At 44.1% G+C, this 72,089-nt stretch overlaps 1 protein-coding gene across 3 annotated transcripts; it reads left to right on the top strand.

Annotated features, from left to right (window-relative positions):
* The first annotated feature begins 14,382 nt into the window (after nt 1–14,382).
* On the top strand, nt 14,383–57,636 carry LOC147895622 (uncharacterized). Of its 3 annotated transcripts, none has more exons than XM_087383771.1 (19): nt 14,383–14,979; nt 32,496–32,783; nt 32,905–32,970; nt 33,087–33,227; nt 33,320–33,452; nt 34,700–34,779; nt 34,889–34,964; nt 35,089–35,198; nt 35,439–35,619; nt 35,729–35,763; nt 35,882–35,935; nt 36,019–36,105; nt 36,239–36,367; nt 38,190–38,270; nt 38,364–38,411; nt 38,642–38,923; nt 39,016–39,150; nt 56,410–56,478; nt 56,577–57,636. In XM_087383771.1, the coding sequence occupies exons 1-19, from the start codon at nt 14,683–14,685 to the stop codon at nt 56,991–56,993; spliced, it is 2,709 nt and encodes a 902-aa protein (XP_087239897.1). In that variant the 5' UTR covers nt 14,383–14,682; the 3' UTR covers nt 56,994–57,636. The 3 variants fall into 3 exon arrangements, with proteins under 3 accessions (XP_087239897.1, XP_087239899.1, XP_087239896.1); XM_087383773.1 differs by having other exon boundaries at nt 38,187–38,270; nt 39,022–39,150; XM_087383770.1 differs by having other exon boundaries at nt 38,187–38,270.
* Nucleotides 57,637–72,089: the final 14,453 nt, after the last annotated feature.

Genomic DNA, 72,089 nt, shown 5'->3' with positions numbered 1-72,089 from the left:
ATATTTCTTATAAGCTTGGGTGCAACTATGAGGAAGCAAACACAATGTCTCATATACAAGCTGTACAAACACAAGTTCCATCCTCATCATCTTCTATGAATCACTTACCAATTGCTTAAAGAACCGTGCCAACCCATATATTTCAACCTTCTCTTCCAATTCTAGATGAGCTGAGATCTCTGCAAGCCTGAGATCCTTCCATGCTATCACTCTGGTATAAGGTGATACCACATAGGTACCACCTATTTTATAGGCTATCAAATCCTCTAAATTCACATCCAAATCCTATCCAAGATCCAAATCCACTCTCATTTACTTTCTAACATTAGCTATCCCTTTAGGACAATCTTGATAACAAGTGGAGTTTAAGTTGCTACATTCCACTTATCAATGGGATTGCAATAAATGAGATTAACTTCAATAGAGAGACAATGTTAATCTTTAAGATTGAAATCTTCCTTGCATAAAGATGAGAAGGTGATTAAAAAGATTCTAGACTATAGAACCATAAGGTTGGACACCCTTTGTTGGACATAACTATGAGGGAGGGGCAAAAAATGGTGGGATAAGACCATTAAGAGGGAATAGAATGTTTCTCACAAATGTGATAGTGGAGAGGACATAGGGTATGAGTAAGTGAAACTACATCATAGAAACCTACAATGTACAACTCTCTTGAAAAATGAAGACAAATAGTGTTACGCTCTTGCTATCCCTTAGGCTTAGGATTTTATCATGTCCCCTTTTTAGGTCCTCTATAAACCATAACATATGGTGAAATTTAAACCATTCTTAACATCCCCTCCTAAATTGCATTGAATAAGTAGCGAGTGATATACAAAACTATTTTGGAAGTTTTAAAAATAAAAAAATTGCATTATGGCAATGAAGGCGTCGAGACAAAACTTTAAGAAATCATAGTATGTGCATTAGCACAGTGAAAATGGTAGCCTTTACTAACACTACAACTTAGCTGTTATATCTCCATACTCACTGGCATATTCCAAGTTGAACAAGGGGCTTCGCATCTCAAGATATCTTCAACTTATTCTTATCTCAGGCATTGAACAAGGTCAATTTCTTTAGTGAGAACCTTTTACCATATGAATTGATAATGCACTTCAATATGCTTTGTTTTGGTATGGAATATTGGATTCTTACTCATATTATCAAAATAGAGTGCATGGTTGGTTCTATGGAAATAATTCCTAATTTTTAAAAGGATTCTTTTGTACCAAATTGTTTTACATTTAGCTACTTACAACAATCAACATTAATGTATCCATGAAATCAAAGTTCTATTATCTTATCGTATTTTATTCCCTAATCCCATGTAATTTTCAAGTATCTAATAACTCTTTTAGCTACTACGAAAGAGTCTTTATGGGATTTTATATGAATTGATCGACTCTTTCTCTCTCTCTCTCTCTCTCTCTCTCTCTCTCTCTCTCTCTCCACCCCCCAATGTTAATGCCTAGAGGACAGCCGAGTCTTGCATGCACTGAGGATAGCCATTAGACAGATGCATGACTCATCCAATCAGGTGAGGATCAAGAGGAGCAGGCACACCGAGAAAGTAGTGGATCTACAGGTTATGCACAGTGGAGGTAAAAATAAAGGGGCATTTCCTATGTACTTGCCCAATCTATTATGAGAGATCCATGGATGATACCATTGTCTATTTCATGGAGGGCATGGTTTTGGGCCAAGCTACCTTCCAACTTGGCTCCACCTTGGGTACGCAAGGCACATGCATTATAGTGGGCATGATTCACATGGGACTCGAGGAGTAGCCTGAGCAAGTTGACATACTAGACACTCTTACAATGTGTCAATAGGCTTGGGGTGGATGTCTCTTTCATGAAGTAGTGGGCCTTGAAGATAGGTGTAGAGCTACTTATGCCTCTGGTTCTCAATCGCACAGATGCAGGTTACTCTCCCTCCAAACCACCCTCGAAGTCACAACAATGAAAGGCTATTGTATAGGACCCCACTCATAGGTGAGCCTTATTCTCCAACCCCCCTTGCCATGAGTTGGACCTTGGTGAGATGGAATGTGCATGGGCTTCATGATCATGCATAGCAGTAACCACGACCTCTGATATCTCTCCAAGGGTTACAGAGGTTGTGATAGGATAGGATGGGCTTCTTAATCATGCATAGCAGTAACCACAACCTCTGATATCTTTCATGTAGGAGCATATGACTTTAGCTTCAGAAGTCAAACTCATCCTAGGGAGGGCCCCCAAGGTGTGGTACCACATAGTGGGTAGGAGGGTGGGGGGGTTGCATTTCCATCTCTCAACCCGCCCGCAGATATATATGAGTAGGGTGAGCTCATTCTAGGGAGGGCAGTTTGGATGAGTATATTGGTGGATGACCCTAGGGTCAATGTTGGATGTGTACACCCCTGCTTGTAGATAGCAGCACCCTACATTCTTGAGGCTGGTGAGTAAGAGCATCCCTAATGTACACTCTTGGATTGTTGGACATGACTTCAACAATCTAGAGTTTCAGGAGGACAAGCAAGGTGAAGCCTCTTTCTCGAAGACGCCTGCTGAGAGCACATGTGAGCAATTTATCTTCCTGATTTATGGTAGGAAACCTTGTAGGAAGTCAAAGTTCTCGTGACTTCCCAATAGCCTCCACTTCTCTTTTGCACAGTGATGACATACTGGCATTATATATAGAGAGGTTGGATAGGTTCTATGTGGGTTTGCATAGGAGGGGAACCACCAGCATTCTAGCAGAGGTGGCACAATGTCTCACCACTCTGCGATCTTCTACACCTAGAGCAACCACATAGAGGGCTCACCCAGAGGGAGGTATGTATTCCAGATGCCTTGTTTCAAGAGGAGGAGATATAACAAATTATTGCAAAGATTTGGGAGCAGCTTGAGATGCCACTCGAGGGAGGATGGGCCTTGTGGGCAATGAACATGATCCATATTAGCAACAAGGAGCTTCAATCCTAGGCTCTCTCCTGATGCCATCTCCCCTAGTAGCTTGAGAGAGCACAAAGGCAAGACCTGGCTTCCATAGAGCATCTCAGGTCCCAAGTTCTCAGTGGCTTGCTGACCACCAGTATGGGTGACACAACTTGATTTAGAGGAGATAAAGATCCGCCAAGAAGAGTTCTCTTATCATGCCTCTTGGGCATGCTGGGTACAACTAGGGGATTGGATGACTAGGTAGTTTTGCCCGACCACTGAGCCCTAGTTAGCAAGGATACAATTAGAGAGACTTGGGGATGGGAGTGACTCCAATGCTTAAGAGATCCTAGAAATGACCACATACTTTTATTGACGTTTGTTTTTGGTCTAAGAAGGGGTCTCCCAAGGTTCATGTAGCCCAGGTAGTAGTTTGGAGCCTCATCCCATCAGTGGTCTCCCCGCATATGAGCACATAGGTGGAGGAGCCTTTCAATGATGAGGAGCTTTAGGAGTTGCTCAAGGCCCTCCTTGCATAGAAATTCCATGGAGAGAATAGACTCAAACCAACATTCTTTAGGTGCTTCTCGGTTCCCTACCACAGTCTTTGAGCCATGATTTACTTGATTGTGAAGGGGGGGATAGGTCTAATCTTCATGAGTGTGGACCAATTACGCTTGGACACCACATACAAGATCTTGGCCAATGCATTGTGTTTGAGGTTGCGGCCTCTTCTAGTGGGTGTTATTCATGACACACAAATAGTTTTGTTCAAGAACGTAGCATCTTAAACAACATCTTCACCTAGGGTGGAGTGGGCCTTCACAAAAGGCACCATGCAGAGATTAGGCTTTTCAGACAAATGGATTAGAGGAATCTCGATCTTGTATGGAGGGAGCTCAAGTCAGATGCTTATTGGTGGCCACATGGGTGAGGCCCTGTGTGTGTGTACAATAGGGTTGCTTGTAAGGCATCGGGCTATTTTTTACCCTATCAAGCTGCACCTCTTATTGTGGATGAGGCTCTTGATCTGATAGGAGGAGGAGCTGTTGGACTCACAAACATAGATGATATGACCCTCTATGAGGAGGGTTTGATAGAGAGCCTTGAGGCAGTCAAGGGGCCCTAATTTTTTAGGCCTTCGAGGCTAGGATCAACTGGACAAAATTAGTTGGTTTTCTTATAGTGACAGAAGAGGTCCAGGAGATAACGGATTGGGGGCGTGGCCTTTGCCTTACAGTGGATTCCTTGTTTATAGATAGTGAGATACCTTGGATGCTAGGTGGGCGCATGGACATATCAATAGATAAATACATCACCCCGGTACTTGAGAGTGTGTGATGCAAGCTTCTCTATTGCAGTGCTTGGCCAAAGACTTGCTAGTAGGCAGGGCCTCCTTGCCTTGGCATGGTACATATAATTTTATTAGTTCCTTCTCACAAGGGATGCATGTGGCAGCTCAAGTGCTTGGTACACAACTTTTTGTGGGAAAGATTGGATGGCAAGAGGACACTAGAACTAAAGTTTCATGGTAGATAATGATTGTGCCCCAGGTACTTTTGGAGGCTTGACCCAAAGATGTGGAGAAAAGCCCTTCTAGGCAAGCTAGTTATGCAAGGTCTTACCCCAGGCAAAGAGCTCTTACTTCAGCAAGGTCTTCTCTGAAACACCCTACATAGTGGTGGCCAATGGCAGCAATCTCATTGGTCGATTTTCACCAAGGCCCCCCTATGGAAGAAGGGCCCCCCATTGATGCAGAGTCTATATATATGGTAAGAGGATTTATTTGGGCTCACCCCCGATGCAGGAAGGAGTTTGAGCGATAACCCCCTTATGTGGCATCCAGAGATTATAGATCAGGATGGTCTCATGCTTAGACAATGGGCTCACACAAGATGGGCATAGTGGGACAATGGATCCACCTCTCTTTTGGGACTTAGAGTAGCCCCTCCAAGAGGTAAAGGCACGGCTTGGTGCCATTTCTTATCTTTGAGGGGCACGTTTGTGGATGAGGGAGATTGATGTAGCCATTTTTGAGTCATGGTGGGCAAGACCCCCTTTTTTTGGGGGGGAGCAAAAAAAGAGCAGTTGTTTATATTATAATCATAAGATCTATACAATAATTTCCCTGCAGTACAAAAACGTATCCTCCAAGGAGGGATCGATGCCAAGAAACAAAAAGTCCCACTAAAAAGTGAAAAACCAAAACACTTTAGTCCAGAGCATCGAAAGATGAAATGTTACAGCTTGTGAAACCAAGAGCCTCCTGAGCACCTGGCTGCTCCCGCTGACCCCCTCCCACCATCTCCTCCTTCCCATAGCCCCTTCCGCCTCCTTCACCTCGCTCCCCCTCGCCGCCTCCTCCCTCGACCTCCTCCACTACCTCTCCACCCCCCCTTCCTGTCTCCCCTCGCCTACCCTCCCCGCCTCTCTCGCCTCATCTCCCCGCACTGCCCCTCGCCTCCCCTCTCCGCTTCACTGCTCCCCCTCTTCCTCCCCTCCCCGCTGCTCCTCCCCACCTCCCACACTGCCCACTCCTGCCTCCTTCCATCGCCTTTACCACCTCCCCCCTCCGCCTTCTCTGCCTCCTGCCACCCCCACCTCCCCCCCTCCACCTTCTCTGCCTCCTTCTCTCCTTCCCCCCTGCCCGCTTCCTTCTCCCGCCTCCTCTTCGCCTCTTGCCCTCACCTTCTCTCCCTCCTCGCCTTCTCATCCCTCCCCTCCTCCTTCTCCACCTTCCGTCCTCCCTGCCTTCCTCTTTCCTCTTCCATCCGTACCCCCCCTCACTCCGCCTCGTCTCCGCCTCCCCCTCTGACACTTTTCCCCCTTTCTCTTCTTCCTCCCTGTGCAGCAGGAGCATTTGCGCTTGTTAAGGTGAAAGAAAACCTTGTTGGTGACCCTTGGTCTGGCCAGAGAGGCTCTATGGAAGCACCCTCGAACCCCACAGTCGTTAAGGTTCTTCTTTCCCCAGCTGACAAGCAACAGGGTACATCAGGCAGTTCAGTCCCTCCAAGACAAGGCGCTTGTGGGCAGAATTGTGGGCCTCATGCCTACACGGCGAGAGTGGATCCAAGCGAGCTTGACATTAAAGGGTGACCACATCCAAGAGGTCACCATCTATGGATGAGGCATTTTCTTGATCCAATTGAGCTCCCCTGGCACCGCCTCGACACTTGTGGAGTAGAGCCCCATACTCCTTGGCCCACACCTTGTCTACCTCTTTCCTTGGTATCATGGGTTCATAATGGAGGACATGGATACGACACACCATGTTCCTCGATTTTTGATTACACTCCGTTTCCCAGGGCTCCCCAAGGAGTATCGAGCCATCCTCCCATGGGCCGGGCATTTGGCACGATGCTAGAGTCCCCACCAGAGATGATCGCCTCCATTCTAGTAGATGATGGAGTCCCCAGGATCAGACTAGTGGTGGAGAGCTCAGAGTCCCTCCCAGAGTTGATCCTTCTCGAGACCCTGGAAGGGGGCACACTTCGCCAGAGGGTGGAGATCTTTGGGTTACCAAGCCAATGTCTTCGATGCAGACAGATGGGCCACCTCACTAGAGATTGCCCCCGAGGCCTCCCTCGCATGCCTCCTCCCCCTCCTCCACAGAGTAGGCAGAGTCAGTAGGCCTGAGTTCAGCACCCTCTCAAGCAGGAGCAGTAGGAGTCTCAAACCCCATGGGTTACCCCCTCGGAAGGGAACTAGACACATGTTAAAAAGAAAACAAAAACAAGCAAGCAGGCCCGTAAATGTCGCAGACAAAGGGCCACCCACAGGGAGAGGGATAGGGTTGACCAAGAGGCCTTGAAAGAGGAATAGCAGGGGCCCACCCCAGAAGAGAAAGCCTCTGCCCATCCAGTCGATCCTCTAGCTTTGGAAATCTAGCCTCCGCACCCACCCTTGCAACAGCAGAGAGCCCTAGGAGCTCTAGATACAGCGATGGCGGAAGCTGCAGTCTCGCTAGCTCGACGAGGGCCATGGAGGAGCAGATCTAGAGCTCGGTGAGCTTGATCAGCAGGGGGGCCTGAGGTCCCCCTTTTCCCTCCTCCCCCCCCCCCTCCCCCTCCTCCTCTTCACTTCCCACTCCCCCTCTAGGGTTCCCCCCGCCCCCCCTCAACCCTCCCTCTGATGGTCACTCTCACCACCCATGCCCCTCGCCTTCTGTCCCTCGCATCCTGACCTCTCCCTCTCTCACCGCTCCCCTCTCCGCTTTAGTAGCAACTTCTTCCGCTTCGACACCCCTATCATCAGGCAAGGGAATGACGATGCCCCCTTCTGCCTCCTCATCTCGCAGAGCATGAGGTCTGCTCAGAGAGGGATCTTGAGAGATGAGGCTCGTCCTCCCCGGCCAGCAGCTCCCAACCTCCAGCCTGGGCGTCCCTTACCACGGGACTTCTAGAGGTTAGGATCGTGGAGCTATCTGGAGATTCTGGACTCATACCCTCTACCATTGGAGATCACGCTCATGGTCGTTCAGCCCCGCAATGGGGGTTTGATCAGTGCAATGGGATCTCAGTCACACCCCATTTGGAGATTTTCATTTGCCTCCACAAGGTTGGAGAAGTGGTGCTCGGAGGTGTTTGATGCTATTTTGGGTAATTAGCTTATGCTCATGATGGACGAGTGGATGGGACCACAGGGACTAAATCTTTGGTATGCCCATGATGAACTTTTAGCTGAGCTTCACACGTGAGGAACCGGTGTGTGGTTTAGCAGCAGGAGTTATCACATTGCCAATGGAGGCAAAGGTGGACCAGGCACACTTTTGGCCCCTCCAAACGTGTGCAGATTTGTTCGGAGTGGAAGCCTCCTTCATGATGAAATGGGCACAAAAGATCGATATTGAGCTGGTATCCACCCTAGTACGATGCCGCACAGACACTAACTACTCGCCCTCCAAACCCCTGACAAAATCACACAAGTCAGTCTTTCTAGGACAAGCACCCACTCACAGGAGAGCCTTGTTCCTGACTCCCCTGTCCTCATGAGTTGGACCATAGTGAGTGGGAACATACATGGGCTCCACGACCGTGTTCGTAGCCAGTCGCAGTACTTGATGCTTCGGCAGGAGTTGTAGAGGGCAGTGGTAGGGCGACCAGTGGACATCCTTATGATTCAGGAGCACATGTTTTCAGCAGCAGACATTAGACGACGCCATCACCTTCTTCCAGGGAGAGGTCCAGAGGAGTGGTCTCCCGCAGTAGGACAGAGTGGAGGGGTGTGCATCTCAATCTCATAGACCTTGGCTCCAGAGGTCTACGATTAGGGCGAGCTCATTCCAAGACAGGCAGTTTGGATGTGAGAGTCCATGATTGGAATCCTGAACGTGTATGCCCCACCGTGTAGATAGCATCGCCCAACCTTTTGGAGGCGGCTATCAGAGTGTCTTCTAGATGTTGACTCCTGGATTGTTGGAGGGGACTTCAACAACCTATAATTTGGGGATGACAAGCAGGGCGGTGCCTCGTTCTCTAAGATGCCAGCAGCAGCAGAGCGTAGTAGTTGGGAGCAGTTCATTTTCATGATCAGCGGTGGCAGAGACCCATGGAGAGAGACAAAGTTTAGCAGGACTCCTGGCAGCCTTCTCTTCTCCTTTAGACAGAGGAGACACGATGGATTGCTCGAGAGATTAGATTGCTTCTATGTTGGGGATTGGGCATTACACAGAGGCGGTGTTGTCGGGATTCTGGTAGGTACCACGCTGCCGGAATTTTGGTGGCACGAGCGGGCTTTGAGGAGAGACCTCGCCTCTATCAAGAGGCTCAGGGAGTAGGACCCAATGTCTCAGTGGCTTAGTGATAGATCGGAGAGCACTTGTCTCGAGCTTTAGGACATAGAGCTGTGGTGGGCTGAGTTCTCTTATCATTCCTACCAGGCCCGATGGGTACAGTAGGGGGATAGCAGTTCTTTCAGACCACCGGCCCTGATTGACCAGAACACAGCTACAACATCTCTAGGACTCCCAAGGCATCATGCACACTGACCCGCAGGAGATTCTTGACATGGCCACCAGTTTTTATAACCAGCTCTTTGAGATAGAGAGGATGACCCCAGCCGGCGGTCTTGTGGCTCGAGAGCTAGTTTGGGATCATGTTCCGACAATAGTCTCGTGGGACCTATGCAGTAGACTTGAGGAGCCTTTCACGGATGAGGAGCTCTGGGAAGCCCTGAAGGCTCTCTTGACCCAAAAATGCCTGGGGGAGGATGGCTTGACTCCGGCCTTCTTTTGGAACTTCTGGGAGATTATCTCCACCCCTTTCCATTTAGCTTGCCATGAGATTTTTGACACAGGTCTTCTCCCTCAGTCCTTGCACTGGGGGTGGATTTGTTTGATCCCGAAAGGGGGAGGTAGGTCAGATATCCGATAGTGGAGGCTGCTCACTTTGCTTAATACTGCATACAAGATCCTCACCAAGGTCTTGAGTTTGCGGTTATGGCGTCATCTTACCGACATCATCCATGACACACAGACTGGGTTTGTCTACGAGCGCAACATCTTGGATAACATCTTCACGTTCTGGGAGGCAGTGGATTGGTCCAGGGAGGAGTCAGCCACTGGCCATCCTTCTATTGGACTTCAAGAAGGCCTACGATAGGGTGGAGTGGTCTTTCCTCGAGGGCACTATGAGGAGATTGGGTTTCTCAGACCAATGGGTCAGAGGAGTTTCAACGCTATATGCAGGGAGCTCTAGTCAGATGATTATTGGAGGACACATAGGCGAGGCCTTTCCTCTCTCTCGCTCGGTCTGCCAGGGCTGCCCACTAGCTCCCTTGCTCTTCTTGTTTGTAGCGGAGGCTCTGGGCTACTACTTGAGATCACAGGTGGTGGGTCTCATAGGGTTGAGACTCCGAATCAAACAGGAGGAGGAGCTCCTTGACTCGGAGTTTGCAGATGACATGGCCTTGTATGTTGAGGGCACCACAGTGAGTCTAGAGAGAGTAAGAGGCGCCTTGGCTATCTATTGTGAGGCCTCAGGGGCACCGATTAACTGGACGAAATCCATAGGCTTCTTCACGGGATTTGAGGAGACACAACAGATCCATGAGTGGGGGAGTGACTTTGGTTTCAGATGGATACAGTGGGGCCAGACAACGACATACCTTGGATGCCAATTGACATCACAGCAGAGCAGTAGATTGCCCCGGTCCTTGAGAGTGTTCGGCGCAAGCTTCTCTATTGGAGCTTGGCCAAACTCTCCCTTGCAGGTCGCGCCTTAGTGGCAAACCAAGTCTTTCTTGCCACTACCTGTTATATTGCCTCCTGTTAGTGCTTTCACATAGGATGCATTGGGCAGCTCGGACGGTTGGTACGAAACTTCCTCTGGATAGGTTTACATGGCACAAGGAACACTAGGGCCCCAATAGCTTAGCAGATAGTGATCATGTCGCAGGCACAGGGAGTCTTGGGTATCATTGATTCGGAGAAGTAGAACAGGGCCCTTCTGGGCAAGTTGGTGGTTCGTGGCCTCACCCTAGGTGCCGAGCCTTGGAAGCTCCTCTTACAGAGAGGGCTTCTAAGGAACACCCCACACAGTGGGGGAGAGTGGCAGCCTTCACATAGATGGATCTTCTCAGAGGACCCTCTTACAGGGAAGGCCCCCCCCCCCCCAATGAGGAGCCTCCACAGGGTTTGGTAGAGACTAGTAGGGGGCCTCATCCGTGCTCTGCCCAGATGCAGAGAGGAGTTTGAGCGCCAGCCCCTTATGTGGCACCTAGAGTTAGAGATCAAGAGAGACGCATGCTTGGGCAGTGGACTCACATTGGCTGGGCACAGTGGGACAGTGGTCCAGTAGGGTCTTTTGGTCGCTGGAGTAAACTTAGCTATGGGAGGGTAGACCCTTGGGTGAGGTCCAGTGGGACAGAGGGGAGTGGTTCTTACCCTCCAGGAGTGGCCTAGCTGAGACGATAGATGGGGTGCCTTTTTTTTCCTACACCACACGGATTGGCAGGAGACTTCAGATGGACTCGTCGAGGTGGACTCCCTCAAGGGAAAGACACTGGGTGACCCAGAGAGTGCCCCGAGATGTTCGCTCTAGGTTTTGGACACGGTTGTGGTCCAGCTTGCGGCTGAGGAAGATCTCATACTTCTTCTGGCTGGCAGCCCATGGAGGCTTGCCCATTGGCCCATGGTTGGAGTAGATGCGAGTGGAGGGGTAGTGCCACTACTGCTCAGATGGTGTCCTGGAGACTATCCCGCACTACCTATGGAGCTGTCGTAATATAGTGAGGATCTGGATGAGAGCCCTCAGGATCATGACACGCATGCAGAGCATACACAGAGATTACACCTAGGGGATGGTGGCTTGGTTGACAGAGGGAGGACATGCATTTTAGATTGATGAGATCTCCCGACCTATCGAATACAGGGTCAGAGCATTCAGAGGATTGCACTCCACGAGGCAATCCCCCTTGACACCCTAGCTCCTCTTTCTCCTAGGGAGGACAGTGTTTGGGAGGTGGTAACCAACATCACGCAGCTTGGAATATCTGGGTGGCTCGATGTAGTCTTGTGAGATGGGAGAGCACTCGGTTCCACCCTCGACTACCTTGGTTGCCATCTGGCAGGATATCATTTACACTCTACGGTCCACCTGGGAGCGCGGGACTCCAGCAAGCTCCAAGGCAACTATTGAGAGGCGTGCTCATTTGTGCAAGGCTTGGCCTGCAGGTGTTTTCTACATCTTCACTCCACGAGGGATTCGCTGGTTGTATAGTCCCCCCACTTGGCTGTTAGCCCCAGTTCCAGAGATCCCCTAGGCAGTGAGTTGGGCTTCTCTAGAACAGGCCAGTTTTTCTTTCAGCATTTTTCGGTTTTTTTTCATACTCAGCACTTCGGGGATGTTGTCTTGTATGAAATCTTTCAAGCATCAATAGAAGGTTCCTTTCTTGGGGAAAAAAAAAACACTTCAGTCCACTGGCTCTTCTTTACTAGATAGCAAAGAAAGCAGGGAAAGAAAAGATCTGCCAAATTTGTTGGAGGCTGATGAACCTAGTATACTATGAGAGATACTTCTCGCCAAACCACCAACATCAACATGATATCACATTGGTCCCGTTGGCCCAAGGGAAGCATTTGCTGGGCCATTGACCCATCATGCATTTTGGACCAGGACGCACCTCGATGGTTCCTTTGGCTATGGGAGGGCTGCCCCCTTCATGAGGTATGGTGGGATATGGGAGAGTGGTTATGGTTGTCCAAAGTAGATCAGTAAGAGCATATTGAGGACATGGACTTTTCTCTCATATGACCCATATAGGATGATGTCTTCAGCTAAAGGCGTCGGCTTGGACTCTCGTGAGAGAGACATTGGGCTAAGTACCAAGTGCCCTAGGTGGTCAAATCTAAATTCTAGAAGCGGTTATGGTCCAACTGATGGCCATGGAAGATCTTCTGTTTTTTTTGGTTGGTTGCTGACGCGGGTCTTCCCATTGCATGGCTGGAGCAAATGCATGTGGATGGGTAGTGCCATCATTGCATGGACATAGTACTTGACTCACTCCCTCATCGCTTATGGAGCTATCCTTGTGCATAGAGGATTGGGTTGGGATCTCTCCATATCGTGGCAATTCAAAGGATTGAGAGAGGTTTGAATTGGGGTACGTCAACCTAGTTAATGGAGGGGGTCATGCCTTCCTCATTGATGAGGTCTCCCCACCTTATAGGATAAATGGATTCAAAATTAAGCTACACGAGGTGGCCCCACTGGTTTGACATCATCCTCTTTAGGACAATGTTTGGGAAAGAGTGGCAACATCACGGCACGAAACATCTGGATTGCACGATGAATCTTGGTAATGCACAAGCACTCCGTTCCACCCACACGGCCAATCTAGTCGCCGTCTAGGAGCATATGACATCAAGATCTAGAGCAACTGTCGAAAGGCGGGAGTGTTTTTGTAAGGTTTGGCCTGCACATATTTTCTATATTTTTAGATCATGAGGGATTTGCTAGTTGTATATTCTTCTTCCCTAGCTGTTAGCCCCTGTTTCCAAGATTTCCTAGGTATTGAACGAGATCTTTGGAAACCGGCTGGTCTTTCCTTTTAGCCAATCTTTCCTTTACTATGTCTCTATGATTAGCACTTACAGGACTATTGACTTGTGTGGTGTTTTTTTAAAGTATCAATAGAAAGTTATTTTCTTTCTTAAAAAAAAAAAAGAGTGGAGCATACGATTGGCTACAATTGAGCAATGAATGGAGCTTGCACTTGCCTGTAATTAGTTGGATGTTGTGCTATTTTAAAGGGGAGAAAGAAAGAGAAAGAGATCAGGCTCCAAGAGGGACCGATGGTCATGGGCAATCATTAAGCCCTACAAGGGCTAGATAACAACCAATTGATGGCACCATTCTAGAGTTAGAATGGGCCTCAGACAAGCTTGCACATGAGTAGGTGGATGACCTACATGATGGGCAGAAGGGCTACGGCAAGGCCCAACCAAAATGGCCTAGAAGTGGAGACTCTTATACCTCTCAAGAAAGACATGAGCCCTTACTTGGACTCTTTGTTGAATTTCTTGTTATGTCTATTGGTTACAAAAAAGTAACCTTATTTTAACTAAAAAAGCCCTCAATAGAAACAATCCGTTATCTTCCCACAATAAGAAATAAAAACTAGAAGCTCGCCACCACCAACAATTGCTAATGTATTACTAGACGCTCATTATGGAAAGAAGATATGTAGATAGACCACAGGTACAATAATAGTAAAAAATAGAGGAAAAGTTTATACGATTTAAATCCATTAGGTAGTGAAAAAATGAGAGTTGTAAATGAACCAAGACACTAAGAAATGTAAAATTTGGTACATAAAAATAACAACCATGTAGGACACAATTTGACTCTGCATATGCTATCCTGTCAAAAAAGTAGTCCCTTTATAAATTAGATAAAAAGGACCTTACATTGTTACCCAAGTTGGATCTCTCCCCTCCAAATTAGCCCTTTAGCAGGCCATAAGATGCATTCCCATTCCACACCTTATTAAAGTTCACATCTGTTTGTACCCTTTAGTTGCTGTCAACAGCATTTAATTTTCTCCACCTTAAAACCTATTTGAAAATAGAGGTTTTCCTTTTAAGTCATGCTAGAACCATGCAAACCCTTGCACCTAAGTTAATGGGCCTATAATAGCAAGAGCATGGGCTTAGATAAATGGAGAGGTCACTAGAAAGGGAGAGGGAGGGAGCGTGGGAAGAACTAACGAATAGTTCAAATAGAGGTTTAGAGGATACTTTTTGGCATGCAAAAGGTAAAGCCATAGTGTTTGCTTTGGGCTCTTTTATTATGGCAAGGGCCTTAAATGCTTAGATAATAGAGAAAGATTCACATCTCAAGTATCTCCTCATAACATTGCTAACAAAAGTATTGCAATGCGAGTCAACGAGCAATGTTGACTAGGATGAATTTCCAAATGCTGCACGACGCTTGAAGACAAGAGAGAGAGGGGGGGAGAGCGCGAGAGAGAGAGAGCGAGAGAGAGAGAGAGAGAGAGTGTGGAAAAAGCAGACGGTTTTCTGCCCACACCCTAAACACCCCTCTCACATTACACTCGCACACCTCACGTGTTTGCACATCCATCTCTCTTTACAGAGGCTCGCTTACACACACACACACACACACACACACACACTTGGTTGCTTTCGTTCGTTCGTCCTTCCTTCGCAGCAACCCTGGCTACTACTGCGAAATCGTTAGTTGCATTCTTGGCCGAGGCCGGGGCCAAGACAGAACCACGTAGCAACGGCCAGATGGAGCCTGCTCCACAGAGCGTCGCAGATTTTACGCAGAAGGTGGAAGTTCAGAAGGTCGAGGTTCCTGATGGGAATGCTGTTGAAGCGATTCAGAAGGATACCGTAAAGGAGCCTTCTCCCGAACAGCCTGCCGCTGACAAATCCGAGAAACAAGAGATCACGGCAGATACGAAGAAGGAGGAGACAGAGGAAGAGCCGCTACCGCCTGAGGTGGACAGTGTGCAGGTTCCTCTGCACTGGCACGCAAAGCCTTGCGTTCACATCACCAGTATCGGAGGACTGGTGACAGAAGAGGTAAGTGAAATACCAATGATGGAATTTCCGTTGTACTTTTGTAAGTGTACTGAAATGAAAATTTCATTACGTGCCTTTGATGAGCATGCAAAAGCATTTAAGGAAATTGACTGTATGGCACTTTGCGTGTATGGACTGCATAGTCAAAGAATGGTACAATGTTATTGTGTGAATATTGGTGTTTTCTTTGCACGAGGAAGATTAAATTGGCACATGAACTTTGGCTAATGTAAAAGAATTCACGTTCAGAAAAAGAGGATGATGAACAGGATCTTGCTTACATTCAGTTTTCAATCGATCGAAAGGACAAAGAGGGCTTGGAAATTGAGAAAAGCTGAAAGGAGAAAGGTTTGGGTTGGTAGATGTTACGTCTTGATTTGGTTGCTGTATCCTGATCTGCAAGCTAAAGCATGCATCATAACAGGATAAGGTCCAAGCACTATGGGCCTAGCAGCAGAAGGAAAGCTGGTGTACTCGAACAGCTGGACTTTGGGAGGAACAGGGTATGAATCAATCCTAAGGACAGGAGACTGAGATTTTAGCATGCGAAAGCAAAAAGGAAGAAAGGTTTTCTTGTTTTCCTTTCTTTTCTGGGGCTGCCAAGGAGAAAGGGGGATGTTTGTTTCCATTATTTCAGAAGATGTGTCTCTAAGAGTTGCAATCAGCCGGCTTCAACTCTGTTGAGGTTGAGTTTTGGTACGGGCAAAAATTCAAACAGGGTATCTTCTAATACGAGGTGTGGGGTGAGGTCTAATATGAATAGGACAGACTCAGAGTTGAAGAGAGGGGCAATTTTGGTGGATATGAAAGCGTGGACTACAAAGAAATGAGCTGCATTGTGACCTTGTAAAGGAGCATGAATATAAATTGTTATAGTGTGCATTATACTTACGATTTTAAAGGGGAAACACAAAGGACAGGAAAGATACATTTAGTCTGTGTTTCCTTTGAAGTATCCGAACGCCAAACTTTTTTAGGTGGTTACACATCTGATTAAATTTTGAACGTGGTGCATTCATTAACCAGGAAACAGGAATAATTGAAGGATAAAAGCATCAAAATTGTGTTAGGGAGCTGTCGGCACTGGTTTAAATTTTGTGTTTTAGTGCGTAAGAGAGCTGCTTTAACTGTTATCAGTTTGGAACCTCAAACATTGGTCATATTTTTAAGGTTGATCATACAACATACCCACAATTATTCACATGAAAGCATAGAGATAAAGAAGAGGTGGATGTTGTGAAAGCATAGAGAGAGAGAGAGAGAGAGAGAGAGAGAGAGAGAGAGAGAGGGAGATTGCTTATCCAAAGGCTAATTAGAAGTTGATATTATATATATATATATATGGTCTAAGTCCAGGGTCTTAGTGTACCCTTGTGCTAGTGTAAGTTTTTTGTCAATACTTAGCATATTCAAGGGTCATAGTGCACCCTGCACCAGCCCATGATGGCTTGCACTTGGATTGAATTTGGATGCCTTCAGAGGACGTTGATATATCTTTCTTTCTTTCTTTCTTGCACGTGCGTGCTCGATCGTCATTTGATAAGCACATGAAGAGAACTCCTCGAATAAACCGGTATGTCTCCAGTACACAGTATTCTCTTAAAAAGCCATGAAAGCTGCTTAATGTCTGAAACCTGAATTAAAAGAAACCCAAAATATATACATGTCAATATCAAGCCTTTCCACAGTTCAGAACAAAGCCAGATAGCATGCAAAAGGTTCCTGCTCATACTGAACCAGCAAATACGCTGGGATACGCCATGAACAGAGTATCATTACAATGTATTTGCATTAACATTTGGATTTAAATTTAACTTTATCAACTCAGAACATCATATAGAGAGAGAGAGAGAGAGAGAGAGAGAGAGAGAGAGTTTATTAAAGTCTGCTAAAGACCGATGGGTCTATGAGACTGCAGGAAAACCTGATACAATGAGCAAAAGGGTGGAGCTACTAACTAACCCATGCTAGAAAACTGTAGACATAGTCAATGATATCATCTTGCATGTCCATAATCATATACAGCCATCTTGGAGTCATTATCCTCATGTGGAGACACAGTCTGATCCAATACAATACAATAGGCATATAGAACGTCAAGAGACACCCAATGACGGACTAGGCAGTGTAGGCAAGAAGCCTGTAATGGATCTTTGTCTGCTTTCTGGATGAGTTATCCGTTGTGCCCTCCTGGCCGCTACCTAGCGACACCAATACAATACAATAGGCATATGGAGCGTCAAGATACATCCAATGATGGACTAGGCAGTGTAGGCAAGAAGCCTATAATGGATTGTTGTCTGTTATCTGGATGAGTAATCCAGCTTGACCTCTTGGCCGCTACCTGATGCAGCCCGTAATGGATCGCTGTCTGCTATCTGGATGAGTAATCCGCCGTGCCCTCCTGGCTGCTACCTGACGTGCCACGGTAATCCTGGTTGGCCACGCCCCAGGTCTGAAAATAGAGGAGATGTGAGTGAGTGATATGTGCGTCTGTCCTTTGTTGGGTGTTCCGGGTCTCGGTCTTAGGGTCTCTGCCTCTCCTGCTATCCGTGGCTGGGAGAGCAACCTGCTCTGCTTGGAAGAACGCTGTGATTGTATTCTGGGATGGGCCAGGCATGGTCCCCTGCTCTTGTCTTTTCAATCTGATGAGGCGATCTCTATGCCGGACTACCTTGAGAATAAAACCTGCCAGGCATTTTTGACTTGGGTATAGAGGAGTCTGGAGAGGCCCTTGAATCCGTCTCCGAAAAGGCAATGGTATCATCCATGAATCTCATAGTAGTCTGCCACCTCATGGCGCTCACACAATGTGTAGGTACGACTCTCCCGGGGTATCCCCTCTCCTCACTTGCTCTGGATACGGAGTCGGTGTGATGACACGTAACTGTCCAAGGGCAATCCTGAGTGAATGTGGTGGTGGGATGATGTGTGTGTGTGTGTGAGAGAGAGAGAGAGAGAGAGAGAGAGAGAGAGAGAGAGAGAGAGAGAGAGAGAGAGCGACTGCATTCGGCATAAGCTGGAATGCATCCAAATAGAGCTGCACTAGCTCAGGTGAATCTGCCAGTTCATGTTCCACCAACCACTTCACATCTAGTGCTGAATAGTTCTTAAACTTTACTTACCAAGTAGTGACGTTGAGTGCGACGCCGTACTTTCCTGTTAGAATGTGCCAAAATCTGCTCAGGATTAAGTACCTCATCAAGCTTTTCAACCTCGGGCTGATCCACATGGAGCATATCATCTAGCACTTCACCTTGAAAAGGTTTCAACAAACTAACATGAAAGGCATTATGGATGGTCCGGTGATCTGGTAGCTTCAGCCTGTAAGCTACATTATTTATCGGTGCCAAAACCTGGAAAGGAGCATAGTACTGCATCTTCAACTTTGTGTACACTTTATCCTATAACCTGCAAATCTACTGCTCTCTAGGTGTGCCTGCGGTTCTTCTTGCTTCGATCCTTAGTCGATGGGATGAGACCCCGCTTTTGTTCGATGGCAATCCTCAGTGCGTACGAGACTTGTCTGTCCTCTAGATACTGGGGCCTGATAGTCACTCCATCCTTTGATATATTCTCAAGAAGTGAGCATGGGAGGTTGGATCTTGGTAGGGAACTCTTGGTTCGCGTCCCCAAGTCCGTGATGTATAGAGCTGGAGTAGATTCAACCATGTGATATGGTTGATCTCATCTCGCGGCTTTTGCAAGGATGGGGCATCCAAGCTGTACTGATGGGATGAGACCCCGCTTTTGTTCGATGGCAATCCTTAGTGCGTGCGAGACTTGTTTGTCCTCTAGATACTGTGGCCTAATAGTCACTCCATCCTTTGATATATTCTCAAGAAGTGAGCATGGGAGGCTGGATCTTGGTAGGGAACTCTTGGTTCGCGTTCCCACGTCCGTGATGTATAGAGCTGGAGTAGATTCAACCATATGATATGGTTGATCTCATCTCGCGGCTTCTGCAGGGATGGGGCATCCAAGCTGTACTGAACGGGAAAGGTGGTCCATTGGAATACCGTGACTGTCAAACTATCTGGATATGCGTACGTACTAGGTTGTGCTGACGCCACTCTCAACTAGTCGTCTGGATGACTCTAAATGCCAACCTTGGTAGCCTCCAACTAGGCAAGGCCCATACCTTGTAAAGACATGTCACTGTCTGGAAGATGGCATCAAGCTTAAGTTTGTGATGTGATGTGGGACGGAATGCTCACTCCGAATCATCCTGAATCCCATAGTCACCTATAGCCTCTCAAATTTCCTTCGGGATTGGGATCATTCCTTTGAGAATGAATAATCATCCTTTAGTGCTAGCCTTCGTCATGGCTGAGTTTTCCCTTCACCTCTAGAGTGCCGACAGAAACTCAGTACAAAGACTTTGTATAAATGGATGCTCAAGTATGTGTGGGTGTGTGGATTTGTATGTGTGAGAGCATATTTTTATACTATGGTCTACACCCACTGTTGGGCGTTGATGATGTTAGTGGGGATCTCATAGTAGCTAGTCCCTGCTATGCGTGATGGAGTTTATGATTTTCAATCTTATGAGTGACTATTGTGAGATTGAAACTGCACTATGTTGTGTTTTTAGAGGATGAGTTTGGGAATGTTCCTGGATTCATCTAGGTATAAGCATTTGGGAAATTCCTCCTACTCGCAGGTGAAAAGATGTGCCGGATCCCGGGGGTTCATAGGGGTTTGGAAACGGGTAAACCCCCTCTTTCAAAGTCTGTTCTACTGCTCCGGGCATCGTGATGCAATAATTTCACATCTTAACCGGGTATGCATTTTTCTAGGTTTCCATAGTTTCGGTTTCAGCCCAACTACGAATTTGTTTGGGAGAGGCCAATTCAATTCGGAGTTGTTGGTAATTTTGTTGATGAATCATGGGATAAGAATATTTTGATCGTCGATAGCTTGCTCCCCCAAAAGGGCGCTGCATACATGGCTAGCGGCCTCATAAGTGTATCAAGTAGCCATCCCTTCTTGGAAGTGTGCTTGGAAGTAGTGTCGCTCTAGTCGAGCCAGAGCTCCTTGCTCCTTGTGTGAGTGGAGCTCTAGCTGCATGAGTCCTTGTGAAAATTGGCCCCGCGAAGATTGCCCTTGGATAGGTGTATGATTGTACGATCTCAATCGGCTCAATCGGCTCCCCTCGGTAATGAAGCTGTGTCAATGAAGTACTACTCGTGAGGTGTTGAAGATCATAACCTTGGTCTTGTCAAGGTTGATTGTTAGGTCTTTCTTTTTGCAAAACACCTCCAGGGCCTCTAGGTGTCTTTGTAGGCTTGCCGTTGAAGACGGAGAGAGAGAGAGAGAGAGAGAGAGAGAGAGAGAGAGAGAGAGAGAGAGAGGGGGGGGGGGGGGGGGAGGGTTCATTAACGTCTAGAAAGACCAAAGTTGAGAAGCCCCTTCTACCAGGCCAATTGGATTATGGTGGTGAGGTCCTATGAGGATATCGTAGATCTGTTGCTCTCTCGGTGCGTGGTCTCCATATCCTCTATATGCGTTGGGCCATGTCAATGGTGATGCCTTGTGTTTGGTGGTCACCTCCAAGTAACGCTGCGATACACTGAGCTTTGGTTCGTCTCTGCTCTACTCTTGGTCTCTACAATCCTTGCTTCTTCTCTCCTTGCCTCGTCCTACTGTTGATCCACTTTGCCCACATCCTATCCACCTTCTCCTCCCCTCCTTGTGACTCGGCTTTGAATCAAACTCATAGAAGTTTGTGATATTATGCATCTGTGCTCGGTTCATTCCCGTCTAAAGTGTAGCTGTCTCTGCTTGCTGTTTGCTGTCTGATATGTCTTTGTAGGATCTCTTTGTGCCTTTGTATCTCTATTAGGTCTAGGTTGACACACGTGGTTAGCAAAATGAATTACCTGGATCAATGGTCCAAAACCATCCCCCTCTTGAGAAAGGCAGTGTTGTTGCCTCCGTTTCTCACAGTATACCGTTCATCTACACATCAAGTGCTCTGTTATGCTCTAGCCGAGATAGCATGACCTCAGAAAGATCGGTGGGCATTTTCTCTTAGATGATCGACTTTTGTAATATTTCATGTGCGTAAATTAAATGGTCAAGGGAAGTAACTGCCAAGGTCCTAGGTGAGGGTGTATTGGCATCGACTAGGTGGTTCTAAGTGCTAAGGCCTAGGTACACCTAAATGTGTAAAAATGCCAAGGGGCAAATGTTTTAATTGTGCCCCAAGAGAGGGGTAAATGGTGTACCAAGCTAAAGGTCTAAAATGTTGACATGTGGCAGGAGGGAACCATCTAGGGAATTGTGGGCTTGTGGATAAGCATGAAGAAAAAAAAGTTACGTATCTTTATGGGCATGCAATCCATGAGAGAGGCTGGGAGGATATTCGGGATGCCTACGCCTGTGAATTTTGTCCGTGAATCGACAGAGCAAAAGAGAGATTAGTTAGTGATTGTATCATTTGGTATCAGAGCACAGAACATCTGGGAGCGTGGATGAACGAGTTGTGTAGAAGGGACGAGCTGTCTACGTGAACCCGTTGGTTTACGGTTAGCTTAGAGCCAGGGAACGGTGGCGCGTGAGACTGAAATTAGAGAAAGGCCCTTCGACGCGATAAGCGCTGTTGGGTGAAACACCTATGAAATCAGCGTGGCTCAGGCTGGACGAGGGGATTACGACGTGTGCTTTTAAATGGTCACGGGATTTGGCCGTCTCGTCCGTTGGTGTCAAGCAAGGATTAGAGGTGGTTATTCATTTGGTAAATGAGGCGTGGCGATGGGCGACGCACGGGCAGCGATGGTAACGTGGGGGCTCGATGGCGATGCGTGGCTGATTAGCCCAACGAAGTAGTCGGGTACTGGTTCGATCGACTGGCCATCTAGCAGCTCCTCAAGGCAGCAAATAGGAGCAGTGCAGCTATGATAGGTTGATGAGCAGCGCCAAAGATGCGTGGGAGGTTGCACATCTGGGATGTGGTCACGAAAATAGCCCGTGAGCACTGAGGCTGATTCCGAAACAGAGAGTAGGCTGATTTTGAATGAGAGAAGCGAATAGCTGGGTGAGTGCCTTGGTTGGTGGCGCAGATTTTCGAGGCTTGCAAAGGCTTGGCAGAAGAAAGGAATTCGGGACTCCGGGATATTCCAGGGAGCAGTTCTTTTCCCTTCTATAAAAATTTTCAATTTGCAGTTTATTATTCCTGTACAGCAAAGGAGAATTTGAAGTGTGATATACTTTTGGGGTTTTTGACGTACGGAAAGAAGTTATTTAAAAAAGAAAACTATTTTCCTTTTTAAAAGAATGGAGGCAGAGGGACAAGATTCTAGGGTAAATCCTGGTGAATCTAGAGCGCGATCTACGCAACAAGTGTCCCATCACACAACACCTACTCTGGTGGGTAGGATTTCTGTACTAGAAGATGCTTTAGAATAGATCATGAACCAGCAGCTTCAAGTGAACGCTGGTCAAAATGAAATTAGAGAAATGGTGCAAGCCTTGTCGGCTAGACCATCTAGAAATGAAAAGGGCAAAGCTCCAGCAAAGCCAGAGCCCAGTATACACTCGTCGGAACGTGTGAAGGCCAAGGTACCTAATATTGCCAACTATAGACCTAAGAAGTACGCTGGTCGGATGACCGAGCGCAGTTCTGATGTGATCGAGGTTTGGTTACACAAGTGGGAAGAAGCCTTCGCCATTTGTGAAATCAGATTTGATCTAAAGAAAATTTGCGAGACCACTCACCTGTTTATTGAGGCAGCGGATAGATGGTGGATAAAGCAACAGAAAGATCAAGTTGCCCCTGCCACCTGGGAAGGGTTTAAGGCTGAATTTAAGAAACACTTTCTTCCACCTGACGAAGAGTCCCGAGCTTGGGATGCTTATAGAAACCTTCGCTAGAGGAATTTGTCGGTGGCAGAGTACACTGACAAGTTCAGGGAATGTGTTATGAAAATAACAGACCCTCTCCCTATGTCGGTTCAGTTGAAAGACTATATCTATGGACTGAACAACAAGATTAAAATGAAAGTTCGGGCTAAATATGTGACTACATTAGATGAATCTATTGCAGTAGCCCTGAACTATGAGGATGCCAGAGGCAGACCTAGTGGGTTTATGCAGACAGCGACTCAGCATGAGTACCCGAGAAAAGGGGGATTTCAGAGGAAATGGACTTCAAAGACAAGTGTCTCGCACCCAAGTGGCCAAACCAAGCAGGTGAAGCCGGTTGAGGGACAAGCAAAGACAAGTACCACCGTTGGGGTGAAAAGAAAAGTAACTCCAATGGCAGCCCGGGCTTGGTCAAAGAAAAAGCTAGAAAAGAAGGATTGTGCTTCGACTGCCTTGAGCGACATCAGTGGAAAGATTGTCCACTAAACAAAGACCGTCGCACGGCTAATATGATAATATCTGAATGCGACGCGGAAATGCAGGAGAGTCCCAATGCAGAACATATGCAGATGCAATTGGCGGGACCTTCTCAGAGGTTAGTACCTGTGTTGTTAAGTGTGTCTGCTACTAAGTTAGTAAGCGGTGCACCTGATAACATCCTTTCAAAGCCTGCAGCAACGGGGTATACGGTTTTCGATGAGCCCGAGTTGATTAAAATGAAAGGGCAAGTAGCCAATCATGATGTGATTGTGTTGTTTGACTCAGCGTCAGCGCACAACGTAATTAACTCGAAGCTTATTAAGAGGCTCAAGTTGAGAACTAGTCCGTCTGACTATGCTTATACGGTCAGGATGGCGGACGGAAGTTCGACTGAAGTATGGGACCAAAGGGTTACCCAGTTGGAACTTCGAATTCAGGACTATGTTGAGAAGCTGGACTTTGAGTTGACCAGGCTTGCTCACGCAGATATAGCCCTAGGCATGGCTTGGCATTTTTGGAAAAATCCAGCCATTGATTGGAAAAAGCATATTTACCAGTTCAAGATGAACGGGGTAGAATATGTTTTGCGAGGTGAGAAGGATTTACCTCGAGGACCATTGATTTCAGCCATGGAAATTCGGAAGACTCCGAAAGAGTTTTTGTGTCTGTGTATAGCATCGGTAGAGTCGATTGATGATGTGTCGACTAGCACTGAGGCTACCCAAGATGGGAAAATGGCCGAGTTGGCTAAAGAGATATCGGAGAAGTTCTTTGATTGTTTTAGATGAGTTACCTTATGGGTTACCTCCAGAGCGGAATGTTCAGCATAAAATTGAGCTTATCCTGGGGGAAGAACCTGTAAATAGACCTCCCTATAGATTAAGCTTTACAAAGGAAGCTGAGGTGCGAAGACAATTGGAAGAATGCCTCAAGCTGGGGCAGATTCAACCCAGTTTTTCACCTTTTGCTTCCCCCAGTGATATTAAAGAGGAAGAAAGATGATACGTTTCGTCTCTGTATAGATTAGAGAGCATTGAATAATATCACTATTAAGCACAGGTATCCGATGGCTCGGATCGATGATTTGCTAGATGCATTGCATGGGGCCGTAATTTTTAGTAAGATAGATCTTAAGTGTGGCTATCATCAGATCCGTATTAGAGCCGAGGATGTGCATAAAACCGCTTTCAGAAGCAGGTTTGGTCATTATGAGTTTTTGGTAATGCCCTTTGGACTTACCAATGCTCCAGCTACATTCGTCATGCTTATGAACGATTTACTACGTCCGTATATTGGAAAGTTTGTAGTACATCTTATTTACGATATTCTGGTATTCAGTAAAAGTATTACTGAGCATCGCGAACACGTAAGAATAGTGTTCAGTACTTTGAGGAAAGCCAGTCTTTATGTAAATAAGAAGAAAACTATACTGTGTATGGTTAGACTTGAATATTTAGGATTCATAATTACTCCAGAGGGGGTAGAAATGGATCCAAAGGAAGTGGCTGCGATACTGACTTAGCCAATCCCTCAGAGTTTGACCGCTTTGCGATCATTCTTGGGATTTGTCCTATTTTATCGAAGGCTTATCAAAGGATATTCCGAAATAGTATCGCCATTGACTAATCTGACCTCAGATAAAGTATCTTTTATATGGGGATAGAATCAACAAGAAAGTTTTTACACCATAAAACAAGCTGTGGTCACAGGACCGGTGTTAAAAATAGTTGATCACCAGAAACCATTGTTCCTGGAAACCGATGAAAGTGGCATTGCGGTAGGAGCAGTTCTCCTTCAAGAGGGAAGGCCAGTAGCCTTTGAAAGCAAGAAGCTTTCTCCCTCTCAAAGAAATTGGCCAACTCATGAATTAGAGTTGTATGCTGTTGTCCATGCTTTGAAAACATGGCGACATTATTTGTATGGATTAGAGTTTTATGTGGATGTTGATCATGATACTCTGAAACATTTTTGTAAACAACCTGACTTGAGAGGCCGCCAAGCTAGGTGGGCAGAACTCATGCAGGAGTTTAATTTGACGATTCGGTACCGAAGAGGCAAGGATAATAAAGAAGTTGATGCGTTGTCACGCATTATGCATAACATGAGTTTCACGGTGTTAGAGTGCTCTAATGGCCGAGATTAGAGAAACTCAAAAGGTGGAGGAGTTCGTCCAGAGCCTTTGGCCTAAGGCTCATGTGTTAAAACCCGGGGAAAAGGAAGACCTGGCATCCAGAAAAGGCCAAACTTATGCAAGATATGCCATAAGGGATGGTATGCTGAAAAGAAATGGCAAGGTAGTAGTACCTAATCAGAATGATCTCAGGCAGAGAGTCATTCGACAATGCCATGATAGCCCATGTGCGGGACATCCAGGAGTCGAGAAGACATATGATCTCGTGAAGCGAGATTTCTTTTGGCCAAAGATGAAAAAGCATATTCATGAATATGTGACACGTTGTTTTTCGTGTCAAGTAAGTAAGACAGAGCGGGTGAAGCCACCCGGACTTTTACAGTCCTTGGAGATACCACTAAGTAAGTGGGAGAGCATTTCCATGGACTTTATTGTAGGGCTGCCTACGACACAAGGTGGATATGATTCTATCCTTGTGGTGGTTGATCGTCTTACCAAGATGGCTCACATATCAATAGTGACGCCTTTGGTCGGGCGGTCTCCTCCAAATAGAGCCGGACATCCAGCATGCGTGCTCTGGTCCGTCTCGCTGTGTCGTGGGTGGCTCCTGTGTCGCTGGCTGTACTCCCGGTCATCGTCTCATCTCACTAGCCCATGCTTCCCTTATGTCGTCGATCTCCTCCTCTGAAACCAGCCTTCAGATAAACTAAAGGGTGGTGAGTAAATAATTAACCAGCAAATAGAGAACAATTTCAGCAACTCAAGAGAATACAGAAACCACAATAGGGAGCTGGAAAGGTCACCTCCCCATCTGTAAGCCCCCATATGAGGAGAGCATGGGGGAGGGAGACCTAAGGCATGTGCCCAAAAGAAAAGGTAAGGGAGGGGGCTGCCACATGGGCAGCACCTCACTGGGAAAGTACAGCCAAAAGGGGCTGCCACATGGGCAGCACATGAGCTGCCATGTGGGCAGCACAGCAGCCTGGCAGAGGCGCTTCAAGGACTGTCTGTACGGGCTGGAACAGGCCCCTAACAGAGGCGCACAGGAGGGCGGACTGAGGTGGCATGTGGCCCAGCAAAGGCGCACACATGTGGGCAGGACAGGGTGCAGGAAAGGGGCGCAGCAGAGGCGGGTGTACCAGCAGGAGGGTCGGCCATCTTGGAGGGGCTGGTTGGAGCCAGCCGACCAAGCCTTATATAGGCAGACAGAAGGGGCTGGGCCCCTGCGTTGGAAGGAGGGCTAAAGCCCTTGGAGTTTGGGCCAAAGGTCCTGGAAAAGAGAGCCCCAAAATGGACATTTTGAGGCAGTAAAGTCGGTCAAGGAGGGGCTGAGTGGGTCGGCCAGATCTCCCCCTCCTGGTCGTTTTTTTCAGCAAGGCATTGGGCCTATAAAAGGAGAGGCTCTGGCCCTCATTCATCATCCAGCAGCTCAGCAGAAAAGGCAGCAGACAGGAGCAGCCAGAAGACACTTCCTTGGGCCTCATCCTGGAGGTGAAGGAGAGTAGAACGTGTGCTGCAGACTGAGCTCTCAAGGGCTAAACCTTGGCTGTCTCTGAGGGCAGCAAGGTGTTGTGATCTTGATGGAAAGTCTACAGAAGCTCAAGGTGGAGCACGTGGGCTCGAGTCTAGAGATAGCCGGCAGATAGGAGATGGACCTTGTGGTAAGATTAGAGGACCACACCATTGGTGGGACTCTGGATCTATCTCTTTTGTATTGTGTCTATAGCTTTGGACAGAAATATATTATTTTGGTGGTTTCTCTATTTGGCTGGTTCATTGTCTATTGATGAGTCTGCACATCTATTCTATGCACATTAAGTTAAGAAGTTTGTGATTCCACACCCCACACCACACTGTGTGAGCTCCTCGGCAATTCTATCAGTCTTCCGCTGTGTGTGCGTACCCTCTGTTGGGCCATTTCTAACATGGTATCAGAGCCCAAGTAGGAGGCTCATAGGTGTGGGAGCCTGAAGGCAGGGACCTTGCTGAAGGACGACCCTGATTCAGAGGCTCTTGGGAATCGACTTCCACGACTGGAGGACAGTGCCCTTGCGCCAAGGAGGGTGACTTAGGTTCAGTCAGATGCGTTTACAGTTCTGGTCTACTGAAGATTGAGTTTGATCAACTTTGCTGTGTGGATTAGGGGCAGAAATGTTGACCTCTTCAGCCCCTGCCCTCCCTTCCCCCTCCCTCAGTTTTCTCTCTTTCACTATCCCTAACTTTGGAGAGTTTGGGAAACTGGACGGGACAAACTACCCGATTTGGAAGGTGAAGATCCGGAGTCCTTCAGTGGCTCGGAAGCTGTGGAAACTGACAACGGGAGTGGAGGCGAAGGCAGAGGACATGGTGGACAGACAGGGGAATATACTCATGGCAGGAGACGGAGAAGAGCTCAAAACTTGGGAAGACAGAGATGCCCATGCCTTGGCATTGATCATAGGGACTACGGCGGACTCTGTGCTTCCTCACATCCAGATGGCCGAGATGTCAGTAGAGGTGTGGGTCACTCTGAAGGATCTGTACGAAACAGACACCACATTTCGGATCTTGCTTCTTCAGCATCAGCTTTACAATCTTGATATGGATGAGGGAGATTCGGTACATAGCCACTTAACGAAGGTCAAGGTGCTGAGGGATTAACTGGCATCAGTTGGTCAAAAGGTGGACTCATGCCATTTGGCCTTGATGGTATTGAGGAGGCTACCTCGGAGTTTCAAAAGCTTTGTTACGACTGTGATAGCAGGAGAGAGGACCAAACCTCTGACTTTTGAGAAGTTGGGTCCATTACTGCTACAGGAGAAAGCTAGGGAGAAGCTCTAGAACAACGACAAAGACGAGAAGGCGTTGCTGGTGAAGGATTACGTTGGCAAAGGAAAGGGCAAGCCTAACGGTGGCAAGTCCAAGAAAGACGACTCTGATGACGAGGACACTTCCAAGAGGAATCAGAGAAAGAAGTGCTGCTATTATGACACGCCAATACATTTTACGAAGGACTGCAGAAAGAAGAAGGCGGATCAGAAAAACAAAAGGAAGGAGTCCGACTTAGATTCATAGGGTGATACAAAGGCCAAAGCAAATGTGGTAATCGAAGAGTTGTTCCTGGTGACATCTCCATGTGTTACCGAGTTTAGATATGTTGACCTAGAAACCATAGTGAGAATGCCTGACATTGAGATGTGGGTCGACGAGGAGTCAGAGACCTTTGTGAAGGTGACTGACAGCATGGAGTGCTTGGTATCTTCCAGGTGCGTGGCTGTTGACACTGGCACGATGGTGGATTCCATGGAATGCCCTGGGTTCTCATGTTCAGATTGATGCTGAACTTCAGAAGGGGATAGTACAGGATTACGCAAGCTATTGGTATGTGCCTCGATGAGGTGCATGGTTTGCTTTCAGAGCAAGTACATAGGCTGTATGATGATCTGGTATGTACTTGATGTTCTTCATTTAAACCTTTATAGCATGCTGTGGAGAGACTCTGCTCTTCATTTGTCTCAGGTAATGCGAGGTTGGAAGGAATTGGCCTTCTTCGAAGGTAGAAGGGGAAGTGTGGGTGCTTCTTAAAATCTCGGACGCAGATTGCTGGAAGGTGATGGACAAGGTGTACTGAAGCCAGAAGAGTACCTGCTTGAGAACTCAGTGAGAGTTCATGGTCCAGGTTATCTGGAAATATTTATTTGTTGCAAACCTTGCCAAAGGAAGGACGGGTTGAAACAGACCCTCAGAGCATGGTGTCTGGAAGACTCCAGGTTGTTCACTCATTATGCGGGGGGCAATTGGAAGATCGTGACGGTTGGATTGCTCGAGTTCGAAGGCATGAACGTGATTGAAGGAGGTGGTGCTCGGAGGCGCTACCAAAGATGGACTTGTGTACCAGGATGGTATGCGGAAGCGGAACCAGACCTGGTGGAGTAGGAGACACTGGATGAAAAGCCAGGAAAAGATTTCGACATCCAAAGGACTACGACCAGGGAGTTACTGGAGCATCGTCGTGGACGTGTTGGCATTGGGATCGACGTGTTGGCATTGGGCCGAGATGTGTCGGTGAGAGGGGGTGTTGGAAGATCTCCTCCCCATCTGTAAGCCCCCATATGAGGAGTGCATGGGGGAGGGAGACATAGGCCATGTGCCCAAAAGAAAAGGTAAGGGAGGGGGCTTCCACATGGGCAGCACATGAGCTGCCATGTGGGCAGCACAACAGCCTGGCAGAGGTGCTTCAAGGACTGTCTATACGGGCTGGAACAGGCTCCTAACAGAGGTGCACAGGAGGGTGGACTGAGGCGGCATGTGGCGCAGCAAAGGCACACACGTGTGGGCAGGATAGGGTGCCGGAAAGGGGTGCAGCAGAGGCGGGTGTACCAGTAGAGGGTCGGCCATCTTGGAGGGGCTGGTTGGAGCCAGCCAACCAAGCCTTATATAGGGCTTTGGGCCTTGTTCATCACCCAACAGTTCAGCAAAAGGCAGCAGACAGGAGCAGCCAGAAGACACTTCCTTGGGCCTCATCCTGGAGGTGAAGGAGAGTAGAAGGTGTGCTGAATCTTGGCTGTCTCTGAGGGCAGCAAGGTGTTGTGTTCTCGACGGAAAGTCTACAGAAGCTTGAGGTGGAGCACGTGGGCTCAAGTCTAGAGATAGCCGGCATCTAGGAGAAGGACCTTGTGGTAAGATCAGAGGACCACACCATTGGTGGGACTCTGGATCTACCTCATATTATTTTGGTGGTTTCTCTATCTGGCTGGTTCATTGTCTATTGATGAGTTTGCACATCTATTCTATGCACATTAAGTTAAGAAGTTTGTGATTCCACACCCCACACCACACTATGTGAGCTCCTTGGCAATTCTATCAGTCTTCCGCTGTGCGTACCCTCTATTGGGCCATTTCTAACACATCCATCTTCCCCTTCTCCAAAGTTAGGGACTTGCATACGAGTCGCCATGAATGCCTTTGTAGATCCCTTGAAATGTCCATCAACCAAATTTCTCAGGGCTTTACAAACCTTCACTGATTATAGCACACTTGGCTAAATTGATGTTCACCCTCCTCTCTTCAAGTAAGGGCCTCCATCACCATCTGTCAGAGCAGATCTCTGGAGTAGACTACCTGGGATTTTATAGCGCAACCATCCCCTAAGTCTAATATGTGTTGGAAACACAACAATGATGTCCCATTGGCTCTGATACCACGTCAGAGATATCTAATTCTTAAACTCAAGACACAATGTAAGAACAACAATAACCTTGCATCAATCACCAACCTTCATCACAAGTTAACTACACACACGTTATCACACTTTATACGTTTGCACTCAACTAGATAAATAAATATTTTCATATTTGGAAAGAATACGCAGCCAAAAACCCATGTATGGATGTAGTAAAAAACTGTCACAATTGCGTACCATTATCTCCTTAAGCTTAAGCTAGGTATGGCACCCCAATGCATGCCGTATACTGCACTTACTGTATAGAATGCTTCATTAGTGCCCACGTCTGTTGATGAATAGATTGAGGTGATTTTGGCATTCTTTGTAGCATTGTACCCTCTGCATATCTACTGTTTTGTGGATTCATCTACAGCGTACTGTTTGGGTGAAGTTTGGAGAGAGTTTGCTTACATTTTCTGCTGCATACAGGTGCTACAGCAAGCACTTTAGTCTTTGACAGGGTATCAGAGCCTTGGTGATTTACCTGAACCGTGAAGGAATGAGTCCCTCTCGAAGAGGTGACCCCGGTTTCAGTGATGTATTTTTGTTTGTAGGGCGATCTGTCGTAAGACTTTGTCGTGAAAGTATTAAAAAGATTGGTAGAACTAGCTAGCATAAACATGAGTCGGCAGATTCATCAACACCGAGATATATTACAAAATAGTTGAATCTACAGAACTGTCTCTGCAGACCTACTGTCCTTGTTGTAGCTCACAAAGTGTGAAAATTCATCACTACTGACACAAGCATTATCTACTGACACAAGCATTAGCTGAAAACTCTAGGAGTGTGGAAGCTGTCATAAGCTTGAAGTACATAGCTGAGTATGGGATCAAGCGACAATTGAAAAGAATGTGGACATCCTTGCAGAAGTCGGTGGCTAAGGAGTGGAGCCACTAAAATGGGCATCTACACCAAGGCTGATGTGTGAGATGAGAATAGCAAATAGAGAAATACAACACGATGTCTTTGCGGAAGGGTACACATATCCTAGTATAATTGTCTACATGAGAGCATATGATCTCTGCCGTCAATTTGTGGTGTCAAATTAGAAAAGTTAGAATTTTCGACAATTCAATTTGTGAGTACTGTATGGAAAAACAACATACATTCCATGCAGTACAATAAGATATAGCATATGGTAACCCTTGCAACTTGGACTCTGGAGGAAAACAGAAACAGAGTGAAACAAGGCAATGAAGAGCTGGTATGGAGAGATGATCATGTGTCTAGAAGCCATGGGCCTTTTGGTCAGTCTACTTCTGGGGCTGTGCATATCCATTTCACCTTCATTGTCGAGCGTGCAGGTTACATTATCCTTTTGAAGTAAAAATTGATCTTCTAATCATTTGCAGCTTTTTGTGGATTAATTGTGAGACGCATGTAGCTTACATTTCACGAGTCATGCACATTGCACATTATGTATCAAAATACATTGGGTAGATTGTATCATATTTTTGGAATTTGTATAGTTCACTATATTTTTGGAATTTGTATAGTTCACTAATTTGACTCAAATTTGAGACTTCGTGGTCTCGCTTATATGTTGTTTTGCACTTGTTAGACATAGAAAATACATATGTGGTGATTGTCTCTCTTAAGATGACGTCTTCTATGAAGAGGCCAGAGTGCTAGGCTTCTCCTTCAGGATTTTTAAACGTAAGACATTATGCCGCTTAAGCTTGACAGGCAAAATACGTAAACATTTGAGCTAAGTTTATGTAAATTTCATGCAGATTTGGTTTTACGTGTGTTGCTGAAGGACAGAATTTCAAAGGTTTTTGAAGTGCTGATTATATCCTGAGCTTTTGGGAGGGCATTTTTTTGGTGTGGCAGGATCTGTTGCCTCTTTTCAGTAAGTATGGCGAAATAGCAACCATCTCATTTGAGAACGAAAGGCATGATGCTGCAGTTATACGATATGAAAACTATTCAGGGAATGCAGAAGAGTTGCTGGCAACAGTCCGTCAAGCACTAAACAGTACAAAATTGGGAGACAGGACTCTAATTGTTGAGCCTTTTCGGCCAGACTCGCTATTGTTTATTGGAAACTTAACCCTTGATATTGATGATGCATTGTTAACAAAAATGTTTGAACCTCATGGGAAGATTGAACGTGCTTTTGTAAGGGTTTTCAACTCACAAGCTTGCTTATTCTGATTTTTGTAAGCTTTTGTTGAGTGTACTAGATCTCATATTTTCTCTGGCATGTGGATGGCTTAAAATTATGTTGATATATGCCCAGGTATTACGCAATGCAGCAGGACGCAGCAAGGGTTATGGCTTTGTTGAGTACAGCCTTAAGTCACAGGTGAGAGAATTGTGTGTGGGAGTCATTTATGTATCTCCTTTGCTCTATCTGGTGTTGTCTTTCTTCCTTAATCATTCGAGTATCCAATTTAACATTATGTTTATGTTTGTGTACAGGCATCTACAGCCAAAATGACAATGGGGAATATAAATATGGATGGCCGTGTGCTAAGGGTAGAATGGTCCGATTGTCGGAAGGTCGCAGATATGTTTTCTAGTGTCCTTTTTATTGATAGATTACCCAGGGAGTGCTTGCATGTAAGTAAAGTCGCCTTTTTTTGTGCAGTCTCTGTTTCCTTAATGGCAGGGCTTGGGTCATATTAGGTTTTTAAACTTTTGGTCCTTGGCAGATTGAACAGTCCCTAAGATCTTTGTTTGAGAAATATGGAAAGGTCAGAGACTGCCATGTGGCTATTGGAATCAATCAGCAGTATCGAGGATTTGCTTTCATTGATTTTTTTCATTCAACAAGTGCAGATAAGGGTGAGTCCTTGCTAAGAGAGTTGTTTCAGACTACACATATGGAAGGATGGTTAATTGCTAATGGATGGAAAGCACTCTTGAACTTTTTCTCAACAAGGTTTTGGGCTTCTACATTGGAAATGGGTGTAAACAAGTACTGGTTCGGCAAGATCAAAATTTTCATTTTTGTGCATTTATTTCTGGCAACAGTGATTTGCCAGTTCGGAGCAAAATCCCATTGCACCATATGAATGTAAAGTTCTTGCCCTGGTGTAACCTGGAAAGTATGTACAAAGGAATGTTTCCAAGGGTTACCCATGTCTAGGTCAAAAACCCTGGGCAACCCCTAGGCACGGTATGCCTGTTTCTTATGTTTTAAAAAGGAGGGCAAAAACGTCCAAGGTTTGAAGGGTGCAGTACAGGATTTTAGGGCGAGGCCAGTGAATCAGAGTCTTGTGCGAAGTCTATTATAAGAAAGGGGACAATCAATCATCTCATTCAAGGGCATCGAATGCTAAAAAATTCTTCTGCAATGTTTATAACCTTTCTTGAAAATTTTGAATGGAGCCACATAAGTAAACGGCACTTTTGGCTTTGCTACATTGTGTTGCCCTATTAGCTAGATTTAGATGCTCTTCTGGGAGAGACTAAAATGAAATCATTTAGTCTTCACAAGTAGTTGTAGCTTGAATGAAGAGATTTTGGACTACTTTTTGATTAGCCTTCTCCTTAGTGCTAGCTTTCGTCTGGCTGAGTCTGCCCTTCACCTCCGGAGTGCTGACAGAAACTCAGTACGAATACTTCGTATAAATGGATGCCCAAGTATGTGTGGGTGTGTCGATTTGTATGTGTGATGTTTATACTATGGTCTACACCCACTGTTGGGCGCTGATGACATCAGTGGGGATGCCAAAGTAGCTAGTCCTTGCTATGCGTGATGGAGTTTATGGTTTTCAACCTTGTGAGTATCATGAGATTGAAACTGCACTATGTTGTGTTATTAGAGGATGAGTTAGGGCATGCTCAAGGATTCATCTAGATATATTTACTACATTGCCTCCATTAAGAACCATTGTATTCTGTGTTCTTTCTACTTAAAATGTCTTGCTATACCTGGTATGAAAGTAAAAGTGATTTTTGTTGTTCTTTATGGCATTAGCACATTGCCTCCATTAAGAACCATTGTATTCTGTGTTCTGTCTACTTAAACTCTCTTGCTATACCTGGTATGAAAGTGTAAGTGATTTTGTTGTTCTTTATGGTGTTAGCACATCAAGCATTGGACGGCTATGCTTTGGAAGGATCCAGCATACGTGTCAGTTTTGCAAATCCTTCTAAATCTGCACAGGTAATATCTTAGTTTGATGTTATCTTTGTAAATGTGCTCACTAAACATTCGGAGGTGCTCATTTGCTCTGAGTTTTGTAAACTAACGTTTGACTTCTTCTCATCTGTAGTCATACAAATTCCGTTATGGGAGTGAGGCAGCTCAGGCTGCTCTTGGTTTTATTGGGAAAGGACCACTCTCATCAGGCAATTTTCTTTAACTTTGGAGTATCTGTAAAGTATTTTTCCTCATCTTTGTGAAAGGTACAGATCGACGAGGTTTTGAATGTTGGTTGTCTGTATTTCTATTGTGCATGGTGTGGCGTTTTAGTTCCTGGAATGCTCAAGGGTTCGTCACGAGGTCCCTCGCCTATGCCACTTATGCCATCACGATTCATGAGCCCAGCCCGACCAGGCATGGTGGGTATGGGGATTGGCATGGTAGGTGATTGTTACCTTTTTAACTTGTTTGTGTGGAGTGGTTTCTTTGTGAGATTGTTCTTCTCCTTCGCAAACCTTCTGATATTTTTTTAGTGCCTTCTCATTGATTGGTATGTAGTCTTAGAATATATCTGTGTCTGTTCTCTATAGCTAGAAAATTTTGTGTGTTTTAAAGCACTTTGTTGCAGAAAGTTTGTATCTCCTCTGATCTTTATGTATGTTCTCTTTTTTTCTAAACAGCAATTCGGAAGAGGGTCTCTTGATCGTGGTGCAGTCTCTCCTCTTCTTAGTGGTGGTACAGGCATGGTTGGCCCTGGTTCAGGAATGGTGGGTCGTGCACCGCTTTTGCTGGGGAATATGGCTCCTCGCGCTGGCATGGCAGTAGGAGGGAACCTTGCGCAGAGGATGCCATTTGGACAAGGTACCTTGTGTAGTGAAATTGCCACAGTGGCCTCTCTTTGCTAATTGCAATTTCAGGTATGCTTCTTAAGCTTGTGGTACACTATCTGATTGTGTCTTTTCTATTACAGGAGCTGTCTCTATCACCCCGTCTGCTATTGCTCAGGTTTGGACAGTTTGCTGTAATATGTTGATTGCTTTATATTGTATTATGCTAGCTATCTGAAACTTGATACTGCATTGCCTTTTCATACCCTTCATATGCTATAAGTCTTCTGTTATAGGTTGCCACTGCCCAGGCTAAAGCACGTGAAGAGGAAGCAAAGGCCAGAGCTGAGGTGAATTCTCTTTTGAATGCAAGGGTGTGATACACTTTTCTGCTGTTTTTATTGATCTCATATCGCTATACTTACTTGTCCAGGCTGCAAAGCAAGGGGTAGTGAGGCCAGTCTCTACTGACATGCAGCCAATGGATCAATATCAGAGGTTTCCACAAGCCTCACAACAGGTATTCATGGCATGCCAATACAACATGTTTGGAGATGCTGGAAAGGAAATTGCTTCCATTTTTATTCAATGTAGTTAGATATGAAGGTTTTGATAAGGCTCTTAGCTTGCTTATCATTGTTGGTGAATCACAGACTTACTACCAACAGCAGCAAACAACTGGTGCTGATCAGTATAAGCAACCCGATTCAGTATATAGCTATCAGCAATCGTATCAGCAGCAATCTACCCCTCAGCCGGCCTCTCTGCAATCACAATACCAGGCATGGCCTCAGGCTAAAAAACTTGTTATAAGTTCCATGGTTGTAATGTGATTCAGGGACTCCATTTGGTTATTGAATCAGATTATTTGCTATTTGGATGTGATCTTTGTTGGAGAGTTATAGATCCATCAATATCTTGAACCTTTTAAAATTATTTAACAAATAATCCGTGATGCTATATGTTTACTTCTTTTCTGTTCTTGTGCCTCTAAGATTTGGAGGGTCCAAATTTCTTTGATGTACTTATTCATAGCATATAACCGTTCTATTTAATACCAAATTTATGTACTTTGCTAGATGTGCATTGTCACATGCAACCTTCATGAGATGCAATGCTTGCTACCTGGCTGCCTAGCTCCCATGATCAGTGGCTGAGGAGATGTGGTCCAAGGCAAGGGCTCATATGTTTGTAGAGGTGCTACATCCCTGTCAAGAGGGTTAGGCACAACTCTAAATATAGTGGAGCTCAGCTTATTAACGTGATAACTTGGGATCATTGTGTGCTTGCTCTAGAAAACAAACTGTCATAGGGGTGAAATATTGTATTGATGCCTATCCAGATTTTTTAATTCTGGTGTGGGACTGAAAGGGTGTGATCTGGTATGGGTACTGCCTTGTTACAATCTTTTGCGCTTTACTCTAAGGTTTGTAATGTTCGAAATTTGAAGGGACACTCACGATAAACAGAGGATGATATCTGTCTTGTTTTAATCCCCTATGCTCTAGGATACACCGAGCAGCCTACACATCAGGATGAGCAATTTATTGAGGCTGTTGTTGCTTCTCAGCATAGTTTTGAAGATTTTGATGTCGGACTCAAAGGGCCCCATGTGGGGATTTCACTGTCTGTTAAATCTTTATCTTCCCAATTAGCAGCAAATATATACCGGAAGAGCTTTACAATTTGCAAAAATTGATTCTTTGGCTGTGTAGGCTCGGCTAGTTGAGAGATGTATTTGTTTACACAGCTAGGTTGGTTGAGATGAATTTGTTTCTGCAGTTTCCTAGATTTTTCAGTGGGACTTTTATGGAAACACAATTAGACAAGGCATAGCAGTGACATCAGAGTTCTCTTCTATGTATCAGTATCGTAATGATCATGGCCCTTTTTGTATTCATCATATCGGTGTTGATGCCCGTTTGGAGGCTCCACCCCTTCAGCACATTGTATCAGTTTTTTTCAGTCTCATAGACACTTCAGTCGTTCGAAGACTTTTTATACCTTTGTACAACTAGAATATATCCAATCGTACAAATTTAGAAATTTTGATTTTACAGCAGAAAAATTAAACAATTACACAGGCAAGCTAAAATGATGAAGAGCACATCAGTCAACCAAACTCCAATGTATATGAATGATAAAGGGATCAAGCATAGTAATAGGATCCTCAAAATGCAGGAGCCACAAAATAAACAGCCTCATATTTTCTCAAAGTAAGCCGAGCAGAAGAACAGTAATCACAACAGCCGTGGGATCAAATTTGAACAGCTCACAAGAGCACCCCATTACTACAAAAATTTAATTGTCCTGTTTCCAACATTCTGATAAAGCAACCTTAAACTTCATCACAGTGCAATTGTGACCTGAGTCTTTGTACAAGTCACAAAAGCCACATCCCCTCTTCAGAAGAAGCAGTAGCTTTTTTACTTCACGGGTTCTCATAAAGCAGCTATAACTAACACATCTGGGCTGGCTATTAATGAGGGGACATCAACGAAAGTAGTGGAGGGTATAGTGTTGTGTGAGCTCTTTGCTTATGAATTGTTTGTCATTGATCTCTTGTACTAATCCTTCTGACCTTGTAAATCCGTGACACAGCAGCCACCAGCACAACAGAGTCAACAATCTTATAGCACACAGTATTACTCGACACAACAGCAGCAGCCGGAGCAGTCCATACAAGTATGTACCAGTGGCTTTTTTTTTTTGGGGGAGGGGGGATGCCATTTGTGTGTTGAAATTTATGTTTCTAACATAAAATAGAATCTTCACCAGTACTCTCAGCATGAAGCTTATTATCAGCAACCCACTCAACAAGCTCAGGTAATGTGGATTTTATCAATCAAATTTCCAGCTTTATTGCTAGTTTTGTACATTTAGCTGTTTCCTGTTCATTGTATACCAGGCATCACTATTGTTTGGTGCACATTTTATAGACTGTAAGCTGAAAAATCTTGAATTAGGGCCCTAACAGAGGGGGTCAGGTACTGCTTCGCATTCAACATTTGGCTGTGTGTCATAAAACTCTGTCTGAATTGGATTTGAACGTACAGCAATATGGCTATGTCCCACAATATGGGCAGCTTCAATATTCTCAGCAGACGGCACAGAGCTATAGCCAGACTCCTCAACCATCGGCTCAGCAATATCAACAAGCAGCACAACAGTCTCAGATTGCTTATACACAGCAAAGCTATAGTGAGCAGCAGCAGCAGCAGCAACAAACTCAACAGCAAAGCCTCAGTGGAGTTTCTGTCGCAGCAGCTTCAACAGGGGTACAACCGGTCCAGGATGGAGCACAGCAACAGGCATATTCTGCGTATTACCAGCAGCAAGTATACTTTTTTATCCTTACTTTATTTCGGCCATCCAGAAAAGCTATTAGCACTTCGTGCTTGGGTAACGGAGCTGTTAATTTCTGTTGCAGGCACAGACACAAGCACAGGCTGGAACTGCTCAAGTTGGATCTGCAGCTACAGGATCTTCAACAACCGCAACTGCCCAGCAAAGTTATGAGGCTCAGTGGGCTGCATACTATGCTAGTCAAGCAGCTTATCAACAAGTAATAAGAATTCATAGTTTGAATGCATTGTTCTGTTTTGGTAGCAAACCTTTAAGAGTCTGAAAAGGTCTGTGTATTGAAGGTTGTGACCCAGTTTTGACAATGATGATTGGTATTTAGATCTGACCATAGTCATCACAAAATATGTTTCTGGCAGTACATGAAACATTCCTACAAACGGTTGAAATGGCCATGCAAATCACAAAACGGTGGCTATCTGCCCTAGCCCCACAAATACCATGTGGCTCATTTTGCCACTCATATCTGCTGCCTCCTTGCATCCTACATGGTTTCGTCTTCATCCCTCTCCTTCCTTGCCTCTCCACCCCTATATATTTTATATATTGTATTATATTATTATATACATATATCAATTATGTGCATTTCTAGGTGAAATTCCTCTAGGTTTTTCGAAAGGGTTCTCTTTGAAACCCCTCAAATTTGTTTATAGAAATGTTTTTGGTGACTCTGGATTGGACTTAAAGTGAGTATCTAGATTGGGCTATGAAACTGGACCAAAAACCCTAAAACAAATCTGTATTCAGCTTTGAAACCCTAAAAACGAATCACTGCTGGTACAAACGCAGCCTGGATCTTCGATTCTAAGATAGATTTCAAATTACATAGATAACAGGGAAAAACAGCATCCATTAGCTTCACTTGACGAGGAGCAGCAGCAGATTTCTTCTAGAATCAGAGAGAGGGAGAGAAAGAACAGAGATTGCTACTTACACACAATATTTCTGCAATATTTCACAAGAATCTTGCAATGGCAGCTAAAGAACACAAACTGAAATCTGAAAATCAGAATTGCAGCACTTATCTCAAAGATTCTTTGTGATAGAACAGAGGGAGAGAAGAAGGAGACACAACACGTGCAACACTAGGGCCCAGAAATAAGGGCTGGACCCCCCCGAAGGTCTTTATTGCAATAGAATAATACTTTGTACAACTGGCTCTGAAAAGAGCATGAAGCTGAGTACAACTTTTGAATGAATCTAGGAGGCTTGGGGCCTTTCTTTTATAGACTAGGCCTAGCAAAAAGCTAGGGCCTGCTTTCTAAAAGCTACTTTTACAAAAAGCCAAGCTTTTAGTCTTTTTCCTTCTAAATCTGGTGCTATGGAGATTTTAGGTGCCTTTTAATCTTGTGGGCCCTCCTTTTAATGAGGCGCCCCCTTGTCTTTACTTTTTGAGCCTACCTGCTTTTTACACTTTTCTTCCCACTCTTGGGTCCTTTTCGCACTCTCTTAGGGCCTACCCATGGCACAAACAAATTCCAACACTTTAACCCATTAAAGGTGAGCGAAATTCATGCATTCCTAGTTCTTGGACTAATCATAGTCCCTTGTGGGCGTCCCCTCAGTTCTCTTGTACCAATGCAAAGCAAAAGTAGTAAAACTTATTTTAGTGAACCAAAAGTCAGTTTTCTTTGACCATAGTCAATCTGATAAAGATTCTTATTTATTTCTTGGGAGAAATACCAATTGGTGACATCCCCTTGGCTTCTAATCAGTTGTCCTCAACTGAAAAGCTTCTTGATACAGGTGTTAAACTTGGGGATACCTCCTCTCTTTGCATCAATTGCCTAATAGTTTTGGTACTAGGCAAGATACCCGCAGATAAACTTGCCTTTGGGTGCTTTTCTTCTTTGTGTGGTACATAGTCTGTTCTTGTTGGAGGGTCTCCTCCATCTCTTCCACCTAAAGTGGACCTTGGAATCTGGTAATTTTTGATCATTGACTTAGATCAGTCTTGTGGCATTCTCTGCTCCTTTTGGCCGACTGGCCTTCTAGGGCACTAGGCAGCCACACGCCCCTCTTTGTGCATCTAAAACACTTGCTTTCAGCACAGAGATTCTTGCTTTTCTTGGCATTTCTTGCTCTTTAAGAGCATTGGGCAGCTATAGGCCCTTCTTTTCTTGGCGTTTCCTTCTCTTTAAGAGCACTGGGCAGCCATAGGCCCTTCTTTTTGATTCTGGGATTGATTATTCCATCCAGGCATTTTCCATGCCATTGCTATGCAATAATCCTCTTTCTATTATCAACCCACCGGATTCCTTTCGATCTGGTGCCATTCTCGATTATATCAATATTCTTGGTTTGAATTTCTTGGAATGACAGCTCTTGACATCTTTGTTTCTAAGAAGCAACATAATGTGTGTAGATACACTTAGAGGAGTTTTCCATCCAATACTTATAATGTCCTCCTTTCTTGGCAAATCCATGCCCCTTTCACTTGGAGTTGACTGCTTCTTCTTTTACTTCTCAAGCCAGACTAGAGATAGTTTTGAAATGATTGCTTCTTCCAAGGGCTCTGTATTCCCCTTAGCTTCTTTGGTTGCAACTCCATCTTTAAATCTGAATAAAAAGGAAGCAATAAATCACATGGCCAATATTTGGGCATATCATACTCATTACTTCTCATTCATGAGAGGTGTCTTCCCGAAACAAATTCAAGAAAACTTCATAAGGCCACTTTTCTCCTTGTATTGCCATACAAGGATTAGATCTTCATAAGGCAAACTTTATCAACATAGAGGAGATACTTAGCCTTAATAAAACGGTTTCTTGAAATCTTTCCATATCCTCTTTCTTTGAGAATCCTCTCAAATCTTTTTGAATGAAGTGATAATCTCCATACCGATACTCATGCTGGTCAGACATAAACTTGGAGGGTTCTTAAACTTTCCAAAAGGACATATAACTATCAGATGAACTGTAAAATTCTTTGCTTTGGCCTTAATAATCCATGAGAAACCATAGAGTTCTTGTATAAACAAATCCCAATGGAAACTATTGAATAATAGAATCCTGGAGAAAATACTGGGTCAATAATGACCATAAAATGCTGCCATATAGAGGGCTGGTACTTGAGCATGTCATGCTCCATACCTAGAAAACAACAAAACTGAATATCATAATTGAAACTCCTCTGGGACTGAGATAATATAACTTGAAAGGCAATTCTTGGTCAATAAAGACCCATGGAATTCCGCCATAAAGGATCGGATACTTGATCATCTCATCATCCATAACTTTTTACTGCTTTCCGTTGCTTTTTTTTAAAACGTCGCTTTGGAGAAAAGAAAGCCGCGTGTGCACAAAAAGTGGTTGCTTTTTGTGAAAAGGGGATGCTTTTTTTGGGGAGAAGCAGATGCTTTTGGTGAAAGCAAGTGCTTTTGGCTGTGAGAATTCTGAGCAAGAGATTGGAAGCACATCACCAAGGATGGCGACAGGATGAACAAAAAGCGGTTGCTTTTTGTGAAAAGGGGATGCTTTTTTTTGGGAGAAGCAGATGCTTTTGGTGAAAGCAAGTGCTTTTGGTTGTGAGAATTCTGAACAAGAGATTGAGATTGGAAGCACGCAACCAAGGATGGTGACAGGATGAATGTGTTTCCCACTTGATAGATCACAGAGAAGAGAAGGAAACAACCGAAGAGACAGGGCGATAGAGGGAGAAGACAAGTCTGGCCAATACGGATTTGTGCCTCTTGAAAGATGCGCCTTAGCTCCTAGCCTCCAAATACGAGTGCCTCACCTTCCTAGATGTGTATTAGTCCACAAACAGGAGCGCCCCACCTTCCTGGATGTGTATTAGGTCACAAATAGGAGCGCCCCACCTTCTCGAGCAAGAATCAGGTCACAATCGGTGCGCCTCACCCTCCAGCACTTTAACTGATACAAAACAGGTGCGCTTCACCTTGATTCACTGCTGTGTGCTAGCCTTGGACCGTTTCCACCAAGGAAAGTGAAAATCCTATGCTTTGATACCACTGAAACCAGACCAAAAACCCTAAAACGAATCTATATTCAGCTTTGAAACCCTAAAAACGAATGACTGCTGATAGAAACGCAGCTTGGATCTTCGATTCGCAGCAGATAATCACCAAGATAGATTTTGAATTTCATAGATAACAGGGAAAAACAGCATGCAATAGCTTCATTTGATGAGGAGCAGCAACAGATTTCTTCTGGGAATCAAAACGAATTGAGAGCGGGAGAGAAAGAACAGAGATTGCTACTTCCACACAATATTTTGCAATATTTCACAAGAACTTTGCGATGGCAACTAAAGAACACAAACTGAAATCTGAAAATTAGAATTGCAGCACTTATCTCAAAGATTGTTTGCGATAGAACAGAGGGAGAGAAGAAGGAGACGCAGCACGCGCAACACTAGGGCCTAGAAATAAGGGCTGGACCCCCCCGAAGGTCTTTATTGCAATAGAATAATACTTTGTACAATTGGCTCTGAAAAGAACATGAAGCTGAGTACAACTCTTGAATGAATCTGGGAGGCATGGGGCCTTTCTTTTATAGACTGCTTTCTAAAAGCTAATTTTACAAAAAGCCAAGCTTTTAGTATTTTTCCTTCTAAATCTGGTGCTTTGGAGCTTTTGGGCACCTTTAAATCTTGTGGGCCCTCCTTTTAATGAGGCGTCCCCTTGTCTTTACTTTTTGAGCCTTGTGGGACCTGCTTTTTACTCCCCACTCTTGGGTCCTTTTTGCACTTTCTTAGGTCCTACACATGGCACAAACAAATTCCAACACTTCAACCCATTAAAGGTTAGTGAAATGCATGCATTCCTAGTTCTTGGACTAATCCTAGTCCCTTGTGGGCGTCCCTATAGTTCTTTGTTACCAATGCAAAGCAAAAGTAGTAAAACTTATTCTAGTGAACCAACGTCAGTTTTCTTTGACCATAGTCAATCTGATAAAGACTCTCCTTTTTTCTTGCGAGAAATATCAATTGGTGACATGCTACTTGATTGTCTGTAAAGGTTTTATTTAAATTGCCTATTGAGGAGAAAAGTCTTAACTTCAAGAAAAAGTCTAAAAAGTGCTTGCTAAAGCTTTATAGTAAGCACTGTGATAGTGATTTAGTCAAAATATACAAGAACACCACCATATACGGGAAACAGTGTTGTTGCTACTTCGTAGCCTAAGGTGATTTCATCATCTTCTCTGCATTCAGCATTTTACAATTATATAGATGCAGTTTGTCTTGTAGGGCTAGCTTTTTTTATGGCTACTATTGTTCCCAACTTGTGAATATGTGAGTGCCTTGTTTCATGGTTTCAACTTCCCTCCACTTTGAATAGGTACTAGAAACTTAGCATGTTGGTCTGTGATAAATTTCAGCTAAAGTTGACGTATTATTTACATGTAACATGCACCTTTATCTGGGCGCTGATGATATAAGTGGTGTTCCATGGCATCAATCTAGGCTATGCATGTGATAATTAAGGTTCTAGAGCATTTGTGCATGGATTCTCGTCCTTATGTTATTATCCTAGCTTGGGAGTAAATTGGAGCTTGCTATTGATGTATCTACATATATGGCTATATGGCTTTAGTGTAGGGGTTTTCTCTTGTACAACTGAATTATTGGTCTTTCTTTGCCTTCTAGTGCAAGATGGTTCCCAGGATATTCGAGGGCCATGAGAGAGAGAGAGAGAGAGAGAGAGAGAGAGAGAGAGAGAGAGAGAGAGAGAGAGGGAGGGAGGGAGGGAGGGACTATACAACCAAATAGGAAGATTAGTTCTAGGATAGTGGATCCAGCTATATGACCAAATAGGAAGATTAGCTGATTTAGAGCAGGAAGTAGGTCAAGGTTCCATAGCAAGCACTGCCTTACAAGATGCTGCCGGAGCACACTCACGAGCCCAAGTAAAGCTCTAGGAGAGCATGTAGGCCAAGTGTTTGGGAAGTGCCGAGGATGTAGGAGAATAAGTTCGTGTATGTTTAGGGGTCCACATCTAGTCAGTACTCTGTTGATAGAGGGTTAGACATCGGACATAGATTTTGTATTGTGTCCACATTGGACATAAATATATTTTGCTGGTTTTACATCTCTTTTGAGCATTGTCTAATTATTGTTTGCTCATCTATGCATAGCAAACATTAAGGAATGAGGTTTTGAATTTGAATATACCACCTCAATGTGAGTTCCTGGGCTCTATAACTATGCTTCCGTTGTGCATACCCTTTGTTGTGCTCTCTTACATGGCATTAGAGCCTTGACGGAAGTTCACAAGTGGTAGGAGCTCGAAGGCAAGGACCTTGGGAGAGGACGATCTTGACTCAAGCTTTGGGAATCAGCTTCTACATTTGAAGGACCAATGCCCTTGCAAGGAGGGTGACTCCGATTAAGGCATGTGTGCGAAAATTCTGTCATTTTAGTTCATTATCATGGCCACAAGATATCCTATTCCAAACTTTGGGGAAATGGGCAACTTGGATGGGTCAGATTACCCTTTATGGAGGATGAAGGTCCAGAGCCACGTGGTGCTGAGATCAACTTGGGAGATTACGATGGGAGTGGAGCTAATGCCATTGGGGACCATGACTCAAGCTAGTGTGACTACACGGCGGTGACGGTACCGGTAGATCTCGTAGCAGTGAAAGACTGGGTGGGGCGTGATGTGGAGGCCCTAGCCATTATTATTGGCACTACTGTGGATTCAATGCATTGCCCCCACACATTCAGTTGGAGGATACTTACTTTGCTACGTGGACCATAGTAAAGAATATGTATGAGGTGAATAACAATGCAGGATTTTAGATGTCGAGACGGAGCTGTAGGCCATGACTATGGAAGAGGGGGATGTAGCACAGGGTCACATGAGATGAAGGTGGCCAAGAACAAAGTTAGTAGTTGGTCAGGCAACGGATTTGACGAGGATGGTTAGACTTTTGCTTGACATGCTTCCCAGGAGCTACAACAATTTTGTTGCAACAATGATTGCAAGGCAACGATCGGCAATTTTCGAGGAACTAGTGCCTTTGCTTGTGTAGAAAGAAAGCAAATATGACGGATCTAGTGAAAAGGCATTATATGGCAAGGACAACGACAAAGGCAACAAGCAAGCCCAACAAGAAGAAGGTTGTCAAATCTGAGAAGGATGGTACACTTCTGATGTTGAGACTACGAAGGAAAAAAAAAACATTTAAAAAAGTGCTGCTACTGGTATCAGCTAGGACATTTTGCAAAGGACTGCAGAAAGGAGACAAATCAAAAGGACGACTCCGATTAGGATTTAGAGGAGACAGTCAACATCAGCACAAGTGGTCGTCTCAGAAGAGCTTTTCTTGGTGACATCTCCATGAGGTACCGAGGTAAGGCTATCAGACCTTGATGTTACAGTAAGAATATTTGACATTGAGAGATGGTTTGGAAAGGATTTAGAAACCTATGTGAAGCTGAAGGACCGCAATGAGTGCTTGGATTGGCTGGCATCATTGACATGAGGGGGAGTCTTTGAAAGGACTATGGATTGAGGGTTGGATGGGAGTTAGGGGGCATCATAGGATAACGCAATGAAGCTGGGTGTGCCTCCGTGAGGTGCACGGTTTGCTCTCCTAGCAAGCAGTAAAGGAAGTGGATCATCTAGTATGTGTATTCCTTATTTAGGAATTTAAACCTTAATAACTTGCTTTGATCAGATTGGAAGGTGTGTTTCTCCAAAGCTCGGAAGAAGGGTACTGGAAGGTGAACATGGTGGACTTATTGAAGCCTTAGTGGTGATGACAGGGACACCTGCAGGAGGACAGAGTGTGCTGAAGCCAGAGGAGTATTTGCTTGAGAGCTCATTTAGAGCTCATGGTCAAGGTATTCTGGAGGACTTGGAGGAGCAGGAGCCACGGATTGAAAGACCAAAGGATGACCACGCCCTCGTATTGCTCCATAAGGCCTACGACAGGGTGGAGTGGTATTTCCTCGAGGGCACTATGAGGAGATTGGGTTTCTCAGACCGATGGGTCAGAGGAGTTTCAGCGCTATACGCAGGGAGCTCTAGTCAGATGATTATTGGAGGACACACAGGCAAGGCCTTTCCTCTCTCTCGCTCGGTCTGCCAGGGCTGCCCACTAGATCCCTTCCTCTTCTTGTTCGTAGCGGAGGCTCTGGGCTACTACTTGAGATCATAGGTGGCGGGTCTCATAGGGTTGAGACTCCCAATCAAACAGGAGGAGGAGCTCCTTGACTTGGAGTTTGCAGATGACATGGCCTTGTATGTTGAGGGCACCACAATGAGTCTACAGAGAGTAAGAGGTGCCTTGGCTATCTATTGTGAGGCCTCAGGGGCATGGATCAACTGGACGAAATCTATAGGCTTCTTCACGGGCTTTGAGGAGACACAACAGATCCGTGAGTGGGGGAGTGACTTTGGTTTCAGATGGATACCGTGGGGCCAGACAACGAGATACCTTGGATGCCAATTGACCCGGTCCTTGAGAGTGTTTGGCGCAAGCTTCTCTATTGGAGCTTGGCTAAACTCTCCCTTGCAGGTCCTGCCTTAGTGGCAAACCAGGTCTTTCTTGAGAGTAGTAGATTACCCCGGTCCTTGAGAGTGTTCGGCGCAAGCTTCTCTATTGGAGCTCGGCTAAACTCTCCCTCGCAGGTCGCGCCTTAGTGGCAAACCAGGTCTTTCTTGCCACTGCCTGGTATATTGCCTCTTGTTAGTGCTTTCACAGAGGATGCATTGGGCAGCTCCGACGGTTGGTACGGAACTTCCTTTGGACAGGTTTAGATGGCATGAGGAACACTGATCATGTCGCAGGCACTGGGAGGCTTGGGTATCATTGATTCGGAGATGCAGAGCAGGGCCCTTCTGGGCAAGTTGGTGGTTCGTGGCCTCACCCTAGGTGCCGAGCCTTGGAAGCTCCTCTTACAGAGAGGGCATCTAAGGAACACCCCACGCACTGGGGGACAGTGGCAGCCTTCACATAGATGGATGTTCTCAGAGGCCCGCCTTATGGGGAAGGGCTCCCCCCTGATGAGGAGCCTCCACAGGGTTTGGTAGAGACTAGCAGGGGGCCTCATCTGTGCTCTGCCCAGATGCAGAGAGGAGTTTGAGCGCCAGCCCCTTATGTGGCACCTAGAGGTTAGAGATCAAGAGGGACGCATGCTTGGGCAGCGGAATCACATTGGCTGGGCACAGTGGGACAGTGGTCCAGCAGGGTCTTTTGGTCGCTGGAGCAGACTACCTATGGAGACAGAGGCGAGGCTTGACGCCCTAGCGCATCTGAGAGGGGCAGGGCAGCGGATGGTCGAGATTGACTTAGCCATTCCTGAGTCTTGGTGGGAAGGACTTCACATTTGAAGAGACAGTAGATTGTTGGGGCAGTTTTCCCATACTGGTGTTCCTTTGAGGATTTTGATGCAACGCGGCAGCATGCACCCCAACTTCTTCTGTGTAGGACCTAGAGGCTTGCTTCAGCCCCTCATTGGGAGTGACCTTGAGATGGATGGGAGTCTTGATGGGATATACTGGTAGATGATTAGAGTGGTAGGACGCTTGGGAAAGGAGTGTCACATTGATCCCAGTATCTCAGAGCAGGACGCCTCTCGATGGCGCCTCTAGCTATGGGAGGGTAGACCCCTCACGGAGGTACAGTGGGACCCGGGGGAGTGGTTCTTGCCCTCCAGGAGTGGCCTAGCGGAGACGATAGATGAGGTGTCTTTCTTTTCCTACACCACACGGATTGGCAGGAGACTTCAGATGGACTAGTGTTTTCTACATCTTCACTCCGCGAGGGATTCGATGGTTGTATAGTCCCCCCACTTGGCTGTTAGCCCCAGTTCCAGAGATCCCCTAGGCAGTGAGCTGGGCTTCTCTGAACATGCCGGTTTTTCTTTCAGCCTTTTCCGGTTTTTTTTCATACTCAGCAGTTTAGGGATGTTGTCTTGTATGAAATCTTTCAAGCATTAATAGAAGGTTCCTTTCTTGGGAAAAAAAAAACACTTCAGTCCACTGGCTCTTCTTTACTAGGTAGCAAAGAAAGCAGGGAAAGAAAAGATCTTCCATGTCTGTTGGAGGCTGATGAACCTAGTATACTATGAGAGATACTTCTCGCCAATCCGCCAACGTCAACGTGATATCATGTTGGTCTGGTACCCGTTGGCCCAAGGGAAGCATTTGTTGGGCCATTGACCCATCATGCATTTTGGACCAGGATGCACCTCGATGGTGCCTTTGGCTATGGGAGGGCTGCCCCCTTCATGAGGTCTGGTGGGATATGGGAGAGTGGTTATGGTTGTCCAAAGTAGATCAGTAAGAGCATATTGAGGACATGGACTTTTCTCTCATATGACCCATATAGGATGATGTCTTCAGCTAAAGGCGTCGGCTTGGACTCTCTCGTGAGAGAGACACTGGGCTAAGTACCAAGTGCCCTAGGTGGTCAAATCTAAATTCTAGAAGCGGTTATGGTCCAACCGACGGCCATGGAAGATCTTCTATTTTTCTTGGTTGGTTGCTGACGCGGGTCTTCCCATTGCATGGCTGGAGCAAATGCATGTGGATGGGTAGTGCCATCTTTGCATGGAAATAGTACTTGAGTCACTCCCTCATCACTTATAGAGCTATCCTTGTGCATAGAGGATTGGGTTGGGATCTCTCCATATTGTGGCAATTCAAAGGATTGAGAGAGGTTTGAATTGGGGTACGTCAACCTAGTTGATAGAGGGGGTCTTGCCTTCCTCATTGATGAGGTCTCCCCACCTTATAGGATAAATGGATTCAAAATTAAGCTACACGAGGTGGCCCCACTGGTTTGACATCGTCCTCTTTAAGACAATGTTTGGGAAAGAGTGGCAACATCACGGCGCGAAACATCTGGATTGCACGATGAATCTTGGTAATGTACGAGCACTCCGTTCCACGCACACGGCCAATCTAGTCGCCGTCTAGGAGCATATGACATCAGGATCTAGAGCAACTGTCGAAAGGCGGGAGTGTTTTTGTAAGGTTTGGCCTGCACATATTTTCTATATTTTTACATCATGAGGGGGATTTGCTAGTTGTATAGTCTTCTTCCCTAGCTGTTAGCCCCTGTTTCCAAGATTTCCTAGGTATTGAACTGGATCTTTGGAAACCAACTGGTCTTTCCTTTTAGCCAATCTTTCCTTTACTATGTCTCTATGATTAGCACTTACAGGACTGTTGACTTGTGTGGTGTTTTTTTAAAGTATTAATAGAAAGTAATTTTCTTTCTTAAAAAAAAAAGAGTGGAGCATACGATTGGCTACAATTGAGCAATGAATGGAGCTTGCACTTGCCTGCAATTAGTTGGATGTTGTGCTATTTTAAAGGGGAGAAAGAAAGAGAAAGAGATCAGCTCCAAGAGGGACTGATGGTCATGGGCAATCATGAAGCCCTACAAGGGCTGGATAACAACCAATTGTTGGCACCATTCTAGAGTTAGAATGGGCCTCAGACAAGCTTGCACATGAGCAGGTGGATGACCTACATGATGGGCAGAAGGGCTAGGGCAAGGCCCAACCAAAACGGCCTAGAAGTGGAGACTCTTGTATCTCTCAAGAGAGAGAGAATTGGCCAGGACAGTTTTGGAAGTGCCAAGGATGGTAGGAGAATAGTTTTGTGTATGTAGAAGTGTGTAGGTTGTGTGTGTGTGCGTGTGGTGAGAGAGAGAGAGTTGACGAAAGAACTCTAGCTATGGCAATTTCAGCCTTCCACCTGCGTCATGGCGTCTACAACTGATTCCGCATCCTGCCATCCTGTCGTACAGGTCCCCGTAGGCTTGCTGCTGCCTTCCGCCGTACATCCAGAGCTTCTCCCTGCCTCTACCTTGCTTTCTTGCATGTGTCGTGGTTTTCTTTTCGCCTAGTCTTCAGCCTCCTGCAGCTCCTCGTTTTTGGAAAAAGCAAGTTAGTGGAAAATAATTCATCTTCTCATGAGGGATGGCAGACTGCAAAGAAGACGGTGCCTCTCAAACAAAGACCTCTCCAATCTCGTAATTGGGATGCTTCTGCTCCTTCTCCGGGTCAACCTTCTTCCTCTTCGAGCAATCCCATTTCAAAGGCATGGGTTAATGCAGTGAAGACTTTGTGAAGAAGATGATCTAGTAAGGGAATTGGATTCTGAGGGTCAGCAAGACCCTGTGGCAATGGCAGAGGCTTGATGCCTCCCTTTCTTTTTGAGGACTGTTCATCTCTTGTACATATTTTCATGCGTGCTTCTCTTAAATGTATTTCTTATAATATACAGGGCCTCTGCAACCATAATAAATGGAGGCTCCTATGGCATTATATAAATAAAACTCATCCAGATGTAGTGTGTCTGCAAGAGCATAATCAGCATTCTTTTGCTGGCCAGCATGGGTTCTTTTCAGGATATGATATATTTTATGCCGGATCTGAACAATTCTCTGGGCTGTGCATTTTAGCCAGACATGATCTGCAGCCCTTGATAGCATATAATGATCTTGGTGGCCGATGGATGATTATCCAATGTATAATCAATGGGGAGATTTTTGAAATAGGTTCCTTGTATGCCTCTCAAAATTCTGCTTCTAGAGCTCAAATGTGGGACTCCATAAAGCAATATCCTTGGTCTTCAAATGCTCTACTTTGTGGTGACTTCAATAATTCTCCTAACTGGAAGGACAATACCACGCATAAATCCCATATGCTGCCCTCTGAAATCCAGCAATGGGAACATATGACTTCATCACTTCAATTTGCAGATTTATGGACAGCAACTCACCCATCAGTTATGGGATTTACATATCATCATAATGCTTTCACAGAATATTGGGCCAGGCTTGATAGATGTTATCTTATTCATGCTCAGCAATATGATGAATATACATGTCAAATGTGGACTGATTATTCTCAGCAACTATTTGATCATACTCCACTTTGGCTCTCCCTTTCATCTGGAATGCCTCTGGATGACATGCAGCTCTCTTCAGTCAGACATTTACAGGTCAATCAATTATATCTTTCTCATGAAAAATTCCAGCAAATGATCAGACTGGCTTGCAGGCCATTGTTATCCCTTGCTCAGGAGGATCTGGACTTTGCTTAGAACTCTTTTGTCCATCGTATACAAAATGTCATTAAGGAATATGGAAGATGGTACATGGCAGAAACCAGACAGCATATCCAGTGGGCAAAATCATTCAAGCAGTATTTGGTACAGATTAGCCATCAAAGGTCTCTATCTGCTTCTGAGCAGCATTTATTGTCTTTTGCTTCTTCCATAATTGATGCCAATGATAAACGCAAGCTTTCCAAATGGCAGACCAGGGCTAGAGTTAAACCTATGCTGGATAAGGGTTGTTCCTCGAAATCTTTCTTTCGGAATTTACATGCACATAGACAAAGTCAATCTATCATGAGGGTCAGGAAATCTGATGGTCTTTGGACCCAGACTTTATCTCAGCTAGAAAAACAACGTTTGAATTATTTTCAGCTACTTTTTTCTCAGCCATCTTCTTCTACACCTCAGGTAGTATTGGCTTGGAACATATTTCTTGAGCTTGTTTCTCCTATTGTTCATTTGCAACAAGCTTCAATGCTGAAAATATATTTTTCAGATATTGAATTGGATGAAGCCCTCAAGCATTTGGGTAAACATAAATCCCCTGGCTGGGATGGTTTGACGGTTGAATTTTTTGTCGCCTTCTGGGCTGAATTGAAGGGTTCAATTTTGAAGTTCATTAATGTCGCCTGGCAGCATCAACATCTTCCCTCAGCTTGGAAGCATGGTCTGGTTAAGCTTGTGCCCAAAAAACCTTTATGTGAGACAAAGGATGATTGGAGGCCCATCACTTTGATGCCGGTTATATACAAACTTATTGCTAAAATGTTAGTACATCGGATAAAGGATATCCTTCATGATGGACTTCATCCCAGGCAATATGGTTTTGTTCCAAGAAGGCAAATCCATGATAATATCTCTAATACTCTCATTGCAATGTAATATGCAAAATATTCAGCTCAAGATGTTTTGGTCATGCAGGTGGATGTGGCAAAGGCATTTGATACGGTACAGTGGGATTATGTCTCTCAAATCATGTTTAAACTTGGTTTTGGGCCAAAGCTAGTTAATGTCATATATTGATTTACTCAGATTCCATTGCACAATGCTTTATAGGGAATCATTTGTCTGAGTCTTGGACTTTGGAACGATCAGTTCGACAAGGATGCCCTCTCAGTGCTTTGCTCTATGCCATTGCTTCACATCCTTTGCTTCTTTATATGGATCATCTGGTTGATACTGGACAATTAGTGGGGCTACAGATTTCTGGTTCACGACCTTTCATTGCTCAGGCTTATGCAGATGATTCATTCTTCATGCCAAAGAACAGTCCTTTGGAGCTTCGCCTATTGATGGATACCCTTTCAGATTTTGGGTTGGCAGCTGGTCTCAAAATTAATTTTCAGAAATCAAAACTCTTGCCTCTCAAGCATTGTGATTGGCATGCTATCCTGTGGCCCGGCCAGATTATTTATCTAGAAAACATAGTAAGACATTTGGGCTATCCCATTGGCTGGAAAATCAGAAATAAGCAACAAATATCATGGGTGTTAGACAAAATTCAGGACAAATTAGAATATTGGAAGATATCCACTTGGCCCCTGCATGTACGGCTTCGAATTGTTTAGTCCATTGTTCTAGCTTATGTCCAGTTCTACCTTCCTCTATTACATTGGTCATCTCGAGATCTCACTTTTCTTATGTCTCAAGCCATGGAGATTTTTTGGAAAATAAGCTTCATAAAAAGGCTTTAAGGTTACTCAAAATGGACTTTCTTTGCTCACCAAGAATGCATGGTGGTTTGAATATAATAAACATCAAATTTCATGTGTTGGCAAGAAAGATCACTATGCTCAAGACTTTTTTTAAACAAGAGCAGCCTTGGTCTATCATGTTGGCAATTCTGTGTGGTCAGATGCGCACAAATGCTTATGGACATTGGCTAGTTGATCCATCGGAAGTAGTACTTGGCAAATTTCAAGGTAAAATCCGTGGTTGTCCATTTTCTACTTCCTTGATTCAGGATTGGAAGCAAGTTCTCTCTCACATCAAATGGTCTCCCCATCCTGCTTCTATAGCTTCCTCACTCAGAATGGAAAGCATTCATTGGAGTGCTGTGTTTTCCTCTCCCCTTGCTGTACAACAACCAATCAGAGCTTACAATCTTATGAAGTTGGGCATCCGGTTCATTGATGATGTGGTAGATACGCAAGGACATTTTCTCTCTTTTCCGGTCGCATGTCGACAATACAATCTTGGGGTGCATCACAGAAATATTTGGAAAGCCATTGCTGATCTCTTACTTCCTTTGGTTCCGATTCCAACATTGAATGTAAGAGACAGGCTTCAAGATTGGCACCTTCAGTCTTCAAGTTCAGGAATATCCTCTCAACCTTTGCATTTATTGACTTCTGTACAGGCTTATTGATTGATATTACCTCCTCCTTCGATTGCTCATCATGCTAACTCTCTATGGCATCTGAATAAGTCATCAGCCTGGTGGAAAGGAAAATTGCAATTGATATGGAAGTTGAAAATGCCATTGAAGCAGAGACTCTTTCTATGGAGATGCATAGTTGGTATTCTTCCAGTGGGAGTGAAATTGGCTCAAAGAAGGATTGCCTCACCTCTTTGTCCAAGATGTCATCATACTCCTGAGAGTATTCCGCATTTATTGTGGTTTTGTTCATATTCCAGAGACCTTCTAGACAAGCTCTCCTATTTCTTATCTCTCAGATTTCCTGCACACAGGTTCTACAGGTTTTTCTGGATGTATGGCCAATTATCAGTTTCTTTGTCATAGTATTCTCTTTTCTTTCAATGGATCAGATACTGGGCCTTATGGACCCTCTGGCTGCAGTGAAATCATGCATATCTGAATTCTCCCCTTCGGCACCCTTATGAGTTCTTCCGAGCCTCATTGCGGCAGTCTTTATATGATGCCTTGCATGAGGACGATTTGGATGTTTCTTGTATTCAGCTTTTCTTTTATTGCTTCTGATGGATAGGGCATTGGCTCTTTTCTCGAGCACTGCCCTGATGTAAATGAATGTTACATAATATAATTTTCTTGGTTTCACAAAAAAAAGAAGTATGTAGGAGTGTGCACATCTAATCAGCACTCAACTGATATGGGTGAGACACTGGACAGATTTTGTATTGTGTCCGCATTGGACGGAAATACCTTTTGCGGGAGCGTGGTTTTACATCTCTCTTTTGAGCGTTGTCTAGTTATTGTCTGCATATCTATGCATAGTACACATTAAGGAAATACATTTTGGATTTGAACATACCATTCTATAACTTCATGGGCTCTATAACTCTACTTTGGGTGTAGCTTCTGTTGTCCATACCCTGTATTGTTTTCTCTAACAGAAGGTTGGAGAGCGGTGTATCCCTTGTGAAGGTGTGACCATGTAAAGGGGTAGGATACTTATCATCTATAATCTGAGGTGTGGCTTCAGGGGTGTACGTGTATTTTGTTTTGTCTACATATGACCATGCACCTCTATAAAAGCATAGAGTTGTGTTTCTTGAGATTGTACTGTTAAGTGAGAAGGGCATGTCCTAACTAATCATCACTTGAAAGCCAGATCAAAGTTGGTTATAAAAGTCAATGTTAAGACATGTTGTAAGAGTCAATGTTAGATTCATGTTAGAAGAGTCAATCTGGTTGTTGTAAGAGATTCAAAAGGATATTAGAGACATATATCCCTTGGGTAGATGCAGAACGTTCCACAGGCGTTTGGCTGTGAAGATTATTAACAACTTTGCCAAACTAAGATTGTGCAAATCACTTCTTAAATGATCTTGGACAGCAAGAGCCAAAGGCTGGCACTATGGGAGCACCCAATGGTATTACGAACGTACCGCCTGTGCACATGCATGATGGCACAATTGGCGAAGCTTCAGAGCATGACCCAGGGTTAGGCCAAGACATTGAAGCAGATGCGCCAGCAGTTTGGCCAACAAAGATTGGAGAGATTGTGCACCTTGCAATGCAGGGGATGGGCAGGCAGTTCATGCTTTTTCCTATGTGTAAGAATGATGGGGATGCAAATGATACCTATCTAGTCTCTTAGCAGGGAGAATGACCCCATATTCAGGGGCTCATGGCAGGTTCGTATATGCTCCCTTGTTTAACATTCCTGGGAGCCCGGCTAGCTACTTCGTACTTTTTCTGTATAGTAGTGATATTCTTCTTCCTTAGCATCCTGTTCTGAGTCTCGTTGGCTAACCCATGAGGAAGGCTTACTTAAAACTTGAATGATTTTCAAGGTTCACTTCTATATTTTCATGTATTCTTTCCTGGACCATGTTTGTTTGGTTTTTTTTTTGGATTTGGATATACCCTGGCCTATATATGATGCATATATGAATAATTATCTTATCAAGAGGAGCTCTTTCATTACTGAGAGAAAATTGTCCACATTGTCCGATTCATGTTTTTGTTGTATATAACAACATTGCAGCAATCTGCTACTGCTGATGTTGGCCAAAAGCGAACAGCAGATCAAATGGAATCAGTTTCACAGAATCAGGTCGACTCTGTTTTGTCCTCTATTATTTTTTGCCGGTGCTTTTACACATATGCTCTGGAATCGTGTTTTTCTAACAGTTAAGTTCTGATGGTTTGCAGGCATCTTACAGCTACCCGGGTTACTCACAACAAGGGATGGTTGCTTATCAGCAGCAGCAGCAACAGCAACAGCAACAGCAACAGCCTGCTAGTGCTACAGCTGCTTATCAGCAGAATACTACAGTTGCTTATCAGCAACAGCCTAGTATCACTACAGCTGTATACCAGCAGCAGCAGGCCTCATCTACTGTTCCTGGATACCAGCAGCCTGGAACAGCTGTTTCTGTCCCCTCAGGTGCAGGTGCTAGCTATCTACCTGCAACAACAAGTGGCTTATCGGGATATGAACAACCAATTTCATCTGTGGCAGATGGCTATCAGCAGCATGCAGCAGCTGCCCCAGGAACATTCCAGGTAGCCATGCAGGATCAAGCAGCTGGAGGTGTCTATGACTATAGCAAGCGGCTTAGGTACTAAGCACCTGGAGTAACTTTGCATCTTTTTTTTCCTTCTTTCAAAGGTGGCCACAATGAATGCGATCGGAAAGCTTTTTGTGACGTGTCTCTCTGTGTAAACACCAAGAAATGAAAATCCAGTCAAATGTTCTGGATTCCCAGAAACTTTGGCTGTGTTAGTCTTCAGCATAGCAGTGCAGTTTACCCAGAGAGGCACAAGAGGGTGGTCTCTTTTGTTCCTGAAATGAGCTGAGTAGGGTGCAGAGTATGTGTACTCCACAAAGAAATGCATTGATATCGCCAAGAACTAAATTACCAAGCAGACTGGTGGTTGCAGGGTGTGAACCGCAACATGTTGTTGAGTCTGCTAATAGTGTATTTTATGCGTTCTGCCTCTCATGATTTTAATTTTGTATGTTTATGTTTTTGGTCCCTTTCCTCCCTTATAATGGAAACGATATAGACATTGCATTTAAGTACAGGTTTATGCTGTTGCCAGGTTTCTCTCACTGCTGTACCTCTGCTTACTCCTGGTAGTTATGCTCAAATTATGTATGTCTCCATGCAGTCTGATGTATGGTATTAGTTGAGTAGCAGACAATTTGAGGAGTTGAGATGAGACCAAAAGCATGAATGTATTGAGAAGAAATTGACATTTGGTAACAATGGGCAGTTTTTTGATTGGTGGTATCTGCGTCATCTATCAATTGGGAATCGCTGCCATTTAACTGTCATGAAATCATGAGTTGCCTGTCATCGTTTGATTGTTAACTTCGTAAAGTAGATACAAGTTTGAAGAAGTTGCTTTGTGTAACTGCTTTTCAGAGTGTGATCCATGTTAATTTTGAAACATTGTAGTAATTTGGAGGGTGTGATGTTAAACTTTCCAACCCAGTTGAGTGGGTTCACAGGTTTTAGGGGCTTACAAAGACATGCAGCACTTACAAGGACAAATCACCTTTTTATCAGAATTGATATACAGGTTTGCATAGGGAGAAATATATGGGCAAACGTATTAGAAATAACATTGGGAGCCCCTTGAATGTAGATTGTTCTTTTTAGTCTTCAAACTTTGTATGTACGATGGATTGTATTTGCTTGATTGAAAGAGTTGTGGAATTGAGATGAGGTGATCTTGCCCTGTACAAGTTTTTATGTTTACTGTTCTTTTTGCTCATACCCACAATCCAACAAATTTTTAATGTCCTTTTTTGAGATCCCTATGACAGTCCAGGCATGTTAGCCAGAGTGGGTTCAAGCCATTCACAGTTGTTGAAAATGAATCTTAATATCTACCACAGGAATGAATTTACCTCTAAGGAGAGGCTTAATCGACTAAAAGAACCAAGACCAAGGAAATATTTTCCATTGCTGAAGCAACATAGATTTGTTTATTAGAGAGAGAGAGAGAGAGAGAGAGAGAGAGAGAGAGAGAGAGAGAGATTAATGTCCTCTCGGGACGCCCCGTGGGCCTAGGAAAAAATAACTCATACAAGCCTCGAGAGGCTGAATCAAAGGGTTGTGCTTGGGCCCTTGCTGAGTGCTATAGTGAGCTAAAGAGCTCATACAAAATTCAAATACAAACTGAAAGCTGAGGCTCAGAAGCCGAAACCTGTCATCATAGTGGCTCTCCCGTGGGCTTGACATTGATTGTATGTGGCTTGGTCTCTCTGTGTCGTGGGTGGTCTTTGCATCCCTCGCTCCATAGTATCGTGTTGGCTCTCTTTGGTGATCCCATTGTTCTCATATCATCTAGCTCCTCCTCCACCCCATTGTGTCTTGGAGTTGACTCAAATGCATAGATATCTGTGATATGCCTCTGTGCTCTGTCTGTCTCAACAACGTGTTCTACGAGTTGTCGCAATAGTGTCTTAGTATGTTGTCACATCTCAATCAGAAGGAGCCCAATGCAAAGCTGGTCAGGGAAGTAGGTTGGTCATGAGAGTGGACCAAAGTAGTTTTTCTCTTGGAAGAGGTAGTGGTATCGCCTCTTTTATCTCATAGCAGGCTAGGTAGGTGCATAGAAAATGCTCCTTTGTCTTGACCTCTCCCAACGTGCATAACTTGCAGATCTCTTGCTCTTTGGGTATCCCTTCCTTAATCCTCAGCTGATGGAACGAGACTCGCATTTGCCCAATAGCGATCCTCAGTGCATTTGAGACTCCTTTGTTCTTGAGGTATTGGGGTCTTATGACGAGTCCATTCGTCGATATTCTAAAAAAGTGAATGCGGTAGAATTGGATCTTGGTGCGGAATTCTTGATCCCCTCTCCCCAAGTCCGAGACGAATGGAGTTGGAGGAGATTGAATTGTATGATACAGTTAATCTCATCTCGTGGGGTCGACTCGGGTGGTACATCCATACTATACTAAAAGGGGGAAGTCGGCTCATCTGGATCTTGTGATTGGCAAACCATGTAGATATGCGTGCGTGCCACATTGTATCAACCTTGCTCTTTGTTAGTCGCTTGGATGATTCTAGTGCCAACCTTGGTAATCTTTAGTGGGGTAGGATCCAAACTCTCTGAGGAATATCATTGTCTAAAAAATGGCATCAAATTGGAGGTGTCATGGTGAACTACGCTCATACTATCTAATGAGGAACTAAGGATGATTACTTTGAATCATCTTGGATCCCATAGTTACTTGTAGTTGCTCAAATCTTCCTCCACTCTGCCATGTTGCATACATAGCAATCGGCCTCACCAGGGTGTTAAAAGTGTGGATCTTGGAAATGCGTCCGGAAGCATTGCCGAGTTAAGATACCTTGCCTTGGTGTGACTCATGGTTTGGCTTCATGGGTCCTCGTGAAGGTTGGCCTTGTGAATACAGCCCCTAAGTATGGACAGGAGTACATTTTTTCCACTGGCCACCTTGGAAAGTGAAGCTATGTTAGTTAAGCATTGCACGTGAGGTGTTGAAGATCATAACCTTGGTTTTCCCAAGGTTGATTGTCATCTCCTTGTGTGTGTGTGTGTGTAGAACACCTCTAGGGCCTCCAAAGGTCTCTGCAACCCCTCTGCTGAAGATGATATAAGGATTATGTCATCTACATATAGTAGTATTTGTATTAGGTCATCCAATAGTGATCCCTCGCCTCCTAGACATTCTATAAAGGATGTGATCTCATCGATGTAGAGCGCGAAGAGAGTCGTTGAGAGGGGGCATCCTTGATTCAATTTGATAATGCTCTCAACCCAATTCGATGGACCTCTTGGGGCGCGAACTCTTCCTCTAATGGACGCATATAGGCTCATCACCCCCTAAATCATACTCTTTGGAATCTGCATCTCATGTAGCCTTCTGATCAGACGAAGAGTGTCGAAGTCCTTCCGAAAATTTACAAAGCAAGGGTAGACTTTCTGGCATCTCGACTTCGCCTCCTCAATGATAGCCATCAGGGTGAAGATGCGGTCAAGGGTGGAATGCTGTCTCTAGAATCTTGCCTTCCCTAAAGCTTGCTACCATGAGTCTTTGTGTGGCCATTGATATGATAATGTCCAAAAGACAAAAATAGAGTTCAGTTCTTACCTCCAAGTGAGTCGACAATAAACTCTATTAAATCAATGTTTGGGGGACAATTATCCAAAGCATCAAACAATTTCTTCAGACATCTACAGCTCAGATGCTTCTTATAAGCAGTTAATTAAAAGAAATCCTCTACATAATTAAGAAAGATCACATATAGGTCAATCTCCCTATGAGTCCCAATGATGGAGTCAAAAAATAGAAGCATTGTTTTCCAATGTTGAATGCAATAAAAGATGCACACAGATTAGATTTACAATTTAAATGAACTTGAACATGCTGTAAAAATAATAGGGTAAGGCATGATAAAAGAAAAACATGGCAAGTTTACGTATTGCAAAACAACCAGAGACTTACTAGAGAGTTGCATGGATGATGGAATCGATCACTTCCCTAATTACATGCCTTAATGCATGTACATAATCATTGTCCAGGCCAAATTCTGTGACATAACTAACATATTCTAGATTGAATATTAAATTTCACCCTAGTTCCCTTAATCTCTATAGAATCATCCCGTCTTGTGCTAGAGTCTCATTCAAAGGACTCTGGAGGTAACCACTCTCTGCTTTCTTAGTGATTCTTCATATACCACCTTGGCTCTAGTGCCTATATTGTGTGTAACATCCTATAGTTTGATCCCTTCATGTGCTAGTTTCCTTATAGGTGGTATAAGCAGGATGTCCCCCATCTTAAGATCTATCCAATCTGTAGGGTTGAGTAGGTTGTCATATCTATAACATACTCTTTTAAGAGTATCTATGTCCTTGACCATCGCTCTAACCCTATGGGCATGAGCAACAACTAGCATTGTGTCCTAAAAGAATGCAATAAAAAATTTCTCTGCAACCTCTTGAATTGCGAGTATAGCCATTCTTTGCCACCTCAGGCCTAAGTTCCAACTCTCACAAACTTCCTTCACCAACCTCTCGAAGGGTTCCTTAGGGATAATAGCCTTTTGAGCTTTCCTAATCTCTCTAAAAATACTCATGCTTTATTTGAAGCTTTTGCTCTTTTCTTGTTAGAGGATGTGCATGGGCTTTTCCTTTATGGCATGTCTAACTCTTCCTTGTGCACTCTACTATTTAGCTATTTGTTGTCTTTTCTTTGAAGGTGGAGTAGGTGGTGTTGTTGCAACTTTTGCTACTTCTAAGCCTTTTCCTTGTGCTCTTGCAGACTTTTTAGTCCTTGCCATTACGCAAGACAAACACTAGGGCTATATAAAGAGAAGATTGAGCAATCAAAGTAGAGGACCGTCAAAACAAGGAGAATAGGAAACTTGGAAGAACAAAATGTGCAAATTTTTCACTCTAATAAAGTGGGCAATATGAGATTGCCCAATAGAGCAAATTATTTTCTATTGTACAGTTTGTAAAATAACACTCCATACTTCCATTATTGTTGTTGCACGTGGATAAAATCATCACCTATCCTATTTTTGGCAAGAAAACTATCATCAAAATAGGGGAAAATAGGAGACATGGAAGGAGATAATACTCACTTTGAGAAATTGTACAATAGAAAGTGGTTTGGATAGTTGGAGATCGCCCAATAGGGCAAATTGATTTTTATTGTATAGTTTGTAAAAACAATGCACTCTTTTTTTGTCTGACTAATGTATACAATCTTAACCTTCTTTGTTCCACTTTTGTATAGTTTGTAAAAACAATGCACTCCATTTTTGTCTGACTAATGATACAATCCTAACCCTCTTTGTTCCACTTTTGTCAAGTGGAGTAACATCAAAATAAGGCAAAATAGTAGACGCGGAAGGAGGATATGTTCAAAGCTCTCACTTTAGGAACTATATAATAGAAAGCAATTTGGATTATACATTTTGTAAAAGAAATACATAAATTCTTTCTTATCTCATTCTTGTATACAATTCCAACTAGTTTCACTTTTGGCAAGCATAGAAAAATGAAAACAAGGTTGAATAAGGAGGCCTAGAAGGGAAAAAGGTGCAAAATTCTCAGCCGAAAAAGATTTGGGTAGTTGGAGTTTACCGAACATAGCAAATCACTTTATATTGTACATTTTGTAAAAACAATGAATGCTTCTTTGTTATCTCACTCTTGTTCATACATATTCCACTTTATGAGAAGTAGAGGACCACCAAAACAGGGCAAAATAGAATATTCTAGAAGGAGAAAATGTCTAAACCCCTCACTATAAGAAAGAGGTAGTCAATAGAGCAAGAAAGAAAAAGTGAGCGGGCCGAATGAAGCGAGCGAGTTTTTCCACAATTCCTCTGATGAGAACAAATTTGAAACCGAACTTACTATAGGAAGATGTTATCATAATAAGTATACCAATATTCAAACTTACAATCCACCCTATCTTTCAATTGAAGAACATAAACATTACTCAGTCTAGTAACATTGAACAATATCTTTTGATTGAACAATATCACTTCATCCATATGTCTAGAAAACCCTAGTCTCATTATAAAGCATTGGATAGCATCATACATAGAACAATGGTACCATATTCAAAACTAATTACCGAACTCATAACATAAATGACTGTTGAAACACCACTTCACCCGCAAAATGTACTAGACCAACACTACCACTTTCCAAATGCGTCCAGCATTCACCACAACAATTATCAATCTATGAACAAATTGGTGTTTTAAACCATGTTCTAATCCTCCTGACATTCATCATCAAGAAAGTAGTTGCGTGCACGTGGATTATCTAATTGGCACTCATCATATCTCTTGTCGACGGGGCTGACATGAATCTTGCCATTTTTTCTGCATAGCATGGCAACAAACTACAACAAAACATACATTTCAAAGCAAAGTAAGTCAAAGTGGAACAATGAAAATAATTTCCAATAAGAAGAACTTGCCATCCTTAGAATTCGCTACCAACAAAAAGGGAAAGAAAATTGCTAGATCAAGGCCTTACAAACAATATCCAAAGGATCAAAATTTGTACTTTCTTGATTCAAAGGCACCCGTAAATATTCACTATCTACCATATTATAAAGATGCTAAATAACATTTTCAAAGTCCTTAATTTTAGCATTCAAAATATATAGCAAAAAACCAGGGGCTAGTAGCATACTACTTAATCAAATGGATTTATGACAGGCTCCACTCTCTCTTCTTCCCCCTCTCCATCATGCTCTGACCTGATCCCCGTTTTCCAGAATGATCTGCCACAAGTGGCTCAACAATGCTAGCCACAATACCACTATCTGAATCAAATAAAAAATAAGGCCTGCCAGTGGCCTGACAAGCACGCATAAGAGGGGCTGTACCACAACCCATCTCTAGAACTAGCCCTCCAGTAAAATAGAGAAGAGATATAATGCAACCTACAAAAAAACTACTCCTCTCTAGTCCACCTCGTGCTAAGAGCTGAGAAGACATCGGCATGATTGTCCTTTCAGAGGGAGGTACGTAGTGAGTCCAGATATCTTCACATGGATCAATCAATAGCTGTTGGAAAAGTGGAAATCTCTCCTCCCAAAAAACTATTGGATTCTTCTTTGCTCTACGTATGAGAGCTAATGCTGAAGTTTGCATCTGGGAACCACATGGAGAAAAACATGTATAGTATATTGACTTCAACTAGCAAGCATTATAGCATGAAACTTCGAAGGCACTTGCCAATCACACATAAACAAACTGCAAAGAAAAGGTGACTTATCCTTCCAAACATAGCATGCACAGGACTCACAAGGAGACGTTTGTCAAAGACCCCAAAGGAGAAACAAAAAAGGACTCATTACAACTGACAAACATAGATGCATGGAATGGTAGCTTACCTTAACACTTTTACCATGTTCTCTATACAAAATCCATATGGAAGCTTGTCATGAATGATCACACGTCTGACAACCTCCAAGCCCTGGACATATGCAAATCATTTCATACAACCAATACATTGTCCTACAAGCAATTACTTTTATTTAAAACTAGCAGAATGGAAACACAAAAAGTGAAATGTCACTTGTGTATTGTGCCTTAGCTGCTAAAGGACATATGCATGCCAACCAACCACTATCAGACAAAGAAGCCGATGCAACTGCAAGCCCATGCCGCACATGGTCCTCGAGCAAGACATTCCAAGTAGGAGTCGGTCCTCTCTCATCAATTGGATAGCCAGATGGAAAATCGAGCAATATAAAATCTGAAGCCCACTTCACCTTGTTACCCATCCTCTTGTAGTGCTGATCCTGACTAGCCACTGTAATGAAAAACTCATGCAAAATGGCATACTTATCATTTCTTTTAGAGTCAGCAAAGTCTTTGCCCATGGCAATGTAATCACCAACCGTATAAGTAAACAAAGGTGTGAGCCAAGGAAATGTCAGGTGATTGTGATCGATGGAACACATATTGCTTCACAAGTCTTGAGATTGATTCTCCACCTATATGCAAAAGCAAATCAATTACAAGCAAAACTAGTGGTAAAAGAACAACTCCATATGTAAAACACCACCACACCCTTACCTGCACTCTTTGTGTGATTGATTTCATGATGCATAGGAGTAGATGGTCCCTCATCTAGAAAGAAAATAATCATAAACTTATTAACGCAATGTTAAAACGAATTAAAGAAAATAACAACAAACAATCATAGTTTATCTTCCTTACCTTTTTTTGTAGCATGTTCTTGTTTCTCTTTCTCTTTCTTATCTCTCCTTGAGCTTCCCTCCAGTTTGTCCTTACTTGCTTCACTGGCTTTCTGTGAAGCATAAGTGTTGTACAAGTCTCTTTCTCGCAGCAATAGTCCTTGAGGGAAGTCTATCCACCATGGACAATGTGCTAATTCCTATTGAGAGAGACAGTGCATTCCAGGTGGATACATGCATGCAGCATGACCAATCTCCACCCAACTCTTGCACAAATTTGGAATGTCAAAGATCCTTTTCTCTGTTGCTAAGTGGGAGAGATATCTATCAACCAAGAAACAAAAAAAAATTGGATGTCCCAAACCATCAAAAGGTCAAAAAATCAGGTGGAACAACCATCAATGATTGTGTAATTACACGAATCAATAACACAAACATAGGGAAATAAAAAATGAACATCGGATTATAATTGAAAAGATACCTATAAACCACCCTATGGGCAGCCATGTCCAACTCAAATAGTCCATCTCCTTTTTTTCCATCCTTATTCTCCATATTTGTTTCCTTTGATCTTAGCACCACAAACATATGGTTTCTCCCCTCTAGTTTTATATCCTCCATGTATTAGTGTAATGTATAATCCTTAGGGGTATCCAAAGGAGTGCCCATTGTTGTGATCACCCTCAAATCTTCAAGCACTTTCAATGACTGTGTCTCCACCTTCTCTAAAAATATTTCTCTACTAATCCACCTAAACAGTAAAAGTTGATGTAATTTTATAATAAAAAATAAGAGTCATGCCATTGGTAAGAAACAAACAAGCACCATGGAAGTTGGTTTGTATTGGTAGTAGAAACACACCCTCTGTACTCAAGGTCGCCCACAGGCATGAAGTACATGTCTCGCATAGGTTTAGTGGCTTCTAACAAAGAAAGGAATATATTTTTCTTTTCTAATCTCAAATCAGACTTTGCAATGAGTTGGAGCTTCTCCAATGTCACACAAGTCTGTACCATCAAAGCACAAGGCAAACAACTTTTCCAACCAAGCCTCTCCAAGACCAGGATCTATACACTTCAACACCTATCCAAATATGACATGACAATCACTTTAACTTCAAAATAAATGCAACAAAGTATAGAAAATTCAATTCACACCTTTCCCATCCTATCAGTAGATCTCTTTTGAATTATGGTACACTGCTTTCCTTTTGCCTCTCCCCTTTGATCTAAATGTAACTTTGTAGATATTTTGTCCATTGCCTTTTTAAGCTCTATATTGTACTCCACCTACATCCATAAGTTCCAATTAGAGAAAGAAAAGGAGTGATAAAGAAATAAGCGGCAATACAAGTGCGACATTCTACCTGGAAGACAAGCCTTGCTAGATAACCTCTTGTCAATGGAAACCATGGCTTCTTCCCTTTACTCTCTTGAGCCCTCCAATTCTCTATTGATTTGACCTCACTCAAAGACAATGTTCTCATAAACACCAAAGGGTCACACTCACAAATGTTGTGTGCATTTATGAGTATGTCCCTTAGACTGGGTTTGATAATGGCATGTTCATTCATGCTACAAAACAAAGAGCAAAGTACACAACCCAATCAATAAATGCAAAGTAGCAAAAAACACAAATGTCGAGAAGCTTCAAAGAGTACATGTACTTATGAATTCATTCGTTGCAGCCCTGCCAAGAGAGAAATCTCACTAATTTTCCTTGGGTCAATTATTGTGCATACTACTCGTACATGTCTTTTCTTGTTTGTAGGAAAGATATCCTTGATAACACTCATCCATGCAGTGGTCCTATGATTCGCCTCCCAAACAAATAGCATCTTTCGTGACATAAAATGAAAGTCAATGTTAGACATCACATCTTTCTCACTCTTCATCCACCTCTCTCCAAGTGGGAGACCAACTCTCCTTGATATCATCTGTCATAACTATCTCCTCTCCATCACTCTTGCAAATAGATAAAATGAAAAACCCTTTCTCTAGGAGATAGCCCTCCACTTGGAATGTACTTTTGAGTGAAGATACATCATCACCCATGAAGTCCTCTCACTCTTGCATAGGGTATCAACCTACACAACGGTATGCGAGGACACTAATATGAATCAAGCATCCTACATTTGCCAATCACATCACCTCCTCCTTCCACTTGAACTTCACTATCATCCAACTCATCCTCCTCCACTCTTGGACCTTCATCTCTTTGAGTTCATGATGTTTCAACCTCTAGACACACCACCCTTTTTGGTTCTTCCATTCCACCTACTGATGTTTCAACATTGTGATCTTCTTTTGTTCCTCTTGTTGCCTTTGTAGCATGTGCCACTTGAATTTTTCTTCCTTTTTTTCCTGTCATTCTGAAAAGACAAAAAAATAAGACATTTTCCAATGATAGTTCTCAAAACCTTTTTAATAAAAACCAAAACAAAATACAAGAAACAACATTTAACAAATAGAATATAATGTATGGCAGATTCAAAGGTCTTCTCAAATCTATCCATAAGCTCTAAAAAACATGAGAGTTTATTCACATATATATATATGCTAAAGGTTTTGTTTATGAAAACATATGCAATGTTTTAAAAATGCCCATATCTTCAAAAATATCCATACATATCATGAGGGCAAAGCCTCAAACAAATCATGAAGTGTGTACAAATCATGAGGGAAAAGCCTCAAACAAATATCTCAAATTGTTGACATATATGAATGCAAAGGTGTGTAAACTCACAATTATGAATATATATCATTTTACGTATCTAGACACAAACACATAAGTAGACAAAAAAACAAATTTATATATCTACCAATGCAATTGATTTCCAGTTTCGGGAACATATACCCACTTATGTGCTAAAAGAAAAAGGTTCATCTCTCATGCACACACATTGAACTTATTTTATTTCAATGAACAGAATAAGGAATTCAATTGTTGATGCCAAGACATTAAGATTGCAATACAAATTTCTTGAAGATATTACATGTCCTTGACATAAAATGTTACAAATACACAAATACTTATAGACAAGTGCATTGATAGAAATACATGTTATAAAAAGGAATTTCATAAGAAGGATATACTTGAAATTATATCTGCAAGTACATGATTACATGCATTGTCAAGACTGAAGAAACAAGGGTTAAGACTGAAGACACAAGACAAAGCAATGCACATAGTGTATCAACTTGCAGTCCTATCTATACACTTGTATATATGGAATTGCAGTGGTATATATGCATTTCTATGCACTTGTATGCCTACCCCTTACCCTCATGAAAAGGCAACCGAAGAGGACAAAAAGGACAGCACGTTAACGCGCTACCCTTTTTGACCTCTCAAGGTGTCTTTTCATGAGGGGTTCAGACTCTAGACATAAAACAAAGCCATGCACTAGTGTACATGCACTTGATCTTAGATGCAACAATTTGTAAGCACTTGTATGCATTTGTATATTCATACATACTTGCATGCACCCCTATTATTATGCCCTAATACATGTGCAATTCTCTGCTTTTGTATAAATGCACTAAAGTGGACTTGAACACACTTATATATAAGCACTTGCTCTAGTATATGTGATATAGTGTGCATTTATATGCCTATCAAGGTTTTCCCTTTACCCTCTTGAAAAGACACCATAAGCTCTAAAAAACGATAGCATGTTAACACTTGCCCTTGTTGGCAACTCAAAGTATATTTTCAACATGGGAAGGGTTCACGACTCAAGACTGAGCATGGCATACAATGCAAGAGAAAAAATCAACTAAACAAGCACGAATATATGTGCCCTTGTATATAGATGCATAAGTATATAGATGGAATGTAAGCATAAGCATACAAGTCCAAGACTTTACAAGAGAGGGACTATGCATCAGGGGAAGGTTTTGACTGCCTGAAGCTCAAAAAGCCCCCTTATGTGCATGAAATCCTTGCTCAGAATCGACATAATCCATTGTCAAAAATAGCGGAATCCATTATTAGATGCACAAATTAGAAAAGGTGAAACACATCAATAGAATACAATTTCCATGCATGTTGGTAAAGGGCAATCCCAATGACATTATGTATTGACAACATACCGATCTACTCAATCCTCCTGCAAGGAGGGGGCTATTGGACTGCCCAAGGGGCCAAAATAGACAGCGTGTTAACGCGCTGCCTGTTTTGGTCCCTCATGCAATCCTAGAGCATAGCTGGGATTGTCTTTAAATTCAACCTTCTTTACCATGGTCGCTACCTAGATGCCTCTGGTCTACAAGATTTTGTAAATTTTTTCCTCATCTCTATGCTTGAACATTGAGCTAGATGAAGCCCGTGTTTTGTGGCAATTTCAAGTACGATGCATGGCACTGGAAGGTAGGTCGGGTGGATATGGAAACAGGTATGTAGAATGGGTAGGTAGATCGGGTAGATCTGAGCTTAGATCTTAGCTTGCAGAATGTATCTTATGGAAGAACTTCGCATGTCGTTGTTTCACTACATCTACCCCTATTATCGCTTGAATATCGCACATGGGGGGGAGGGTCTTAGACTGCCTGGGGCAGCGTGTTAACATGCTGCCTCTTTTGCAGCCCCAGGCAATCCAAGAGTCCCTCCCTTGCATGGCTTTCCTCAAAGCGGAGAACGTTCAAAATGAGTTTTGAGCTCAAAATGGTGGTCTCCAAATCCATAATCGTAGCTTGCCCCCTTGCTCTCCCCTTGGACTCCCTTCCACCGCATCACCGTATCAACCGTCATTTAAACTCCCTTCGTGATTCTACCACTTCTCCACAGACGTCCTGCGATTCTCATGGGTAGCTACTTGAGCGTGTGTTTGGCCTCACTGATGAAAACCACGATGGTTAAGTCAGCAAAGATGAGCTCCGTCGGTTTCTATTGAAATCGCCAATTGAAGGTTTCGGACGACAGCTTGGACTAAGTCTGTTGTGCCACAAGTGGAGGAACATCTGAACAGAGAAGAGTTTCAATTTCTAGATGCCTCTTTTCTGAACACAGGCAATGGCAGAGGAAGAGAGATTTGCTAGAGGCCTTTAGAATTTTGATAGAGACAATGGCGGAATCATTTCTCCATCTGAACTCCAAGAAGTGCTCTCGAGCATGGGATTGTCGGGGGGAGCCAACCTTGCAGAATGTGCCCGAGGATGGCAACCTTGCAAAATGCGCCCGAGGATAGAAAAGGCAGACGAGGACGGCAATGGACTCGTAGATTTCTAGGAATTCAAGAAGCTACTGGCTAGTCAAACCCCATGAAGAGAATACATCAGTCTGTGTAGATTTGTCGTCCGCTTGAAGTATCGATGAAATAGGCTTTTCAATTTCGTTCGCAAAAGAAGACGCGCTTTATTTCCAAGAACATACTAACGGATGTTTAGATGCTTTAAGAGCTTGAATTCCTAGAAACTTGCTGCCAAATCATTTGAAATTCCCAAAACCTTTTCGTCGCCAAATCGTTTGAAATTCACAGAACCTTACCCCGCAAGAACTACTCGTAAACAAATTCGAACTACCCTCCTCCCTCCTTCTTTGCTGCCCTCCTTCTGCCCACCCCAGCAGGAGCATTGCTCTCAACTTCCTTTGCTTCTTCCCCTCCCTTGCCTACCTATAGCTGCCCCCCCCTCTCCTGTAATAGCTGCCCCCCCACCAGTGCACCCCTCGCCTGCTTGCACCCCTCGCCTTGCCTGCACCCCAGCGCACCCCTCGCTTTCCCACCCCCAGGAGCACCCCTCACCTGCCTGCAGCTGCCCCCCCACTGCAAAGCTTGCAAGCATCCCCGAGGGCTTCTGCTTCTTCTCACATGGAGCTAACGTCTCGATGCCCACCATGTGCCTCATTTCCAAAATTCTGCTACCAAACAGGCGAAGTCCCGAAGAATGAACGAGGTGTGAACTCAAGATCCCAGTGTTCTCTAAAAGCCTATGGGTAGCACAAGCAATTCTTCACCCTCCATGCTACATTCTACTCCAGCACGCCTTCCGTCTTCTCAGCTGGGCCGCTGTCACAAAGCAGCACCTTTACCAAGCAAACCAGCTACTTTCAAAAATAGACAAACGAGTTTTCTAGAAGGGAGGCTATGGTGCAACAGGGAGAGGCACTCTTCGGACCATTTGAGCGTTCACATGGGAGGGAGAGTCTTGGACTGCTTTGGGTAGCAAAAGAGGTTGCGCGTTAACGCGCTGCCTCTTTTGCTGCCCCAAGCAGTCTAAGTGGACCTCCCTTGCATGGCTATGGTCATTGGAGTTCAGAAGAGAAAAGAGGAGTGCTTACCTCAGAATCTCTTTGCTCCTCGAAGTTAGTTGCAGCTCGTTGCTCGTTAAATCTTCTTCTGGTTGCCCACCTCCTAGATTATCGAAGCTCTTTCCTTGTTGCCTAGCTCCTGGAATATGGAAGCTTGCTGAAGCTCTTTGTTCGTTGCCGTTTGGACCTTGTTCTGGTTGCCTAGCTCCTAGATTATGGAAGCGAACATAGGTAAAGGGACCTACATGATAAACTGTTGAATGTGGCTAAACTGTTGAACGTGTTGGTGGGGAGGAAGGGAGAGGAGGGATGGTTGAGGAAAAATGGCCTCCTTTTGACTCCGCCCTTCCACATTATTAGAGCTGCTTTAATGACACCATGGGAGATTTTGCAAGATACCATGGTGATTTTGCAGTCCTGGCCTTTATAGAAACGATTCTCCAGTGATTTTTTAGGCTTGGCTGTCAGGAGAAGACGTGGAGAATGCCAGAAACCGCCTAAACCCGTTGTATTGACTCATAATGTCAACCGCATAAACGGTAGGTGGGGGAATAGTAATATTGCTAGTTCATGCAAACGTGAAGTAAACTAACACCCTTCAGAAGCAGATAATATATGTAGGTGTGCTTCCATGCATGAAGTTGCACTAAGTTGTATTTTTTGAAGGTGGAAGAAACCCATCAAGCATGTAGTAGGTAGCCTAGATGTACTTTTTTTATATTTCTTTTGGAAGTGGATGATATGCATAGGTG

The sequence above is a fragment of the Dipteris shenzhenensis genome, chromosome 13 (genome assembly GCF_047967505.1).
Source record: "Dipteris shenzhenensis isolate YYH24624 ecotype China chromosome 13, Dip_SZ_1.0, whole genome shotgun sequence".
Classification (NCBI taxonomy): domain Eukaryota; kingdom Viridiplantae; phylum Streptophyta; class Polypodiopsida; order Gleicheniales; family Dipteridaceae; genus Dipteris; species Dipteris shenzhenensis.
The sequence above is the reverse complement of the archived record's forward strand: the minus strand, read 5'-3'. Positions and strand labels throughout refer to the sequence as shown.

Coding starts and splice junctions, on each gene's coding strand:
- LOC147895622 (XM_087383770.1), top strand. CDS start 14,683: ATGGAGCCTGCTCCACAGAGCGTCGCAGATTTTACGCAGAAGGTGGAA. Junction 33,228..33,319: donor TACCCAGGGAGTGCTTGCAT/GTAAGTAAAGTC, acceptor GGTCCTTGGCAG/ATTGAACAGTCCCTAAGATC. Junction 36,368..38,186: donor CTCTGCAATCACAATACCAG/GCATGGCCTCAG, acceptor TCCGTGACACAG/CAGCCACCAGCACAACAGAG.